Below are 72,089 nucleotides of genomic sequence, written 5' to 3'. Positions count from 1 at the left end.
GAATCGTGAGAATAAAATTATACCCTTCAACAGAATAGAATGTATAACCTTCAACTTGGCTGATACAAAGGCAAGAACTTTCTGGCATGTGTTAAGAAAATAAAAACAAGTGCAACACCTTGGGCATCCTTCCTGGACAGGCAGACTCCCAGCCCCTCTCAGAACTGGTTGCACTTCCTTTTCTAGCTGCCTAGATGCAGTCCCTCTGGCTCAGAGCTCCATTTCCATCTGTATTGTTTCTACAGCCATAGTCAGCATTTCTGCCTGATTATTTTTTTGTTTGTTTGTTTTGTTATTTTTTTGAGACAGAGTCTCACTTTGTTGCCCAGGCTGCAGTGAGTGTTGTGGTGTCAGCCTAGCTCACAGCAACCTCACACTCCAGCACTCAAGGAATCCTCCTGCCTCAGCCTCCCAAGTAGCTGGGACTACAGGCATGCGCCACCATGCCCGGCTAATTTTTTCTATATATATTAGTTGGCCAATTAATTTCTTTCTATTTATAGTAGAGACGGGGTCTCACACTTGCTCAGGCTGGTTTCAAACTCCTGACCTTGAGCAATCCGCCCGCCTCAGCCTCCCAGAGTGCTAGGATTACAAGCGTGAGCCACCGCGCCCGGCCTGCCTGATTATTTTTATGTAACTTTTTTTTTTTTGAGACAGAGTCTCGCTCTGTCACCTGGACTAGAGTGTCATGGCGTCAGCCTAGTTCACAGCAACCTCAAACTCCTGGGCTCAAGTGATCCTTCTGCCTCAGCCTCCCAAGTAGCTGGGACTACAGGCATGCACCCCATGCCCAGCTAATTTTTTCTATATATTTTTAGTTGGCCAATTAATTTCTTTCTATTTTTAGTGGAGATGGGGTCTTGCTCTTGGTCAGGCTGGTTTCGAACTTCTGACCTTGAGTGACCCTCTTGCCTCGGACTCCCAGACTGCTAGGATTATAGGCGTAAGCCACCGCGCCCAGCCCTTTATGTAACTTTTGATTCTGAGAAAATTATGGTTTTACAGGAAATTGCAAAAAAAAAAAAAAAACAAACCATGTATGTGGTGGTCTCATATACCCTGTACCCTGTTTCCCCAGTAGTAACATTTGGCACAACTATAGTACAATATCAAAGCCAGGAAATTGACATTGGTCATTAGTACAATTAGTACAAGCTTATTCGAGTTTATCAGTTGTATATGCATTGTGTGTGTGTATAGTTCTATGCAATTTTATCATGTGTGGATTAATATATCCACTCCCACAACTAAGCTACAGGACTGTTCCATTACCGCAGGGCTCCCTTCATAGTCATACCCAGCCCCTCCCACCCATCCCTAACTCTAGCAGTGGCGAATCTATGCCTCATCTCTGTAATTTCACACAATTATTTTTAATAGCATTTTAATAGCCTTGAGGCAACCTCCAACCATGCTGAGCTTCCTGCCTGGACTGTCCAAGTTATCTCTCAAGGTACCAATCATAGTTTTTGTTACTGCTCCAGTTACAAAGTTGCATACATTTTTAGTGGTCTGACTATAATCTTAATATTCCTAAAAGCATTCTTTTCAGTGTATAATTTTGCAGAATATGTGGTTTTCAGCAACATGTATTCTGTGTCACAGCAGAAATATTTGTATAATGAACGAAACATAATGGAAGTTTATTTTTTACTCACAGTAGAGTCCAAGGAAGATGTTCTATCTGGGAAGCATTTTTATTTGGCGCTATTGTTGTTCATAAACTTTCACACACGTTCTGTGTTGTCATCTACTTTGAACCTAAACTCTGTCATTGAAACAAATACAAACTACAATCTGCATTATTTCATTTTAATGGAAGATCGTACCATCAATCAGCCATCATTATGGGGCATTTCTAAACAATTTGGTTTTTAAGAAACTTCTAAGCGATTATGATGATCACATTTTATAGAACACATCCCTCCCACTACCACACATGTCTTTCTGCTTTCCTCGCGTCTCCTTTTACATAGAGACAACTCTCCTTGCTCTCCCCAGCCCCTCACTCACTCCTGTCCCTCCTGCCAACTTCCTTCCTTCTCTCGCTTTGGGGAAGGCACTGCCCTGCCAGTGGGCAGGGGCGAGACTGCCCTGGGCCGGAACTGATCGCGGATAAGTCTGGCTGATTCCAGATGCTGTGTGGGAAGCTCATTTGGCAATGTCTCTAGTGTAGACTTCACCAGTGACCAAGATGATGTCTTGGCCTCTATCTGCCTTATCCTTTGTCTTACTTATTAATTGCTTCAAAAACTGGATAAGGAAAGTAATTTTATTCATTGGGGCCTACTCAAAGTTCTCAAGAAAACACACACACACACACACACCTTGATAATACAATCACAAAGGATAAAAGTAGCTTTTTTGTTTTTTGTTTTTCACTAAAGCTAAGGCAGGGAGCAGGCAGGAGGAAGGGATATTGAAGCATCTAAAAAAGTAAAAACAAAAATCTGATCAGAATAGGAAGGACAAGGTGAGTGCTCAATATGGATTCAGTCTGTATTTTTAGGAGAGGAGAGTGCTTCTCAAACATGCCAAAGAAATACATGGGGAGGCTGTTGAAATTCATGTTTTGATCACTAGATCTGGCAATCACTTCTATTTCCAATAAGTTATAGGTGACCCTGTTGGCTCTGGTCCACAGACAGCACCTTGAGTAGCAAGGCTGTAAAGACATTGTGGATTACTACCCTTTGCACTCAATAATCGCTCGTCAACTAAGTTATTTTGAAGCAAATTTATGCTAATAACTATTTTGCTTAATATGATATCATGATCTGTCTGCAGTTTCCTAAATGCACGTCCATCTGGGCAGCATTTCAGACCTGCTCACATCTGTCACCTGCCCCACCTTTTAATGCCACCCCCATCGTGTTATCAACAACCTGTGCTCCTTTCACAAACTACTCCACAAAATGCTTAAAATAACAACCGCAATTTATTTTGGTCACAGTTCTGTGGGTTACAATTTGGACAGGGCTCAGCTGGACACTCCTGCTGGTCTTGACTGGGCTGACTTGTGCATTGACGGCCAGCTGCAGGGAGCTGGATTGCAGGGGCCTCGGGCAGTGCTGGCTATTGGAGGGGACATTGGATGGGACCCGGCCTCATGTTTCTCTGCATCCAGCTGGCTAGAGCGGGCTTGTTCACATGGTGGCAGAAATGTTCTGAGTACAGTCAGCCATCCAAATCCGTGGGTTCTGCATCCCTGGTTTCAGCTAATTGCGGATCAAAAAATATTTGGAAAAAAAAAAATTCAGCCTGTATGTGTACAGACTTTTTCTTGTCATTATTCCCTAAACAATTTAGAATAACAACTATTTACATAGCATTTGCATTGTATTAGGTAATGTTAACTAATCTAGAGATGCTTTAAAGTATATAGGAGGATGTGTGTATGTTATATGCAAATACTGTGCTGCTTTATATTACGGACTTGAGCATTCATAGATTTTGGTGTCTGTCCCAGAACCAATGCCCCATGGATACTGGGGGATGACTGTACAGCATTAGGGTCAGTCCAAATGTGCAAGCCCTTGGTATGCCTCGACCAGAATCACATTGCTACCATCCATCCCACTGGTCAAAGCAAGTTGCGTGACCAAGTGCAGAGTCAGAGTGGGACAGAATTGCCTAAGGGCATGGATGCTGGGAGAGGGAAGCATTTGTGGCTGCTTTTGCAGACTGTCTATTCAAGCCCAAATCGCCCTTCTAGGCCTGCCCCAGAAAGGCCTATTGGGCTTGTTTTTTTTAATTATCACACTATTCCTCTCTTACTTCCCTCCTCCTGGAATCCTCTTTCTACCTATGTTTAGACACAGCCCTAGTCCGCTTTCAAATGCTACCTCCTTCTTAAGCTTGATATGCAAATCGCATGAGCTCTTTAGTCACAGGGCACATTTCATTCTTAAATGCAGGTTGTGTCCTCCTCTGCTAGATCAGATATTTCTAAAAAGCTTTGTCTATTTTTGCATTCCCATAGTACCCAGCAAATGTCAATTGCTGCTATTTATTTATGCCAGTTACTTTGTATATTTTTAATCCTATCTAGAGTGGGTATTCTTATTGACTCCCTTTTATAGATCAGGAAACTGAAGCACAGAGAGGTGAAGTAAGTTGCTTAAGGTTACACAGCGAGGGAGCTACAGAGCCAGGATTTGAACCCATATTTCTTGAACTCAAGCAGCTGGCCTTTTCAACTAGTCTTATAGTTGAATGAAAATAAATGTTTACAAATAAACCACATGCAGATAATTAAGAATTGACCAGGAAGTGTGTATTTGCCCACTTTTTTGGGACAGCAAGGCAGGCTTTAGAAGTAGAAAATCTCAAGGTCCATGGGTTTTTCTTCTCTACCTCAGATTTGCAATACCAGGCGGATGCATGGAGTGGCTGGAACAAGCTCCTATTTCATCTCCCTGATCCAAAAATCCATGTAATATAGTGTCCTCGGATAGAGATGTATCAGTTATTAAACTAATGAGAACAGATGCTACACTTGACCTTAGCTAAAAGAGCGAGAAGCGATCTACTTCAAATTTTGGACTCAGATCTATAGGTTCACAAACTTTTTGCAATTCTTTTAGAGATAATCAGGCTCTGTATAACTGAATCATTATAACCAGACTCACAAGAGGCTAAAAAAAAGACTAGAATGCTAATTTATTAGTGTCCAGAGAGATAGAGAAGTGACAATCACAGCAGCACAGATGTCAGATGGTCGGAATGACCAGTAGGGAAAGTGAGTAAAGATAGGAAGGTTGCAGAGTGAGTTTATTTCCTGCCTTCCTGCAAAAAGGATTTGAGTCCATTGCAAAGGGAGCTGCTATTTTTAAGGAATACAGTCACCAAGGAGGCATGGTGAGTCACTCTTGATTAAAAGGCTGTATCTGCCACGCCGACGGGGAGACTCATATCGAGTCATCAGTGTCCTGTCTCTCTTGGACAATGCTGTAGAAATTCTTTTCTCTCAACTCTCCATTTTCAATAGTCCATAAAAATGTCAGTATCAGGCTTCACTTTTTTGGTTTGAGATTGTGAAGACTGCTCTGTTGACTCTGATTATTCCCTTCCCAGCATGACAATTGTAGCAGGAGCAGCTGTCACCAGGGGATATCGATGCCTTAGGCTTGTCTATATGGGGATGGGGTGATTGGTCAGTCTTCCTGTTGGTGTGAATAACTCAGGAAAAAGAATAGTACTACTAGGTGAAGTGAATGATACTTTTTCTAAAATAAAAAAAAAATCATTTTTACTTACAAAAAATATGGTACACAGTTGAGATTGTGAAAGAAAAAAGTGCAAACACATAGTGTAAGAGTCAGGACTGAGCGCAGGAAAGAGAAATGACTCTAGATATCTTAATTTTGAAGGAATTTAATGCAGGGGATGAAGCACTTACAAAATCATGGAAGGTCTAGGGAAGAGGGCTTTAGACTAGGTTTCTAGAAATGACTGCCAGAGTAATGCAGAAGTGAACCACTAGGGGAGCCACCACCCCTGAGGCCACTGCTAGGGCTACTGATTTCCTGGTATCAGGAAGCCCCACTGCCCCCTCACCCTGCCTTTAGTCACCCAGAAGGCTGGAGAATGGACGTTGGAAGGCTGAAAAGCCTGGTATTTCTACTACCTTGATTGCTAATGACAACAAAGCGGCCGACGGAGCAGGAAGTTGGCCTTCCTTGGATCTACCTTCCAAATCTCGGGCAAGTACCATCTAATTGGCCAAACTTAATCTGCTTCTGACATGCTACGTGGGAGGCAGTAAAGAGAATATAGTTTGTTGTTTTCTAGCCCTGAGTAAAGACGGTCATAACGAAGGAGTTTGAGGGAGCCAGTCCACACTCTCCACACACACCCAGGATCAAGTGGCATGCTCACTACCGTGGCTACGACTAGCTGTGACAACTGTCGTCATAAGCTCACACACTTGCCAAGGGCTCGCTCTCTGCCATGTGTTCATTGCCTTCCCTCCCTATTCTGCAGCTCAGAGGGGCCGGGTAATTTGCACAGACTTCGGCTGGGGGAAGAAGGGGAGCCGGCTCTGAACTCACCTGCTGGGTTCCAGAGACTGTGCCTCCCACCAGAACTTGACACCACCCCCATCGCTCCAAGTCAAAGGCCTGGAAGCTCTCTCTCACTGTTTCAAGTGTCAGCAAGCCCCAGGGGCCAGGCTGTTCACCACCTCCTGACAAGTCTCCTGCAGCTTTCCTCTTGCTCCTGCTTTTACAGGGAATTGTAACGATTTCAGCAGTTTTAGTGCTCAGAGGAAGCATTCTCTACCTACCTCTCCTCCCTCTGGGGAGAGAATTGCTTTACTCATCCCAGAGAAAGTCTTAAATGACCTTCTGCTACATCCACATCTTCTTTTATTTCATCTCTCTCCATCAGAAACAGAGAGGATGAAGGCAAGACCATGCTTTCTGAATTCTCTTAGTCTCAGCAAAATGTAATTACTACATTTCCCCCCCTAATCACAGGAGACTTCTTTCAGGAACCTAGTTACTGACTCTCCACTTCCCTCTGCTCTCCACTTCCAACTGCTCTTTGAAGCTTGGCTTTGGTATGGAAGTTATTTTGCTTTGAATTGCTTAAGAGGCCTCATTAATGAGGTTGATGACAGCCATATCCTGCCATGCCTCTTAAGAGACTTGTCATTTCCCCTACCCCAAACATTGTAAAACACATGTGAGTGGAATGGTAAAGTAGTGTAGTTATTATTTGTCTATTAGCATCTGCCATTGGAAAGCATCTCCTCCTTAATTTAAAATATTCTCATAACATGAGGGGTCACCAACTCATCCCTGGCCCCGGCTCTCTCTCCTCTCTCCACATCTGGGTTCATTCAGCAACCACCAAATGGTGAGCGACACTTGGGACCCATTCTTAACATTTATTCATTCAAAAATGTGAGTCCTTACTATATGCCAGGCATGAAGCTAAGTGCTCAGAAGAGTAGGTGAACAAATGGTCAGGGTTCCTGTCTTCCAGAAGCTACCAATCCAGACATTACACAAGCAGTCAATTCAAAAAAAGTATTCGAAGTGAATATATATGGCATTTCCTCAAAACTAGTTTCCTGCTTAGATGAAGTGGTTAAGGAAGGCTTCTTAGAGGAGGTGACATTCACACTGAAAGCAAAGTAGAAGGCAGCTGCACAAAATGAGGAGGGGAAGAACACACAGGGAAGCAGGCACAGGACACGGGAAGCTCATGACGCTGGAAAAGAAAAGTTCAGTGTGCTTCAGGGTCTGCAAGGGGGCCAGCGGGGTGGGACCCCAGTAGCCAGAGGGAGGATGACAGTTGATGTCAGTGGGGCCAGACCTTGCGGGGCCTTTGAGGTCGAGGAGGGGAATTAGGTATGACGGGAAACCATTCCGGGGCTCCAAGAAGGGGAGGGAATTATCCTTAGAGATAATCCTCGTGGCTGAGTGGGGACTGGACTGGGATGAGGGGATAATGAGCGAAGTGGAGACAGAGAGGCCATTGAACTTGTCTGAGAGGCACTGACCGACGCCCGGATAGGTGGTGGGGGTGGAGGGGAGCAGGTGGGGGGAGGCACGACAAGATTTGCTGACAGCTAGGTGTGCGTGGTGGGGAAGCAGAGGAGGCAATGAGGGCTTCTGTTTTTTCAGATGCTGTCGGAGCTCAGCGTCAAGGAATCCTGGCACCAATATGGCGGGTGTGCTTTTCTGTCCATGGGTGTCTACGGGCTTTATGACTTAATAATATACCCCTTGGTAAGCCATTGTTTGTTCCCCTCTAGCTATGTTCTTGTTATTCTATCTACACCCAAGGATAGAACTCTGAGGCTGCATACTTACCTGCTTAAAGCCTAGACTATGCCTAGAAATGCCTCTTGAATCAGATAGCCAGGGAACGGCTAAGAGCACAGTGTCCAGATGTAGGTGGCCGTCTTCTCTTCCTGTCCGATGGTCTTCCCTTGGTGTGTGTCTGTGTCCTAATCTCCTCTACTTATAAGGACACCAGTCACATCGAATTAGGAACCTACCCTTATGACTTCATCTACCTTAATTACCTCTTTAAAGGCCCTGTCTCTAAACACAGTCACATTCTGAGGTATTGAGGGTTAGGACTTCAACATAGGATTTTGGGGGGCACAATTCAGCCTATATTGGTCTCATATTTTTCTCATAGTTAGACTTAGGTTATTGGTTTTGGAAAAAAATACCACAGATGTGAAGGGTCCTTCTCAGAGCTTCGTGTGTGTATGCGTGTGGGGGGTACGTGATGTTCACATGACTTATCACCTGTGATGTTAAACGTGATCACTTACTTAAGGAAGTGTCATGCAGATTTCTCCACTGTAATGTTTCTATTTTTCCCTTTTGCTTTAATCGCCTCCTATTCGATTTATTTATTGGTGAGGGGGGATTCCTGCTTAGGGTTATGGGTATGGCAGATACACAACACCTGACACTAGACAGGTGCGATGGGTTGACGTTTATTAGTCACATATACAGCCTGAAGAAGGAGGACAATGCACAACATTCAGGGCCACATGGGGGTTGAAGTCAGGAATGGAATGAACAACCAGGGACTGTGAGAGGCAGGCTTTGCAGTGTCAGGTGGGTGGGGTGCCCCTGGCTCCCATGGCAAGAAGTGATTGGCTTGCTGGAATCATTCTGCAGGCCGGCAGGGAACTGTTTCCTGCTACTCGGGGATAGGCAGGAACGGTGCCTGGTCCGCTAGGGGACTTTGTTTGTGGAAACAGAGTGTAAGGGGAACCTGTGGTTGGGCCATTTGAGGTCCTGATTTTTACCAGATGTCAAGGCAGGATATAATATTGAGCCTTAATTTTAAACCTCCTGACACCTCTCTTAGTCCATTCAGGCTGCTATAACAAAACACCTTAGATTGAGTAATTTATAAATGACAGAAATTTATTTCTCACAGTCTGGAGGCTGGGAAGTCCAAGATCAAGGTGCCAGCATATTCTGTGTCTGACGAGGGCCATTTCTCATAGATAGCACCTTTCCTCATAGATGGCATCTCCTTGCTGTATCATAGTAAAAGGGACAAGGCAGCTTCCTTCAATCTCTTTTAAAAGGGATTTCATGATTATCATGACATAATCATTCATGATTAAGTCACGAGCAAAGCCCTCATAACTAATCACCTCCTAAAGACCCCACCTCTAATACTACTGCATCAGGGGTTAAGATTCAACATAAGAACTTGCGGGGGACACGAGCATTCAGACCATATAGCACATACCTGTTCACAGTCAACTCTTTGGAAGCATATTTTGTTCATTTGAGAAAGATGTGTCCCAGCGTACAGAATTCTAAGTTGGCAGTTATTTATTTTGGCATTTTTCTTATTTCATTGTCTTCTGGCTTTCATTGTTTCTTCTCACTTTATCCCATATGTCTCTTTTTTGTTTTTTGAGACAGAGTCTCACTTTGTTGCCCAGGCTAGAGTGAGTGCCGTGGCATCAGCCTAGCTCACAGCAACCTCAAACTCCTGGGCTCAAGCAATCCTCCTGCCTCAGCCTCCCAAGTAGCTGGGACTACAGGCATGCGCCACCATGCCCGGCTAATTTTTTCTATATATATTAATTGATCAATTAATTTCTTTCTATTTATAGTAGAGACGGGGTCTCGCTCTTGCTCAGGCTGGCTTCGAACTCCTGATGTTGAGCAATCTGCCCACCTCAGCCTCCCAGAGTGCTAGGATTACAGGTGTGAGCCACCGCACCTGGCCCCATATGTCTCTTATTCTCTTACACTCGCTTCTATATTTCCATTTTGTTTTTAACCTCCATGCTTTACTCTGGATAGTTTCTTCTAGCTATCTTTCCATTCAGATGTGAGGGTATGATAGAGTATCCGGTGACTCCAGGTAGCCTGCGTGACTGGAGGACGTCCATGGGGGAATGGGAGAGTAAGCTCAGGTGAGAAGTCAGTGCCTAGAGAAAAAGTTCAGATTCCTTAGACTGGCAAGGAAAGCCTGTTGACGTGAGGCTCCAATTTTACTCTGTAGCTCTTCCTCCTATTATGTAAGACCAACCAGCCAGACTCTTATCTTTGTGAAACACATCTTTATCCCTCATTCCAAACTTAAATGACATCATTTCCTCCTTTGAAGTGTTAATTCCCCCTTCTCTGTCCTGAGCATTTAATCCCCAAAGTTTTGGCCTAAGTGCCCCTTATTCTGTGAGGCAATTTTTGATCCTTTTAGGCCGGGTGTCACAGGGAGTCCTGCATACTACTTAGTACATGTTGGCTTGTATTGTCTGTTATCTTGTAATGGTTACGCCTTGTTTTTCAAGTAAATAATATCCTTGAAAGGAAGGGTATGTCTTGTACCTTTTAGCACCTAACACCTTAGCCTCACAACTTAAAACAGGGTTTTGCACATATAATGTTAGCAAATTTACATTGATTGATTTTTCCCTTAGTTACTCTCAATATGCTCAAGAGAGATCCTCTACTTGTATAAACAATGCATTTTAGCTTTTGTTCACTTTTAATCCCATAAAGGTGCAGAAATAAATGAAGACCACCCAAATGAGAACACCCAGAGGCTGTTTATGCAGAACTTGTCGTAGCAAGAGGGTCGGCCACCACCACCTGTATTTGGCAGAAAATCAAATGCAGGTAGGGGAGCAGGAAAGCTTTATAGTGGGGAAAATGGAAGGCTTCAGGTGTGCCCCAAATGGAGGCTGTAGGTGTGGGGAAGCTGGAGGCAGGTTAACTAGAAATAGGGCATCCTCTGTGATTGGTTTGAGGAACATGTTTAGCTTTCTTTGATTGGTGTTGAGTTGGAAGTGGGGGCAAAATAAAGGGAAGCTGGCGGTCACTGGCCAAGTCCTGGCTGTTTTAGGGTGATTGCTGCAGAGCCTGTGGTTTGGCTTCCTGGGCTGGTTGCTGCAGAGGGAATGGGTCAGAGTTCTACTGTCCTATGGCCTGGCTATTGCTCATTTGTATATTCAGTCCCTTGGTACTCCTTTTGGTCACCCTCTTACTTGCAAGAGGTTGACCAGCTGAGGGAAGGCTAGAGTTCCAGACCTTCACCTCTTTGGGATTGTTCAGTTACCTCCACAGTCAATCTTATTGTGAGATCTTTTGGACCTTTTTGTTGTTTTATCATCATGGTGATAATCTGATGAGAGAGTGGCTGCACAGAAGAATTTAAGACTTTGGGTAGAACAAAGCACCAGCACCATGACAATTGTGACAAAAAGAAGAACAAGTAATAGTTCCTTTAAGGTGCTTCAGAATCAGGAACGTAATTGTCCAATTCAGGCCAAGAGAACAAATATCAAAGGCCATGAGGATCAACTTAAGGAAGCCAAGTAGTTTTTTCCTTAAGATGATGTATAGTCTTTTCTATCTTGCCTTTTTCATTGATCCAAGCACAGCAAGACATTTTAGCAATGGCACAGATTCCACTGTGACGGACCAACAAGAAATGTAGAGCAATGTGATTGTCCATTATCACTTGTGCTAATGAATTGTGGTTTATCTGTATTCTATTTAGTGCAGGGGGAGCATCATGGATAACTCTCAAGTTAGTGATAAGTTCCTTACAGTCTTTTCTGTTTGCATGATTCTCATCATTAGGGACACCACATAAACAATGAGTCGGTAATTTGCCCAGGGAGAATGCCTCAATAATCAACAGTAGCTTTGTTTGGGAATTCACGTATGAGTCAGGATTTCTAGTCTTGGTGACCTATACACTTAAAATCTCCACGTACAGCCAAGTCTTGGAATACCATTTCTATAGCGCACGGGGTGTTAGTCTAAAACAAACAGGATCGGGAATCCTGGTCCCAAAGAAAGTAGTATCTGACAGGGGCACACGGAGACACAGGAAACAGGGAGTTGCTCATGACACAGGGTTGGAACTAAGGCCTTACATTAGCTGAGATACTTACTTGGAGCTCAATTAGCCTCTTCCAGGTGACAAGTATTTGGCCCATCACCCTACTAAGGCTATTGAATTCAAATTTAGAAATACCCAGGATCTGATTAATAAACTATAATAATTTATTCTTTTTCAGGGAGAAAGGGACACTAGCAAAGTCACAGGTTGATTCGTTTAAGACCATTTGTCTGTGTAATTGCAAATGGAAACATCAGTGTTTGTAATTCCCAATGGTCTTGTTTAATGAGATTGGAATTGCTCAGAGATTTTTATCTTGGGGTCTGGTGACAAATGGTATATCCAGAAGTTAGATTGAAGGAAGTGGTTAATGTTTGGAAAAACCTACCAATGGCATTAGAATAAGTATGTTCTGACCTAGCAATTAGACTAAGGAGATAATAAAAGGAAAAGAGGCCATTATGGGAGGACAAATCCAGGGGTCTATATACAATAAGACGAAGAATGCATTTAAGCAAACAGATAAAAAACAAAACAGAAATTAGAGATTTTGGTCCAATGTCTTGTGAGGAAGTTGTCCACTATTTCAGGTCACCTGCTTGTTCGGAAGGTCTTGAGTTCTGAGGGTCACCTGCCGACTTTCAAAGAGTGCTTGCTTCTAGAGAATCTCTGAGAATCCTCAGTTCGAAGTGCCTTTTCGGGTTAGCCTTTCATTTGTATAGAATTTTGAATTACTTTTTTAGTTATGAAATGGGAACCCAAGGATTGACTCCCTGGACTCCCTGCTGTGTTTTTTATTAACAGTGCCAGATTAATTCTCCTTCTTATGAGATGAAGAACAATTTCTCTCTGATATTGCTTCTAATAGATGAAGTTCCCTGTAAAGATCATGAACAGGCCATTTAGGAAGATGTCATGGGTATAATAGTATGATGATCTTGGTGATAAAACTGGGTATTGTACATGGGTGCCTTGAAATATTTTGTCATTTATGCATGTAGTAGGACAGTCTCTGCTATCTGAGGTGAAACATCTAAATGCATAGGTCTTCCAGTTACCAGTTCGTAGGGGGATAACTGATGTGTCCTCAAGGGAATAGTGGACCATGTGACCCTATAGGCTAGTGACATTGGGAGTATCCTTGGTCAAGGGAGCTCAAGGATTTCTGAAAGTTTTGCTAATTTAAATGTAAGGATGCCATTGGTTCTTCCAACCTTTCCAGAAGATTGTGGATAGTAAAGATAGTATAGTTTTGAGTAGGGGTAATGCCATTCAGAGCTCTTTTATAATGGTTCCCATAAAGTGTGTGCTTTGGTCATTTGATATAAAAGTTGTTATGACCCAGGTTGGAAACATAAAATCAAGCAGTTTTTTAGAGATTGTAGGAGCTGCAGTGTTTTGGCAAAGAAATGCTGCAATGTACCCTGAAAATAGACGTACAATAAAAACATGTTTAAAAAAATACATCTGAAGGTGTTCAAAAGACTATTGACACTTTGGTTCTTGGCCATTTCCCCCCTTTATAGATTTCCTAGGATTATATTTTGACAGGTGACACATGACCCCAAAATAACCTCTGCTTTATTTTTAAAGTTTTCCAACTAATGTTGATTTAAGAGAGTAACCAATTTGCACTATGATGAGAGGCTTTATGAAAAAATTTAGCTAACTTTCATTTTAAGTCATCTGATGCTGCCAAGCAACTGTCTTGGGAGTTCCAGAAATTATCAGAGTAAAGGATGTTGCCAGATTTTTTTCTATTCTTCCTTCTCAAAGTTAGGACTAAATATTTATATTTTATAATGACCTCTTTGGATGCCTCCAGGGATTTATCCTTTGAGAGTTTAGTTAGGATCATATACTGGTCAAGGCTACTTCTTTGTCACAATGATCTGCTATAGCCTTACCTTTAGCTCCCACGTCATCTCTTTTTGCAAGAGCCTTCTCTTTATAATGGCCACAACTCTAAGAGATAGCAATGCATCTAAAAGCTCCTTCATTTGTTGTCCATTACTGATGGGGGTTTCAGCAGAGACAAGAAACCCCCTTTTTTCCCAAAGCATCTCAAAGTCATGTGCTACTCCAAAAGCATACTTGCTTTCTGTATATCTGTTTACCCTCTTGTCTTTGGCTAATTGACAAGGTCTAGCATGTGCAATATGTTTGACATCTGCGCTGCTTTTTACCTAAGTAGAGCTTAAGTTAGTGATAGCATACCCTGCTGGGTAACACGCCAGTTTCAGTTTTGAGGTGTGACCCATTAACAAATAGTGTTAGGTTGAGGTTCTCAGTGAGAGTCTCTAACACATATGAATGAGGTACAGAAAGTGCCCTAGCGGAGGTTAAGACCATTGTGAAGTTCCCCTTCTTCTGGCAGGGGCAGCAGATGGTGGGATTTAGGGTGTTGCAATAGTGAATAGTAATGTGAGAGGAAGAGGGTAACAATATAAGAGTTAGCTAGCTAAAGGGTGTTGTATGTTCTCGGTCAGTGGTAATGTCTGTCCTATGTGAGAGACCACGACATCAAGTGGTGAACCAAGAACTATTACAGTGGTAGTAGGAGCAAGTGTTTTTTTTTTTTTTTCTTCATTCTTTTCTTTTCTTTTTTTCCTAGCAGCACCTATTGCCACAGACCTGGGTGATAATCGTTTGCAACCAGATCAAGGGTAAGACTGTACACAGTAAGCCATAGGTTTTTGATGGTGCCCATGCAGTTGATTTAAAACCTCAAGGGCTTGTCCAGATACCTGATACATAAATCAACAAAAAGGACTTTTGTTTTTAGGGATGCCTAGTGAAAGAACCTGTTGAAGAACTTTCTTTAGGTTAAGAATGGTCTGGTCCATGTTTGGGTTCCCAGAAGAAAAGATCTCTTCCTGAAGTCTTAGTCAACTCATAAAGAGGTGTTGCAATCTCAGAAAAATTTGTCTGCAATATCCAGTTAAACCTAGAAGTCCTGTCAATCATCATTTTGTGAGAGGTCTAGGATAAGTTCAGATAATCTTTAGTGTAATAAGAAAGAGTGTTTTTTCCTCCTTAGACATACTATGTCCTAAATGAAGGGCTGTGTTTGGGAAAAGTGGTAATTTATTGTTGAAATTTATGTCCCTTTTCTGCTAAGGCTGAGAGCAAGTAAATGGAACCCTTTTCACAAGCTTTCCTGTTTTCTGAATAAATTAGGAGATCATCTATATATTGTATCAGAACTGAATCCCAAGGGATATTTAGATCTTTTAATAATTGTTGGAGGAACTATAAAAATAGGAGGTAGCTTCAGTAAATCTTGGGGCATGACTGTCCAGGTATGTTGTTGCCTTATGCAGGTGAAGGCCAAAAGGCAGTAAGTGTCCTAGAAGTGGTCTAGAGGCATGTTGAAAAAGGCAGAGCAAAAATATGATATAGTGAAGCAAGTGGCATCAGGTAGAATTGATGCCAAGCTGGTATTTCAGTTAGCAGGGGACAAAAATTTTGTTGATTGTCTTGAAGTCTTCAAAAATTGATATCTTCAGCCATGTGGTTTCTTTACTGGCAAGATTGGAATATTACAATGGCTAGTGCAAGGTAAGAGAAGACTGTTACACGTAATGTCTTCAAATGTAGCTTTGAACCTTTTCTTTGCTCTGGCTTCAAGGAATAGTGGAGATGTTTGGGTAACAGTTTGGTAGGATCTATTTTCTATTCAGGTTCTACTCTAGTTATTTTTCTATGTCTGTGGACTTTTAAGGCCATAGAATGTCAGGTATGGTGTCAAGACCTTTATCTGGAGTATGCATCAAACATAATGGAGACACCAAAGGAATACCCGGAGTAGGCACAACTTGATCATGAATAGAGGAGGCCTCTGGAACTCTAGGAAACAATCCCTCTGTTGTGCATTTGATAATAGGATTCCATTTACAAATAGGGGATATTAAAATTACAAGGCTAGTTTCACAGAGCAGGAAGGAATGTTTTTCATTCAAGGGCCAAGAGTTACAGTTAAGGACTGGGAGATAGGAAAAATCTGTGAGCTATTTGAAAGACCTATCACTTGTGTGTATGCTTCCTCTGAGGAAGAGGTGAGCAAAGGTGGTGGGGTTTAATGCCAAAAGAGTAGCACCTGTACCTACCAGGAGTTGATGAGCTTGACCATCTGTCTTAGTCCATTTATACTGCTATAACAGAATTTAATTTATCAAGAACATAAATTTATTTCTCACAGTTCTGGGGACTGGGAAGTCCAAGATGAAGGTGCCAGCATCTGGTGTTTGGTGAGGCCTTCTTGCTCCATACTTGCATGGCAGAAGGGCAAGTGGGGGTAAATGTGTCCTCACACGGCAGAAGAGCAAAAAGGGTGAACCCACTTCCACAAGCCCTTTGTATAGTAGCATTATTCCATTCATGAGGGTGGAGCCCTCATGACCTAAATGCCTCCTGTTGTCCCCACCCCCAACACTGTTGCATTGGGGATTGAGTTTCCAACACATGTATTCTGGGGGACACACTCAGACCATAGTACCCTCTCTATTGATAGTTAATTCACTTGAGTATTTAGAGGTAAGGCAGGATATTGGGAGCATTTTTCTTCTTCAGAGCACTCTCATTGATTGTAATTGAGGGATTCTCTTTATCTTGGTTTTCTTTTATAAGATGGGACATCCTTTTTTTCCAGTTTACAATATCTACAGGTGTCCTTGTTGACATGGTTGGTGGGGAAGTGAGCCATATAGCTGTCTGATCTGCAAGACCATAGTTTATTTTGGGTCCTATCTCATTTTTATTCTAAGGCCTTTCAAAATGTTCTGACAGGTGTTTTAGTGTTTAGCTCTTTCCAGACAAAGAGCTATTTCCCATTCTAATTTCTACTTTGAATTAGGCTTCCAGTTCTAGGTTTAACTCCATTGACAAAACAAGATGAAAGGGCTGCTGTTACACTGGCACCTTTGTTAACTCCCAAATGTTGTCACAAGGTATTTTGTATTCTATCCTGAAAATCCTATCATCTCATCTTGTCTTTGCATGATTGAATTATGGTACAATTGATTTTTATAGAAAATGTTTGGGATATTGTTTTTAGGAGACTTTGCCCTACTTTTCATGCTTTTTTTTTTTTCTTTCTTTCTTTCTGATCCTAGGTTTATTGTGGTAAGAGGATCTACAAGGGTAGATCCTTTCCAGGTCACTCCAAGATTTAACATTTGAGGCTTTGACCAACACGTGTACAAGTTGATATAGGTTAGGTAATTCTGAGTCATATGCACCTAAAAGAATTCTAAAGTCTATGAATAGTTGCTGGTATTGTTTAGAAGGAGGGAAATCCTTAATTATAGCTCTAAATTCATCTTGGGTGCAAAGTTTAAATTCTGCAGTTGCTTGAATACCTGGCTCCTACAGGAGATGGATCTCAGAGCCAACTGATATTTTATTGTCTTAGGAGAGTTGCTGAAAAAGGTAGGGGCCTGGGCAAGAGGAAGAGAAGGGAGCAGTTGATAGAAGTGAGGAGAGAGAGATGAGGAGCATATGGGGGAGTGGGGACATCTAGTTACAGGAAGACAACTCCAAGGGGAAGGATGTATGAGGAAATGAGCCTAGTTTATTGTTTAAGTTTGTCAAATTGCTCATTAGCTTTGGCTAAAGAATCACTTAGTGGAATAATTTTTGAATCAGAATTTTCTTTGAAGGACTCTGTATAGCATTCTAAAACTACTGCCCATCACGCCTGAGAATTCTTAATTCCATTTTTTTCTAAGGTGGTCATCAAATGAAAAATGTTCAAGTCAAATGTTCCCTGGAGTGGCCACCGAAGGCTCAACTGCTCATTGCTGACGTTGTGCTGTTTAAAGAGATCGGCATGAGAATTAGGATTGTAATGAGAGTACGACATATAAGAAGCAGCCAATTGTTTCTAAGCACACTCCACGAGAACTGGCAAAGTTGACAGTGATGCTTGTGCTCTTAGTGTCTCAGCCCTCAGCCTCCCTGGGCTGGGGTCATCCCCTCCGAGCGTAGAACTGACAATCTCTGCTCCCTGGCAGGAGGAACAGCAAAGTGAACTCTCTGTCCAGATGAAAAGCAAGCTCTCAGAATCAAGTGGAAAGAGAACTTCATCTAGTTTCAGTGACGACCCAGAACATTTGTCCAAATGGATGTGGTCTGGTGAGAACAGGACACTCATCAGTCCATGAGGCTGACTCAACAGGGTTATAAGGCCTGTCATTCTCCTTCTTATGAAAAACAACTCTCTTAGACAGTACAAAACAGAAGTATAAAGGAGAATAAAAAAGGATTAAAAGGAATGGCCTGATTCCACTAAGAATGCTAAACAATGGGAACCAAGAGCAAAACCTGAGTACCAAACTTAGAATGAATAGCCAAAGAACTCAGTGCAAAGAGAGATGAGTCCAGAGCTGGCACTGACTTACCATGTTGGCACAGACTTGACAAGCTGCAAGCAACAAGGCACAGGTGGTCTCTGTGGGCACCACAGGTGGTCGCAGGCTGGGGTCCATGGCAATGGACAGCACAGACCATGCTTCAGTGGAGTCGCAGGGAACACCGTGGAAATAAATGAAGACTATTGTGGAAATAAATGAAGAACAACAATAGAGACCATTTGTTCAGTGCTTGCTAGAGCAAAGAAGTCAGTCATCACTTTGATTTGTCAGAGACTCAAAGGCAGGCAGGGGAGTGGGAAAGCTTTATAGTGAAAGATTCAGGTATAGGGAAGGGTTCAGGCATGCTCTGATTGGAAGTGTTAGCAAGGGGAAACTGGAGTGGGCTAACTAGAAATAGGGCATCTTAATGTGATTCATTTAAGGAGTATATTTGGCATTCTCTGGTTGATCTTGAGTTGGAAGCAAGTAAAATATTGGGGAACTGGCTATTCTTGGTTTACTGCTGCAGAGGTGGTGGTTTGGAGGCCTAGTTGCTGCAGAGGTTGTGGGTCAGAACTCAGTTATCTCCTGTTGTATATTCGTTTTGGAGGAAAAAAAAAGAACTCAGTTATCATACACAACCTGGCCATTGTCCATTTGTATAGTCAGTCTATCAAGAGGAAGATGTCATTGAGCAATTATCTGTCATTTAATCATCATAACTGTTTCTTTCACATCCGTATTTTACAGATGAGGAAAGCAAAGCTCAGGAAATTTCAGTAATGTATTTATGGTCAGACAACTAGTGACATGAACAGAATTCAAATCTACACATGCTAGACCTATTTTAAACTATGTTTCTTTCCTCTTGTAAAGATCATGAAATTATTCTAATGTTGCCCTACCTCTTACAAATATTAGGTGCTTAATAAATATTTGTTGGATGAATGAATGGATGAAAATAATTTTGGAACTTGCCTCTTGAAATTGCCTCTAGAGCCTACATTTAAAAAAATACCATCAATGAATGCATATCTTGATTTCATTTTTGTACACACACAAACATTTTTCTGAATTAAGATGGGTGAATAAGGTGAGAAAACCAGATGGTTCAAAAACCTAGTGTTCATTCAGTAATTGGGATTTCTGCACATTTTGTATGTGATTGTCAAAGCAGCTTGCAAGGCTTTTTCAAAAGAGAAGTTGCAAATATAGTTGCATTTTGGGACTAAGATCCCAGCTTTCTAAAAGTTTGAAGGATAATACTCATTTTAAAAAGTAAGCTAAATTCTCATTATTTTTGTGGTTTACCTTTCTGTATAGTTTTATGTAGTAAAATGGTCTACATCATCCCATAAGTATTTATCAAACACCTATTATGTATTCAGTGCTGTGCTTTAAATGTAGCTATCAAATATAGCCCTTGCCAACTGGGAACTCACAGTCTAGTTTAGACAGAAAATTAACAATTAAAATGCAATACAACAAGTACCATAAATAGGCTGATAAATAGCAGGATGCCCTGGGAACATGCAGTAGGAACAGTAGTGAGTTAGTATAAGTTGAATAACCAACTCATAGACAGGTAGGGTGGAGGGTAAGGGCTTGATTTGTAGTGCCTGCTGATTTCTGCAGTGTAAATGCTCCCATCATGGCTAAGATGATGTCAATACAAGGGGAGTTGGAAAGAGATGTGCAATAATATATTATATTGTATTTCCACCATACTGATACAATGCATATAAATAACCTCAAGAGCATACATAATAGTAAAATGTAGTAAAATAATTAAGAAGTGATGAGTTTTGAGCATTTATTACTTTTGTTTTTAATATAATTTATTTATTTATATTTTTTAGAGACAGGGTCTTTCTCTGTTGCCCAGGCTGGAGTGCAGTGGCCAGATCACAGCTCATTGCAACCTTAAATTCCTGGGCTCAAGCTATCCTCCTGCCTCAGCATCTGGAGTAGCTGGGACTACAGGCATGTGCCACCACACCCAGCTAATTTTTTAAAAAACTTTTTTGTAGAGATTTGGTCTTTCTGTGTTGCCCAGGCTGGTCTTGAAACTCCTGGTCTGATGCGATCCTCACACCTCCGCCTCCCAAAAGGCGGGGATTACAGGTGTCCTAACAGAATTTTCGAGTGGCTGTATTTAAGAACTGGCTCACAAAATTACTGATCATTTAACAGTCATATCTATATTCTGGCCACTGTTGTCGGTGTCTGGGAGGAGGTACCGCAGCAAACACCAAGGCCCTGCTTTAGAGAGTTTACATTCATGGTTTTGTGTGTGTGTGTGTGTCTCTGTGTGTGCACAGTCTGAGTAAGACTGAAACAGACTCTGCAGATCTCAACTCTCCAACTGGATTGGAACCCAGAGCAAGTTAAGAAATTTTCTTTCTTCAGAGAAACCCCTGCATTTGCACTTTACTTTCCTATTCCCCTCTGTACAAGTGCACAGTTCTTCCTTCAAGTCAGTCTCGGGGAACACTTACGTTTAACTAAACCAAGCCCCACCAGCTAGGCGGGGCTCATCTCGGCCCAGCCTTGAGCTCACGCCCGAAGCCTCAGCAAGCACAGACTCTCTCGCGCATGCTCAAATACCCACACCAGCTAGGACGGTTCGCGCATGCGCAAAAGCGAGACGTGGTTGGTGGTTTTTTTTGTCCCAATGCCCTGCCGTACCGTCCAGGCGGCGAGTTGCATTGTGGTTCCGTGGTGTGTCCAGCGCGTGGGGAGTTTTCTCCCGCGTATTGCCAGTGTCCGCTGCCATGAACCGCGAGAGCTTCGCGGCGGGCGAGCGGCTGGTGTCGCCGGCTTATGTGCGGCAGGGCTGTGAGGCCCGCCGCTCGCACGAGCACCTCATACGGCTGCTTCTGGAGAAGGTACCGAGGTGTCGGTCCCCTCCCCAGCTGCCGCGACCCCGAGGCTCCGGCTCCGCCTGGCGCCCCAGTTGGTGGCGGGTCCCGCCTCCCGGGCTGCTGTTTGCTGCTGGAGACTCGTCCTGGAGTCGCGTCCTGGCTCGCACTAGCCGACCGCGCTGTGTTCCTTCTCACCCTCGCCAAAGCCAGTGAAACCCACGGGGTGTTCCTAGAGGGCGTGTGGGGTCGGGATTTTGAGCCCAGCTTTTCCTACCTTCGGGACGAGGAAGTGAGGCGAAGTGCCAGTTTACTTTTTTGTTTGCGGAAAGGGCAAAGTTCGCACTTCCATCTTTCACCACTCCCAAGGCCTGAGGGAACCGTTGCTGTTTATAAACTATGGTATACTGACTCGAACCAGGATGGTACCATGGAACTTCTTAGCCTTTGCTCCTGCCAGCATTCCTGAATTTTGATTTCCCTATAAGTTTGACAACCCCCAGGCATAACACCCTGGTTTGAAGAATCTTCTTTGAGGATGTGGTGTATTGGTTTTCAGTTACTTTAACTTACCGAAGTTTAAATATCTGAGTAAACGTCATCGTATACATTTATCATGACTTCTTGCTATCTGTAGATTATTGTAATCAAATGAAACACAAACGTTTTGCCTAGTTGAGGCTTCTTCTTAGTGCTGAATTTATGTCTGAATTTTAGAAAGCAAGGAGCATGGCAGAATACACATTAAAAAGTTTTATAATTCATTGATGTAGGGTTCTAGGGAACAATGGTTTTCTTAAATACAAATGTAAGCTTTTTTTTTTTTTTTTTGAAGGGCAAGTGTCCAGAGGATGGTTGGGATGAAAGTACACTTGAACTCTTTTTACATGAACTTGCAATCATGGATAGCAACAATTTCTTGGGCAATTGTGGTGTTGGAGAAAGGGAAGGGAGAGTGGCGTCTTCATTAGTTGCTCGTCGTCATTACAGGTATTTTTTTTAAAAGTAGCATGTGAAAGCATATCCTCCCTCCTCTTTGGTAAAAAATAATGGCAGCAGTGTTCATCTTATGAAATTATGAAATGTCTGTAAATCGCTTCTTGCCTACTCAAATGATATGTAAACCAAATGTCGCAGGGAAATGGAAACAATTTGCCTGATCAGGTGCTTTTCAAAGACAATGATGTGAAAGTTCTAGTATGTGATGGTTACCCTGCTACGTTCTTCGTGGTTAAATGACACAGGCTATACATTCTGTTAAGAATGTTTTATAGACCTATCTGGTTGTAAGAGTTTAAAATATGTTAAGGTCATTTATAGTTTTCCATATTTCTTTTCTGATATTGCAGGCTTTTTTAGAGAATGATTTATAGTTAGAATTTTAAAACACTGTTATCTGTGTCTAGACTTCTAAACTGAATCTCCTAAGTACCTCTCTGTAGCAGAAGATGTAGGGAAAAGGCATTAGATTATTGAGTTATCTTTTTCTTTTGCATTATTTCAGAAAGCTTTTCATCTGTTCTAACAACCATTTGATTGGTAGTTGTTCCAAATATGATCATTTATTTCTCTGTCCCCCAACCTTTCTGTGAAATACACATAATCTTTTTTTTGAGACAGTCTCACTCTCTTGCCTGGGCTAGAGTGCCATAGCATCAGCCTAGCTCACAGCAACCTCAAACTCCTGGGCTCAAGCAATCCTTTTGCCTCAGCTTCCCGAGTAGCTGGGACTATAGGCATGCACCACCATGCCCAGCTAATTTTTTCTATTATTTTTAGTTGTCCAGCTAATTTCTTTCTATTTTTAATAGAGACGGGGTCTCGCTTTTGCTCAGGCTGGTCTCGAACTCAAACGATCCACCCACCTTGGCCTCCCAAAGTGCTAGGATTACAGGCATGAATCACTGCCCGCCCAGCCCACATAATCTCTTTTAAAAACTTCTATGTTCCGTGATTTTAAATCATAATGAAATTTTTCTAGGCAAAGTGGAATTTTATTTCAGTCAAAACCATTGTAGTCAAAACTAATGATAATGTATTACTTGGATGAAAATTTCATGGTTAACAATGGGCTGATAACATGGTTAATTATATATGTAAAGAATGCTTTGTATATGAGATTTCAGTGATAAGGAAGTACAACACTAGTGTTCTGTGATAATCCCATTGTATAGAATTTCTAATCTATTTGACTATAAATAATAAATTATTCAAATTACAAAAGTATTATTTATTTATTTATATTTTTGAGACAGAATCTCACTTCTGTTGCCCGGGCTAGAATGCCATGACATCAGCGCAGCTCACAGCAACCTCAAACTCCTGGGCTCAAGCAGTCCTCCTGCCTCAGCCTCCCAAGTAGCTGGGACTATAGACATGCACCACCATGCCTGGCTAATTTATATATATATATATATATTTTTTTAGTTGGCTAATTAATTTCTTTCTATTTATAGTAGAGACGAGGTCTCTCTATTGCTCAGGCTGGTCTTGAACTCCTGACCTTGAACAACCCACCCACCGCGGCCTCCCAGAGTACTAGGATTACAGGCGTGAGCCACCATGCCAGGCCAAAGTATTTTTTGTTTTAAAGAGTATTCAGAGGTATCTTTATGAACTATAGAAATGATCTCTCAAAGTATAGTCTTCAGAGGTATATTTAAATAGTATATAGTATCATCTAATTTAAAGTGAGTGAATTTGCACACTGATTTTTAAGGAGCATATAGTTCTTTTAAAATTAAGTAAATATTTGAACTATTAGCTCATTCCCATTGGAACTTAACCCACTACTGTGGTTAGGGGAAAAGCAAAGAAAAAGAGAATTTAATGTTTCATATATTCTAGTTTTCTGTTGCAAAACAAACTGCCCCAAAACTTAGTGGTTTAAAACAATCATTTATTATTATTATTAGTAGTAGTAGTAGTAGTAGTGGTAGTAGTAGTATTTTGAGACAGAGTCTCATTCTATCACTTGGGCTAGAGTGTCATGGCATTAGCCTAGCTCACAGCAACCCCAAACTCTTGGACTCAAGCAATCCTCCTGCCTTAGCCTCCTGAGTAGATGGGACTACAGGCAAGTATCACATACCCTGCTAATTTTTTCTGTTTTAATAGAGATGTGGTCTTGCTCTTGCTCAGACTGAGCTCAAGCAATTCTCCTGCTTTGGCCTCCCAGAGTGCTAGGATTATAGGCATGAGCCACTGCGCCTGGCCACAATCATTTATTATTATCTTTGATAGTTCTGTGAGTTAACTGGCCTTAGCAGGTTGAATATTGCTTTGGATTCTCATGCAGTTGCAGTAAGAAGCTGGGAGAGAATTTAGTCATCTGAAGGTTCAAGTGGGCAAGGTATCCAAGAACTCACATGCTGGGAGTTCAGATGGTCTGTCTCTGTGGCTTGGGCTCTTCCTAGTATGAGCACTCCGATAGCAAGTCTTTCGAGATGGCCGGTGGAAAATAAGGCTTCTTTTGACCTCCTATGAAAGTTCCAATCACTTGTCCTAGATTCTTTCTGACCAAGCAGGTCACTAAGGCCATCTCAGATTCAAGTGGAGAGGAATTAAACTCAGTTTCTTGGTGTAGTAGTAGCATGTGGGCATAGGGAGAAAAGGAATTGATGATGGCCTTTTCTGAACACTAGCTACCACAGCATAATTGATGAAATTGTTTCAATTTAAATAGGATCTTTTCAAATTATTAATAGCTTATGAAATATAACTACAATAGACAAATATTGCATCTGGTGTTTTGGTTATGTGTATACTTGTATATTGGATTTGTTAGAACACTGAGTGAATTAGTCTAGTTTTTGTCCCATTTTTTTGCTTAGGTTCATTCATGGGATTGGACGGTCAGGTGATATTGCTGCTGTGCAACCAAAAGCTGCAGGCTCTAGCCTTTTGAACAAAATTACCAATTCTTTGGTCCTGGATATCATAAAGTTGGCTGGTACGTACCATATTAATCATAATACTTTTGGTTGACCAGATACATATACCTTTGCCTAATTTCTTTTATTAATGCCTTTTCCCAAAAAGAATATGAGTGGCTTTTGAAAAGACACACATAAAAGTCTTGTAGGATAAGAGAAAATCAGAGCCATAAGCCAGAGCTTGAATTTGGTAGTGAGCTTTCTGAGACTGAGAACAGAAAAAGCAGCACTAGGGCTGTAACTCTTATTATATGATACAAGAAATGCATCATTTCTTCAAGAAGGATCCTTGTTTTTTAGTGGGATAACTAATTTCTGTTTTACTTCTTGTTTGTAGGTGTCCATACAGTGGCCAACTGCTTTGTAGTTCCTATGGCGACTGGTATGAGTCTAACGCTATGTTTCTTAACATTACGACACAAAAGACCAAAGGCAAAGTATATTATATGGCCACGAATAGACCAGAAGTCCTGCTTTAAATCCATGATCACTGCAGGTAAAAAAAGAGAAGTGTCATATATAATGTTTTAACCATTACAATGAGAAAACTCAAACTTTTTATATAGAGTTAGATCAATGAAAAATAAAGTCCCTATTCCTTTTTTAAACAAAATTGTAAAATATAAATATCAAAATTTAGTTGTATATATTGCTTTTAAGTTTATGGATACCTAAATATTTACCATAAAAAGTTATATAATTATGATTTGGGGGACATTGATTATATGCTAGTTAAGTATAGTATTTCAATTGAAAATTTGAAAACAGTTTTTATAGTTAAATTATAGAAAGCTTTTGTAAGCTGTGAAATTGGTCGGTGATTTTTGGGCTACTAAAATTCATTGTGTTTTTCTTTAGAGGAAAAAACATTAAGTTGATTGTCATTTGTTTCAATATTTGAATTATAGTATTATTTATGTCCATCTCTGAAATAAAGTAAACTTTAAAATAAAACAGATATTACCAGAGCATGAGCAGACTGACTTTTCTGTGGACTGAAATTGAACTGGACTAAGTAATCCTTTTTGTCATCAGTGTCTATGTTACTACTTTTATAGATATCTAACATTGTTTTCCTTTCCAGAATTCTTTTTTCTCATGATATCAAATTGTTAAATAGATTTGTGGTGCTGATTGTCTACCAGGTCATTATTTTGACCTGCTTTTAACTAATGCCAGTATTGAGCCAGATCCTTATTACTAGAGGAAGGTTCATTGATCAAAATAACTACTTAAGAGTTTTTGTGTAGAATAGTATAGCTTCCTAGTGTTCCAGGATTTTCCCTTATTTTAGTTACCACTAACATTTTGATTTCTGGTTGGTTTGGTTAGGTTTTGAGCCTGTGGTGATAGAGAATGTTTTGGAAGGTGACGAGCTGCGCACAGACCTGAAAGCCGTGGAGGCTAAAGTCCAGGAACTTGGGCCTGATAATGTTCTGTGTATCCATTCTACTACATCCTGTTTTGCTCCAAGGGTGCCTGATAGGTAAATGATTTGTGAATATTGTCCTTTAGCTGTTAATTAGTCTTTTAAATAAAATATGATATACTAATTCTCAAATAAGCTTAAATAACATTTGGTAATAAATAGGTGAATGGACTGTCCTAAGAAAATAGAGTGCATGGGGAGAAATAGCAAAGTGGCTTGAGAAAATAAACATTTGATATAGAAGAAGGAAAAACAACTAGTATAGGATAGAGATCCCTTTATCACCTGAGTAGATGGAGCCCCTCTTTTCTTGCTCTTTATCCTGTTTCTGATCTCTTAGCATCTCTTTCTCATTATTTAATAGTTATTTTCTAAGCTAAATGTTGGATTTGTTTTCATTGCTGTCTCTACTTTTTTGATCTTGCAGTTAGTTTTCATATGTAGGAACTATTAGTATTAATAGATTGTAAGTTGAAAATTTTAGGATTATTTACTTTGAATTTTTTTCATTGGAAGATTAACTTAGATGTACACTTAGGTGTGCATAGTGGTTGTCTTCATTTTGACAATAATGTAAATATTTAAGAAAATAAAAGCAAAAAGGAAAAAAATCAAATACATTTTTAAAGAATAGCCACAGATTTTTATTATGAAAATGTAATAGGCTTAGGTCTAATAATACATACAGGTTTCTGATTTTGACAGTAACTTTTTTTGTTTCATTTTAACATTTTGAATAGAAGTGCTAATAATTTGCAAGAACTTTGGACTTTTCCTGTAGCATCAAGTTTTAATTTAAGGAATCACATTATTTTGCAGTAATGATTACCATGCTGACTTTTATTATCTTATATATAGGTAGATTTTAAAAGATAATTTTAAAACCTTGCCCTTGAAAATTTGACTTGTTATACTCATGAGCCAGTGAATTCTAAGATTATATTGCATATGCTTTAGTGGTTTATTCATTACTTACTAATCAGATTTTAAATTTGTATTGAAACATTAGACATGTCTATTCTTTCATTGTTGATGGTTTTGATGTCTGGAAAATTTTTAATATGATAAAATAAGTCACATTTCAAAAACCAGCATATGGATATTTGTATTAGTTGGATTATTTATCTTTGAGGATAGTTTTGTTTTTGTTTCATTTTGAAGAATGTTTTCTGAATATTTATAGCATGCCTGGTACAGTGTTAAGTATTTTACATGTATTATCTCCTTTAGAAACAATTCACAAGTTTTTTATTGGTTAGCAAAATTCTTATTTGTCACATTTTAGTAGTGTTATGTAATGAATATTTCTGATAAGAGTAAATTTTAGGCAAAGGTGATACACAGTAATATGTTTGAATTACTGATTTTATTAAATTTAAAAACTACATTGATTTTTTTACATCAAGCTTAATTCTTTTATAGTCTTAATTTTATGGGTGTAGTATATATTTTGTCCTTATTAGTTCATTAATTAGACAAAGAGTATTATAGGGGAAATTCACTTAAAGGAAATGTTAAAAAAAAAGAAGAGTTATTTCTTCTAACTGATAAATACCTTAAATTGGCTTCTTAGTTAGAATACAATTTGATTCACAGGGAAAATATTTTTTCTGCTTCTCCTTGCCTTTCATTTAATACTTTTTTATATACCCTATTAACTGATTTGATTAATTCACATTATTTAAAACTATTCACAAGTGATTTTTTTCTTCTTAAGATAAAATTTTAATGTTATTATGGTGCCTTATTTTCAAGGAAGTTCTTTATTAAGAAATATTTTCATTAGAATATACAAACATGAAAGTGCCTTTATCTTATGAAGACAATACTGTATGTATTCCTGAAGGCCTATTTTATTAAAAACATCTAATTAGTTTGAGTAACAAAAAGGATTTCTGTATTGATTTATGAGGTTTATGAATGATAAAATCAGTTTTTAATTCATAAAATTTTAAGGAATCAAATTGAGAACTTTTTTTTTAGACAGAGTCTCACTCTGTTGCCTAGGCTAGAGTGCCGTGGCATCAGCCTGGCTATAGCAACCTCACTCTCCTGAGCTTAAGCAATCCTTCTGCCTAACCCTCCCGAGTAGCTGGGACTACAGGCATGCGTCACCATGCCTGGCTAATTTTTTCTATATATTTTTAATTGTCCAGCTAATTTCTTTCTGTTTTTTTTTTTTTTTTTTTTTTTTTTAGTAGAGACTGGGGTCTCATTCTTGCTCAGGCTGGTCTCGATCTCCTGACCTCGAGTGATCCGCCTGCTTCGGCCTCCCAGAGTGCTAGGATTACAGGCTTGAGTCACTGTACCTGGTCAATTTAGAACTTCTGACAGATGAACATAATAATATTTTCTCTATTTATAGGGTAAAAATATATTGTACATCTACTAGAAAAAGATAAGATATTATAGGCCGGGCGCGGTGGCTCATGCCTATAATCCTAGCACTCTAGGAGGCTGAGGCGGGCAGATCGCTCAAGATCAGGAGTTCAAAACCAGCCTGAGCAAGAGCGAGACCCCGTCTGTACTATAAATTGAAAGAAATTAATTGGCCAACTAAAAAGATATAGAAAAAATTAGCCAGGCATGGTGGCACATTCCTGTGTTCCCAGCTATTCAGGAGGCTGAGGCAGGAGGATCGCTTGAGCCTAGGAGTTTGAGGTTGCTGTGAGCTAGGCTGAGGCCACAGCACTCTAGCCCGGGCAACAAAGTGAGATTCTGCCTAAAAAAAAGAAAAAGATAAGATATGTATAAATAGGTAATAAAACTATATAATGTATGTTTGAAATATATCCTTGTGGAAAAGAACTTGAACTTTATAAAAATTCTTTGCTTCTGAATTCTGTATAGTATAGAAAGATAACTTTTAAAGAAAAGATTTAGTTTTAGTTTTATAGTATAAAGACATTTCTATTAAAGATGACCCCAGTCACATGTAGTATTTGGTTTTGTGAAAGAACATCTGTTTATTATGCTCTGACTGAAATTTATTACCTTTGCGTAAAGTTAGACTCTCAAATTGAGAGGTGTAAAATGAAAAAGTAAGAGTGGATTTAAAACCAGCAGCTATTTAAAAGATTCTTTAGTATCCAAGTTGTTGAAAATGTTAGTTATTTTGGTACTGAAACATTTAAATGTTCTGTATTTTTTAATACATTAAAGTCTATTTGAAAATGCAGTTTTTATTTTATGAGTTCTTTAATGTGAGATTTCTTAAGATTTCTGGATATGCTGATTACAGATACACTTCAGTATTATAAGAAACGAAACACATTTTAAAAAAGAGCATACCACCTGTGAGAGGTCATTATAAATAATTTTCTGACTTTTTATATAGGAAAAATTTCAAAATGATTTAAAAGTTCCCATTTACATAAATTTTTATAAATACTTTTTTCTCATTTATTGGTAACATTAATTTAAAAGCTTTTTTTGGGTTAATTCTAAGCGCTTGCTATGTCTTTCCCAGCTCCTGCATTATATGCTAAAATCCTACAGTAGAAATTTCAGTGTTTGTCATTTTTTTCCCTGGTGCACATTATAGATAACTATTAAATTTTTAAAAAGTTTCCCTGCTTTACTTTTTAAAGCTCAATGTGAATATGTCTTTGTATTGAATATTTATGTTTGTAGATTAGAAGAACTGGCTGTGATTTGTGCTAATTATGACATTCCACATATAGTCAACAATGCTTATGGAGTGCAGTCTTCTAAGTGTATGCACCTCATTCAGCAGGTAAGAGAGTTTAAAATAAAGTAGATTTTAACATATTATATGATTATTACTTTTTCTTACAACCTAATGTAGTAAAAACAGTTACTTAGCACTCTTTACTTCAAGGGGCATTAAAAACTTACATCTGTTATTCTCTCAGTAAAAGTTATTATTCATTGAGAGTATGCTAGTAATTGGACGAATAGCTTTGGTAGTCTAGAATCAACACAGAAATACTTCAGTAGTATAGCTTTTAACTTTCTGAGAATGTTCCGTGCATACCAGGGTCCTCATTTTTCTCATATACTGGATTATAGTATTTTTAAAACTGTATTGATGGTTTTATTCTGTATTTAAGGAATCATTATACTTGATCATCTTAGACTAGAAATGACTTCATTTGTAAAAATTCTAGCATATAGCTATGGAGTTGGCAGGTTTTTGTGATTTTGTTTTTATAAGCATCAACTAGATCCTAGTCATCTATTTTAGGTTCTGATTTTGAAAATATGGCTATGTTCCTCATATATTAATAATTAAGAGCTGTAGCTTACAAGGTTTTGCATATTTAGGCCTCTCCTGCCTCTCTGATTTCATTTCCTATTGCTCTGCCTCTCAGCCGCTCTGCTCCAGCCACTCTTGCTGCTTTCTGTTCTTTCATTGTGTCACATGTGTTCTCGCTTCCAGGCTTTTGCTCTTGCTCATCCTGCTCACTGGATTGCTCCTCTAGAGAGTTGCATGGCTTCTTCCTTCACTTTCTTTAGGTCATGAAACTTTCTTAGATACCCTATTTAAAATAATACCTACCCCTTCCTTCCTAGTGTTTCAATTTTCTGTTTTATACCATATTTATCTATTTTAAGATGCACAGTTTTCTACATTATGACATCTCTGAAATTGGGATGTCTTATAAGGTTCATTGGCAACGTTTTTTTCTTACCTAGTGATATGTAAAATAATCATGTGCTTTTTAAAAATGATGGCCCTTTGGTGTTTTCTCCGTAGCGCTAATCCCCATTTGATATAATGTTTGTTTATTGTCTACCTATTGACAGAAGTTAACATTAAGGTTCTATTAGGGTGGAACTTTGTTTTATTCACTGTTATGCCCTTAATACTTGAGACAGTACCTGCTATATAATTGACACTCAAAAAATGGTTACTGAACAAAGTGAATGAATACATGAAGCATTATATTTATCTGTGTACCATAGAGTTATATAATTTGAGTGCATAATGATAATAATGCATAATGATACATATTCAGTTTTTTTTTTTTTTTTTTTTTTTGAGACAGAGTCTCACTTTGTTGTCCAGGCTAGAGTGAGTGCCGTGGCGTCAGCCTAGCTCACAGCAACCTCAAACTCCTGGGCTTGAGTGATCCTTCTGCCTCAGCCTCCCGAGTAGCTGGGATTACAGGCATGCGCCACCATGCCCGGCTAATTTTTTATATATATATCAGTTGGCCAATTAATTTCTTTCTATTTATAGTAGAGACGGGGTCTCGCTCTTGCTCAGGCTGGTTTTGAACTCCTGACCTTGAGCAATCCACCCGCCTCGGCCTCCCAAGAGCTAGGATTACAGGCGTGAGCCACAGCGCCCGGCCCATATTCAGTTTTGACGTACATGTGATTTGTATGTGGACATAAGTTATTCACAGATTATCTGTAGCCTTCTACAGTGTGGTAAGTGCTGTGAATCTCAGTAGATCCGATCTAGTAAATTTTTTTTGTCTTTTATCATTTTAAGTGTACTAGTAATCATCTTTGATATAAATGTGGTTTATATGATAGTCGTAGCTGATTTGCTTAATTTCTTTCCTCAAAGGTTGTAACAGGATGTCATTGGCTGCAAGTAACAGAAAACTAACTCAAATTGGCTTAACCAATAAGGAAATGGATTAGTTTATGTAACATAAGTCCAGGGGTTGAGTGGCTTATAGGCATCAGTGTGTCAGGATTTCTTAAAACCTTTAGAGAAAAACTGTTTACTATTCTCTTGGTATCCTTTTAATTATTCCTTAACTTTTAAAGACTTCCTCATAATTCTAGATTGGATTGTGTCTAATTTATATGGTAGCAGAGGAAGGGTATACAATTTTCTATGCTGGAAATCTTGAAAAACATTTTATTTCAGTGATTGATTTTTATTCTTCCTCTCCCTTTCTGCCTTGCTCTTTTGCTCTTTAATTTTTGGTAGCCTCAATTTCTATAAAAGTCACATACCATCAGCATTACTAAAAGTTTAGAAAAGTTGGGAAGAAGTAGATCATTCATAACCCTATTACCCTAACAAAGAACTTTAATAATTTATGTATTCACTTTTTCTCTTTTTGTATGCCTGTATTGTTTTTTGCATATAGTTATTGTGTGCATTTAACATTAATGCTTTTAAACTTAGTATTTGATTTCTGTACTCTCTACATGCCTATAAAGTCTTCATAATGATTATTTTAATGTTCCTTATCAATTACTCAGTTTTTTTTTTAACCCTGACGTGCTCAGTGTTTTGTTGCTCACAACATACTTTTGAATACTAGAAAATTTGGTGTAGTTGAAGAGATTAAGACTAAAAGGAAATGAGCTCCAGAATATGAACTCATGGAAGGTGTCCTTGGAGTTGTGCACCATTAATACCATGCTGTTACCATTTGTGAGGTAGTTTTATTGAAATTTTAACCAGAAAATATAACTATAAGATGGGTGAATGCATTTTTAAAAAATCTAGATATTATATTGTTGTGGATATATAGTACCTTCTAAAATTGACATTTCTTTAAAGCAAAAAAAAAAAAAAAAGAAGTACATGAACATTCTGTTTTTCCCGTTGGCCCTCACCAAAAGAGGTCGTGGCACTGATGCTTTAAACCAGATAAATACTTGGGCCTTGTTGAGTGCTGGTTGCTATTTCATGACATTCTTTTTTTTTTTTTTTGAGACAGGGTCTCACTTTGTTGCTCAGGCTAGAGAGAGCGCGTGGTGTCAGCCTAGCTCACAGCAACCTCAATCTCCTGGGCTCAAGTGATCCTACTGCCTCAGCCTCCTGAGTAGCTGGGACTACAGGCATGTGCCACCATGCCCGGCTAATTTTTTGTATATATATATTTTAGTTGGTCAATTAGTTTCTTAATATTTTTAGTAGAGGCGAGGTCTCGCTCAGGCTGGTTTCGAACTCCTGACCTTGAGCGATCCACCCACCTCGGCCTCCCAGAGTGCTAGGATTATAGGCGTGAGCCACCGTGCCTGGCCTATTTCATGACATTCTGAAAAATCAAAGTTAGGATTTAATTCATGTCAGTAGTCCTGATTGGTAATATATACCATTTACTCAATACCCACGATGTGTCAGACATTCTGGTAGGCTTTTGAAGTTTATTAACTTAATCCTAGCAATTTAGGGTGTACTTCCTATTGTTCCAATCTTCATTCTACACATGAAGAAACAAACTCAGTTTAGTTAAGTGACTTGCCCAAAGTCCCATAGCTACAATATAGCCCATCTAGTTCAGTATGACTTCAAAGCCCCGTATTTTCTATTAAAAACAAAGTACTAAAACTGTTAAGTCTTTTCTTGAGAAAAGAGTATTGCAATAATCAATCAGTGAGGAAAGAACTGTAATTAAAATGTTTTAGAATTTTGTGTGTGTGTGTGTGTGTGTGTGTGTGTGTGTGTGTGTACGTACGTGTGTGTTTTTAGGGTGATGTCCTAGAATGCCTTAATGCTGAGCAAATAGAATATTCTGGTATGCACATGTGGGCCCTGGGGAAGTTAGCTTTGAAGAACCCATACTTCTATTTACTAAAATGATTAATAGAGGGGATTCATGGAATATGAATGTTAGGACAGATTAATGGAGAGGGATATGCTAGTCATAAAAATGTGTATAGGACTAATTATTTTAGAGTCAGAGTGTGGATTGTAAAGCTTCAAAAGTGTGGGAAGTGGCAACCTCACCTAATAAGTTGCTATTTCCTAATAATGAGAGAAGTAGGTGTTACTACTTATTCACAGATCTAAATGTAAATCAGTTTAACAAATAATAAAGGGGTTCCCACTATGTACCAGGCACCAGGGTAGGCATTGGGGATACAATAATGAATATAACAAACTCCCTAACCCTCATGGAGCATTTTGTTTTTGTGGGGATATAGACAGTAAACCTTAAATATGCCAGGTCTTGATAAACACTCTGGTATTTGGGGAGCAGAAGTGTCAGATGGAGTGATCTGTGAAGCCCTCTCTAAGAAGTAACATTTGAGTGGAGCTCTTAATGATGTGAAAGAGTGGGCCATGCAGCGAGAGAGAGAGAAAGAGTTCAAACAAAAGGTAATAGCAAGTGCCAGGGCTCCGAGGTACAGTAGGGTGCTTGCAATGTGTGAGAAATAGCAAGAAGACCAGTATGGCTGGACCATAATAAATGAGGGGATCAGTGGTAGTAGAGACTTGGGGTATATTAAAGATTTGTGATTTTATTCTTGGTATGATCATCTGCCGTTGGAGCATTTTGAGTAGGAGAGAGTGACATGTGCTATGTGGGGAATAGACTGTAGGGAGGCAAGAGTGGAAGGCTGTTGCCACAGCCCATGTAAAGTATGTTGATGGTTTGGTCCAGGGTGGTAGCTGTGAAGGTGGTAAGAAATGGTTGTGTTCAGATGTATTTTGAGAGTGGGTTTTACAAGGTACACTGGTGAACTAGATGCTGGGTGTGAGAAAATGAGAATTCAGGAATTCCAAATAGGCTTTTGGCCTGAATAGCTGGAAGAATGGAAGTTCCATAGGAATAAAATGTTTTATCTTTTACACATGGGCTCTTCATTCAGATTATCTAGATTCTAGTTCTTATGGTGTCTTTGATTGCCTGAGTGACCTTTAGTAAGGTCCTTTAACTGTCTGGGTTTGAATCCCAGCTATGCTATTAACCACATGTCCGATCTTGGGCAGTTTACTTTAATTTTGTTGTGTCTTAATTTTCTCATCTGTAGAATAGGCATTATATAATAGTAGCATCTACCTCGTATGGTTTTTTGAGTGTCAAATGCATTAACAAATGTAAAGTGCATATAACAGTGCTTGACACACAGTAAGCACTCAGTACATCATGGCAGTAATTCTTTATATAAACAATTGTTTATTTTATTCACTGTTGCTATCCCCAGAACCTAGAACAATATTTGGAGATCATAGGTGCTCAAATATTTGCTCTATGAATAAATAAATAAATGAATAAACAGAAATGGCAGCCCTTTACTTCATATAACATGCTCTTATGTTTCCTGCTCTGTATAAGCTATTCCATCCTTATAATGTTTTCCCCTCCTCCTTATGAGTAGCCTCTCACTTTAGTATGGGGAATGAGGTCTATCTATTATACTATTCCTGAGATGGGGTCTGGCCTGTTTGTTTTCTAGCAGTGTCTGGTACACTGATTCCTTTCTTAGTGTTTCTCCTGATTTAGGTTCATGTTCCTCTTGGGAAACCTTGGACAGTATTTAAATATTAATAAAAAGGTAACTCTGTTTCATATTATTTTTACCTGCTGCTATTTTGCATGTTTTCAGTTATTTATGCTAATAATTTTTTATGCTTCTCTCTGTTTCTCTGTAATATGATGAGATTTCCTCTGATCATAGTTTATTAGGAAATTAAAAAGAAGAATAACAGGAAAAGGTTAAAGATTAAAACAATCATGTGATAGCCTCCAGAGTATTCTGCTCCTCTTCCCTGGTTTGGCTGCTTTTACCTGTTGCCTGGATCTGGTCTCTTAGATTAGGCCAGCTATCTGCTGCTGCTTTTCTCCCTGAGATACGGATGTGTGAAAATGAAGGTCAAATGTGGTTATAATATTAATAGGAATGTAGATTGTGAATACAGATTGAATATCTGTGGCTACAGATAAAGGAAAAAAAACTATCTTAGTTGAAATTTAGATAGTATCTATATTTTTAAGAGGAGAAAATTGAAGCGCATTAGACAGAAGGTCATAGACTATGTTGGATGGGGACCAGAACTTAGTTTTATATTCCTAGTAGGTAAGTATTCAGTTTTTCACCAGAATATTAGATTTTTCACTTGAAGTTTATTTGCAGTGGAATGAGATCATCTAAGATTATACTATTAGGGAACATGATTTATGTAGAAACATTGCGTCTGAAATTGCCAAGAGTATAAAACAAAATTTCCATTAGTTGATGTTTAAAATTTTGCTTTTCTCTTTTGTTATCTGAGTGGTAGTAGGAGCAGAGCTTGTTGCTTAAAGTGGTCATACAGATACTAGATTGTTCAAGCTTCAAAGAGAGGCACTTAAATGTATAACTGGCAGCCTGGTTGGCTACAGTCCATTAGATTATGGTGGCTACTCTTGAACTCACAGAGGGTGTTTAAAACTACTTGCTGTAGGACCTGCTATAGACATTTATTGTCAAATAAAGGATCAGATGAGAGGCATGGGAGGAATCCATTCTTTCTGACACAATTTTAAGGTGTAAAGCCCTGTTTCAGTAAAGTTTCCACCTGAACCGATACTGAAACCCTGCTTGCCTCACAGGGTTGTTGTGAAGATTAAATGATTTATGTGTGAAAGCAGATTGTAAATGGTAAAGTACTGTTCCAACTGTAAGGAGCACTACTGAAAAACATTTTATTGGCACTATTACAAAGAAAATAAAAGTCTTTGATCTGTTTTTGATTTCTATGCATTGTTTTAATGGTGTTTATTTTTATTTACTTTTTATTAAGGTAGAGTTGACAAATTATATTTACAGTGTGTAATGTGATGTTTTGATATATATATACATTGTGAAATGGTTAAATCAAGCTAATTAACATATCTGTCACCTCATATACCTTTTTGTGTTTATTTGTTAATAGAAGTTGTTGTCTGTTCTCCTAGCAACTAATATGTAATATTACATTGATTCTAGGGGGCTCGGGTTGGTAGAATAGATGCTTTCGTTCAGAGCTTGGACAAAAATTTTATGGTTCCAGTAGGTGGTGCTGTAATTGCTGGCTTTAATGATGCCTTCATTCAGGAAATCAGCAAGATGTATCCAGGTAAATAAATGCGTTGCTTTTAAAAAAATGTAACTAACAAACAAAAATCCATTTATATATGGACTACTATAATACATCTTAATTTCCAAAGCTTCCCCCTCCCAGCCCCCTCTCCTCAATGTATCTTTTCCATTTTTATTTCAGGAAGAGCTTCAGCTTCACCTTCTTTAGATATCCTTATTACTTTATTATCACTTGGATCAAATGGTTATAAGAAACTATTAAAAGAAAGAAAGGTAAGCTTTCCCTTCAGGCATAGAATAATATTCTTGACTAAAACAGTGTTCCAAATCAATAGTGTTTTTGCCTATTGGTTTATCACTTTGGGAGTGTAGATATCTAGTGTGGTCCTAGGGCATTTATGCAGATCTGGAACCAGCCTGGGTGGTTTTCAGTTAATTGTCATCCCATCTGTTTAGATAGTCTGCGGAATCTTGGACAGGTGATTTTTTTTTTTTTTTTTTTTGAGAAACTCCCGAATCAGGTTTCTTATTAGTTCAGTAAAATTCAATTCATTTATCACTTAAAGGTAGAGGCTCTTTAAAGACAAATGGACAAGTCTTATTTTTAGTTTTTGGTAGCTTAGAGACTTGTTTATGTGTGAGATTTCAGTCACAGGAGAAAGAATCAGGTGAGAAGTTAGCTAGCTTCTCATACTAAAATAACAAATTTATCCTTTGTTATTACATTATTAAAATGCTGAACTCATTGATTATTTTGGCTATGAAAAATGATATTTATACTTGAAGACTGCACTTTGTCTCCAACACTGAAAACTAGGTTAATTCAGGCTAACTCCAAAATTGTAGAGAGAAACAGTGTTGGTATGTCAGGTCAGACTAAGGTGTTTTGGTCATCTCCTATTTGGGAGAGCTAGAGGCCTATGGTGTGGTGTTTTATATTTGTATAACTGTATAGCACATGATAACAATTGTAGTTCCTTAGATTTATAATAGTGCTTTACATATTTTTAAACATTTTCATATGCATTATCTCATAGATCTTCTAATAGCCTTAGGAATACGTAACAGAAGTTTAAAAATATTGTTCTCAGCCGGGCATGGTGGCTCACGCTTGTAATCCTAGCACTCTGGGAGGCTGAGGTGGGCGGATTGCTCGAGGTCAGGAGGTTGAAACCAGCCTGAGCAAGAGCAAGACCCCATCTCTACTATAAATAGAAAGAAATTAATTGGCCAACTAATATATATAGACAAAATTAGCTGGGCATGGTGGCGCATGCCTGTAGTCCCAGCTACTCGGGAGGCTGAGGCAGCAGGATTACTTGAGCCCAGGAGTTTGAGGATGCAGTGAGCTAGGCTAATGCCACAGCACTCACTCTAGCCTGGGCAACAAAGTGAGACTCTGTCTCAAAAAAATATATATATATTGTGCTCTATTTTGCGTCCTTTCCTCACTAATTCAGTCCATGGCAAGTAATTGTTTTATTGTGAGGACATTTCTTAAGATTTACATGATGTAGGAAAAAATGTGCAGTATGATTAGTCATTAGGGAAATGTAGGTTAAAACCACAGTAAGAGGCCGGGTGCAGTGGCTCAGAAGTTTGAGACCATTCTGAGTAAGAGACCCCATCTCTACTAAAAATAGAAAGAAATTAATTGGCCAACTACAAATATATAGAAAAAATTAGCCAGGCATGGTGGCGCATGCCTGTAGTCCCAGCTACTCGGGAGGTTGAGGCAGTAGGATTGCTCGAGCCTAGGAGTTTGAGGTTGCTATGAGCTAGGGTGACGCCATGGCACTCTAGCCAGGGCAATTAGAGTGAGACTCTGTCTCAAAAAAAAAAAAAAACAAAAAAAACAAAAAAAACCCACAGTAAAATACTACTACACACCTATTAGAATGACTAATGTTAAAAAACAAAACAAAACTGACAATACCAAATGTTGGCAAAGATCTCAAGCAAGTAGAACTCTCAGACATTGCTGGTAGAAATGCAAAATGATACAGCAACTTTGAAAACCACTCTGGCAGTTCCTTTTGAAGTTAAACATATGCTTACTATATAAGCCAGCCATCTTACTCTTAGTTATTTACTCAAGAGAAATGAAAATTTATGTCTGTATAAAAACCTATACATGAATGTTTATAGGGATTCTATTCATAATTGCCCAAACCTGTAAACATCCAAGTATCTATCATCTGGTGAATGAAAATAAACTGTGGTACATCTATACTCCGCATTATAAAGAATGAACTACTGATATAGTCAATAAATCCATAATGCTAAATGAAGGAAGCCAGACACAAAAGACTACATATTGTATATTTAATAGTTTCATTTATATGCCATCCTGGAAAAGGTAAAAACTACAGGGACAGAAAAAAGATTAGTGGCTGCCAGAGGCTAGAGAAGGGGGAGGGGATATTTTGGGATGGTGAAATGTTTTATAGATAGTGGGAGTGTTTTCATAACTGTATGTTTGTCAAGATTCATAGAAGTGGATACTTAAAAGATGCACACCTGAAATTTTTCTGTATGTGAATTATACCTCAGTAAATCTAACAACACATTTTTGCCCAATAAGAATAAAACTCTAGTTTTATAAACTCCAAAAAGTAATCATCATGGTCATACATTGTTGTCGCCAAGAGAAGACCTCAGCATATCTTTTAAGGAAATTTATCAATGTGTCAGATGATGACTATTTATGGATGAGGAAAACCTATCACATGCTTCTATGAGAGTTTAGTTTTTTCAGATGCCAGTGGGTCTTAGCTCTCCTTTAACAAGTTGTATCATCTTGGAAAAGTTACTTGAACTTGAAAATTTTATTTCCCCATTTGTGAAAGAAGCTATTGATATCTCAGGCCACTTTTATTTCTGAAAGAATCTAGAATATTTCTTTAAAATAGTTATTTTCTGGGCTTTGGACATTATAATCATGGGAATTGGCCTGTAATTTAGTAATCCAGTACAAGGCATATTGGTAATTTATAAATTAGACATTTTGTAAGTTTGAAATTTTTCTTTTAAGATGATGCCTTTTTAGTTTCATGATACCTCATATCCATTTTTACCCCTGTTAGGCCCCCCCAACTGAACAATGACAAGCCCACTTAAAATAGTATGATCTAGTATGGACCTGTGTTTCTTTGTAATTCTAAGTAGGTGAAGTTGAGTGTGGGATAAGATTCATTGTGTAAATACTTAACTTAAAAGTAAGTTATGTTTATTTAGCATATATTATGTGTCAGGCAAATATGTATATGTATATGTATGTATATATGTGTGTATGTATATATATATATATGTATAGCAATCAATAAAATAGAGAAAGATACCTGCTCTTGTAGAGCACATATTCTGTATTGGGGAGACCAGCAATAGACAAACAGCTTAATATATAAATTATAAAGTTTGCCTGAAGGTGAAAAGTGCTATGAATAAAAGAAAGAATAGAGTAAGGAGAATTGGGGAAAATGAGGTAGTGGTTGGTACTGGTAATCAATTTTTAAATACAGTTTAGGGTGGGCTTCATTGAGAAGGTGACATTCAACTCAACTTGAAGTTTGAGGGAGTATAGACATAGGCTGGCAAAAACTGTTTCAGGCAGACAGCCAGTACCAGGGCCCTAGGGCAGACATTGGCTTTGTGTGTTTGAGAAGCATCAAAGGGGTTAGTGTGGCTGAAGCAAGATGAGCAAGGAGGAGAGTTGTGGAAGGTAAGGTGGGCCTGATCATGTGGGGCCCCTATACTCCACATAATAAGGTCTTTGCCTCCTACTCTGAGTAAAATAGGGAGCCACTGAAGGGTTTTGAATTGAGTAATGTGATCTGACATATTTTGAAGGTTCACTGGTTGCTATTTTGGGACTAAATTAGGGGGGCAAGGATAGAAAGTTGGGATATCTATTAGGAAGCTTTTACAATAATCAGGAAGTGAAGTTGGCTTGGAGCTAGATGGTTGCAGTGGAGGTGAGGGGAGTGATGAGAATCTAGGTTTGTTTTTAATATTGACCCAATGGGAGTTCTGGATGGATGTGTTTTATAAGAGAAAGAGAAGTCAAGAATAATTCTGAGATTTTTTTCTTTTTTTGAGACAGAGTCTCGCTTTGTTGCCCAGGCTAGAGTGAATGCCGTGGCGTCAGCCTAGCTCACAGCAACCTCAAACTCCTGGGCTCAAGTAATTCTGCTGCCTCAGCCTCCTGAGTAGCTGGGACTACAGGCATGCGCCACCATGCCCAGATAATTTTTTCTATATATATTAGTTGGCCAATTAATTTCCTTGTATTTATAGTAGAGATGGGGTCTCGCTCTTGCTCAGGCTGATTTCGGACTCCTGACCTCGAGCAATCCGCCCGCCTCGGCCTCCCAAAGAGCTAGGATTACAGGTGTGAGCCACCACGCCCGGCCAATTCTGAGATTTTTGACTTGAGCAATTGGAAGGTTGGTGTAGCCATTAACTATGATGGGAAGCCTATAGGTTTTGGGAGAAGACCAGGAGTTCAGTTTTGGACAAAATTGAATTTGGGATGTCCATCTACCTCAAGATAGAAATGTAAAGTAGAATGTAGGATATGTAAGTTTGGCATTAAGAGAGAGATTTGGGCTGGAGACAAAAACTTGGGAGTTAATTAGCCAAGAGGCTAGATAAGATTGCAAGAGAGAGAGCCTAAACAGAAAAGAGATGCAAGTACTGAGCTCTGGGGCACTCTAACATTAAGAGGTCTGAGAAGAGCAAAGGAGACTTAGAAAGAACATTTAGTAAAGTAGAAGGAATACCAAGAGCATGGAGTCCTGGAAGTCAAATGAATGAAGTACAGTCAACCCTCTGTATCATGAGAGATGGGTTCCAGGACCTTCCTTGGATAACAGAATCCATGGATATTCAAGTCTTTTATGTACAATGATGTCATATGTGCATATAACCTATGCACATCCTCCCCTATTCTTTAAGTCATCTCTAGATACTTGTAATACCTAATACAATGTAAATGCTGTATAAATAGTTGTTATACTGTATTTGGTTAGAGAATAATGATAAGGAAAAAAGTCTGTCCATGTTCAGTACAGATGCAATTGTTTTTTGAATATTTTAGATCCTCATTTGGTTGCATCTGTGGAGTTAGAATCCATAAATACAGTGGGCTGACTATATATCAAGGAGGAGAGAGTGATTAACATAGCCAATGCCACTGATAGGTTAAGTAAAGTGAGCATTAAGATTTGACCATTAGTTAGAAAAGTTACATGTAAAATCATTCTTAATCAGCTTTCCAAGCAAGGTTTATGTTGTCTGCATAAATACCATATGTTTTTATACATTTATGTAAACATGAAATAATTACACATAATACTGAGCACTTATAATGTGGCAGGCACTCTTCTGAGCACATTTTTATGTATTCATTTAATTTTCAAAACATCCTTGTGAAGTAAGTATTGTTATCCTCATTTTCATAGGAAATGTAGGGAAAGAGAAGTATCATATATGGGGTAAATTGTGGATCAGATTTAAATCTAGGCAATTAGGTTTCTTGTCCTCTGTCTTAACCTCTAGACCTACAGCCTTTCTAAAATAAAGATAAATAATCTAGCCTTGTAGCTGTGTAACTATATAGCTATAAGTCTGGAGACTCAGACCCACTAATACCTAAAGGAGACAAAAGCAATGAGTAAATTTAGCTACTCTAGCCAAAAAAGCTCAGTTATATTATAGAGAGGGTATGTTATATGCTTGTGCAGAATCACTGTCATTGGGAAACTGCCACTCCCTGCCTCCAGGTGGTCTTGATGAGTTAGTCAATAACAATGTCCCTTCCTCCTCTTTCATAAGGGTGGGCATGTAATCTGGCTGGCCTGCTTTATAAGTAGGCATATGGAGATAGAGTCTTTCCAGTAGATTTGACAGATCTTTAGATATAAAGGGCTTCTTTCTTTGCAGGCAGTAAGCTCAAAGGCTATAATCTTTTGACTTAAAGGCCCTATTTCTGGCCTTGCCAAGAGAGACTTCTGATACTAGTAAATATAAGAGGGAAAACCGAACCAAGTCATTTGAGACTCTGGGTACAGGCAGCCATGCCTGCTTGTAGACTGGGCTGTTAGATGAACTAATAAATTCTCTTTTAAATGAGATTTCTAGCACTGATACTTTTACGGTAGATTCAGATTGAGTAGGTCTAGAGAGGTGCTGAGACAACTGCATTTTAAACAAATTTCCCTGATGAATTTAATGCACATCTACATTTGAGATGAATTGTTTTGGACCACACAGGCCACTTGTATGTAAGGCAGGAACTTGGAGAGGAAACACACAGTGTAATAGCATTTTAATACTTATACATATGTATACACAATAATGTTTTATGGCATTTGAGATGGAAGGCATAAATGCCCCAAATATCAAAGCTTGGAAATTAGTTGTCTATATTTGCTTCTGATCTTTTACAGTCTTTTTTCTTAGCTGCTTTTTGTTTTATATTGTCACTCTTCAGATGTGGCTAAAATTTTGTTTATTCATATACATAGTTATTTTTATTTTTTAAAAAAAATTTATTAAAATAGATATAGAGGTACAAGTGGTTTTCTGTCACATGGACGAATTGCATAGTGGAGAAGTCTAGGCTTTTAATATATCTGTCAACTGAATAGTGTACATTGTACCTAATAGAGAATTTTCTATCCTGCACCTCCTTCCCATCCTCCCCTTTCTGAGTCTCCAGTGTCCATTAAGTCACCCTGCATGACCATGCATACCCATAGCTTAACTCTCACTTATAAGTGAGAACACGTGGTATTTAGTTATTTGTTCCTGGGTCACTCCACTTAGAATAATGGCCTGCAATCTGATCAAACTTGTCACAAAAGACATTATTTCATTCTTTTTGATGGCTGAGTCGTATTCCATGGTGTGTATAAATATACCCCACATTTTCTTTATCTGCTCATCGGTTAGTGAGCCCTTAGGTTGGTTTCATATCTTTGTAATTGTGAGTTGTGCTGTGATAAACATACAGGTATGGGTGTCTTTTTTATAAAACGATTTCTTTTCATTTGGGTAGATCTCCAGTAGTGGAATTGCAGGATCGAATGAATGGTAGGTCTACTTTAGTTCTTTGAGAAATCTCCATATTCTTTTCCATAGAGGTTGTACTAATTTATGTCCCCACTACAGGGCATAAGCATTTTTTTTCCCACCGTATCTGTGCCAGGATGCATTGTTTTTTGCCTTTTTAATAAAGGCCATTCTGACAGGGGTAAGGTGGTATGTCATTGTGGCTTTAATTTGAATTTCCTAATGATTAGTGATGTTGAGCATTTTTTCATACATTGGCCATTTTTTGTTTTTTGCAAAATGTATGTTCATGTCTTTTGCACACTTTTTAATGGGGTTGTTTCTTGCTGATTTGAGTTCCTTATGGATTCTGGATAATAGGCATTTGTCAGATGTATAGCTTGCAAATATTTTCTCCCATTCTGTAGGTTGTCTGTTTACTCTGTTGATAATATCTTTTGATATGCAAAAGCTTTTTAGTTTAAATAAGTCCTATTTATTTATTTTTGTTTTTTGTTTTATTTGTTTTTGGGGTCTTAATCATAAATTCTTCTCCTACCTAGGTCAATGTGAAGGATAGTTTTTTCTAGGTTTTCTTCAAATATTTTTATGGTTTCAGTTCTTACATTTAAGTCTTTAATCCATCTAGAGTTAATTTTTGTATATAGTGAGAGATAGGGATCCAGCATCAATTCTTCTGCATAAGGCTATCTAATAAATGAATTGGATATCCTTTCCCCAAGTGTATGCTTTTGTCTGCTTTGTCGAATATCAATTGGTTGTAGGTATTTGGCTTTATTTCTGGGTTCTCTAATGTTCCATTGGTCTGTGTGTCTACTTTTATACCAGTACCATGCTATTTTGGTTACTGTTGCCTTGTAGTATAATTTGAAGTTGGGTAGTATAATGTGTCCAGATTTATTCTTTTGCTTAGGATTGCTTTGGCTGTTCATGCTCTTTTTTGGTTCCTTATAAATTTTATTTTATTTTTATTTTCATTTTATTTTTTTATAGATTCTTGCTCTTTGCCTGGACTAGAGTGCCGTGGCATCAGCCTAGCTTACAGCAACCTAAAACTCTTGGGCTTAAGCGATCCTCCTGCCTTAGCCTTCCAAGTAGCTGGGACTACAGGTGCATACCACCACGCTCAGCTAATTTTTTGTATTTGTAGTAGAGATGGGGTCTCACTGTTACTCAAGCTGGTCTTGAACTGCTGACCTCAAGTGTTCCTCCCGCCTGGACTTCTTAGAGTGCTAGGATTACAGACATGAGCTACGGCGCCTGGCCTCATATAAATTTTAGAATTATTTTCTGTAATTATATGAAAAATGATGTTGGTATTTTGATAGAAATTGCATTGAATCTCTACATTACTGTGGGCAGAATGGACATTTTGACAATATTGATTCTTCCAATCCATGAGCATGGCATATTTTCAATTTGTGTCATTTATGATTTATCTTATCAGTGTTTTATAGTTCTCCTTGTTTTTCACTTCCTTGGTTAAGTATATTCCAAGGTTTTTATTTTATTTTTTTAGCAGTTATTATAAATGGAATTGAGTTCTTGATTTGATTCTCAGCTTGGCTGTTATTAGTGTGTAGAAAAAAATACTGATTTGTGTACATTAATTTTGTAACCTGACTTATACTGAATTTATTTATCTATTCTGTAAGTTTTTTGGAGGAATCTTTAGGCTTTTCTAGGTATAAGTCATATCATTGGCAAACAGGGATAGTTTGACTTCCTTTTTCCAGATTGGGCATCCTTTATTTCATTCTCTTGCCTGATTGCTCTGGCTAAGACTATGTTGAATAGAAGTCGTGAAAGTAGGCATCCTTTTATCTTGTTCTAGTTCTTAGGGAGAATGCTTTCAACTTTACCCCATTCAGTTATGATATTGGCTGTTGGTTTGTCATATATGGCTTTTATTATTTTGAGGTATATTCCTTTTTTGTCTAGTTTGTTAAGGCTTTTATCTTAAAGGGGTGCTAAATTTTATCAATTGCTTTTTCTACATCTATTGAGATGATCCTATGGTTTTTTTTTTTTGTTTGTTTGTTTTCTCCTTTCCCCCATCGATCATATGGTTTTTATGTTTAATTCTGTTTATGTGATGAATCACATTGTTTTATGTATGTTGAATTATCCTAGCATCCCTGGGATAAAACCCACTTGATCATGGTGAATTATTTTTTTGATGTGCTGTTGGATTCAGTTTGCTAGTATTTTGTTGAGGATTTTTGCATCTATGTTCATGAGGGATATTGGTCTATAGTTTTCTTTTTTTGTTGTTGTGTCCTTTCCTGGCATTGGTATCAGGGTGATACTGACTTTGTAGAATGAGTTAGGGAGGATTCCCTCCTTCTTGATGTTACAAAACAGTTTTGTTTTTCATTATAGATCTGGTAGAATTTGACTTTGAATCCATGTGGTCTTGGCCTTTTTTAGGGGGGAGATATTTTATTATTGATTGAGTCTTGCTACTCATTATTGGTCTGTTCAGGATTTCTGTTCCTTCTTGATTAAAGCTTGTAAGGTCATGTGTTTGTAAAAATTCATCCATTTCCTCTAGATTTTCTAGTTTGTGTGCCTAGATGTTTTCATAGTAGTCTCAGACAATCTTTTGTATTTCTGTGATATCAGTTGTAATGTCTTGTTTTTCATTTCTGATTGAGCTTATTTGAATCTTGCCCTTGTTTTCTTGGTTAATTGAGCTAGTCGTCTGTTGATTTTGTTTATTGTTTCTAAGATCCAACTTTTTATTTCATTGATCCTTTGTATTTTTTGTTTGTTTGTTTCAATTTTATTTAGTTCTCCTCTGATCTTTGTTATTTCTTGTCTTCTGCTTGCTTTGGGTTTGGTTTGTTCTTGATTTTTCAGTTATCTGAGATGTGACATTAGTTTGTTAATTTTGGGTCTTCCTGTCTTTTTGATGTAGGCATTTAGTGCTGTGAACGTCGCTCTTAGCACTGCTTTTTCTGTATCCCAGTGATTTTGATAGCTTGTCTTACCATTGTCATTCAGTTCAAAAATATTTTTTATTGACCCAAAGATCGTTCAGCAATAAGTTGTTTAATTTCCATGTATTTGTGTAGTCTTGAAAATGCTTCTTGGAATTGATTTCTAGGTTTATTCCACTGTGGTCTGAGAATGTACATGGTGTGATTTTGATTTTTAAAAATTTGCTGAGACTGTTTTGTGGCTAAATGTGATATATCTTGGAAAATGTTCCATGTATTGCTGAGAAGAATGTATATTGTGCAGTTCTGAAAATATGTTAGGTCCATTTGTTCTAGGGTCCCTTTTAAGTCCACTGTTTCTTTGTTGATTGTCTGCCTCAGTGATCTGTCTAGTTCTGTCAGTAGAGTGTTTAAGCCCCCCACTATTATTATTATTAAGTTTCCCACTATTTATTTCATTTCTTAGTTCTGTTAATAGTAGTATTTGTTTTATGAATCTGAGAGCTCTGGTGTTAGGTGTGTGTATATTTAGGATTACTTCTTGTTGAATTGATCCCTCTATCATTATATGATGACCATCTTTGCCTTTTTGCCTTCTGTTGTTGATTTGACATCTGTTCTATCTGATATAAGAATAGCTACTCCTATTTGCTTTTGTTTTTCATTTGTGTGGAATTTTTTTTCCATCCCTCTGCATTGAGTCTGTGTGACTGTCTCTGAATTAAATGTTTTCTTTGAGATAGCAGATATTTGGGTTGTGATTTTTTTAATACATTGTGTCAATCTGTATATTTTAACTGGGGCATTTAAATTGTTTACATTCCATGTCTTGTGTTGCTGTTTTATAAAAGCTGTGAATTTTTACTTTTGAGTGTTTTTACATTGATATCAACTGTTCTTTTCGGTGCTTGAGCATTTTTCAGCATTTCTTGCAGGGCAGGTGTGGTGACAAATTACCTTAGTGTTTGCTTGTCTGGGAAAGATTTTATTTCTTCATTTATGAAACTCAGTTTTTCAGAATATAAAATTCTTGGCTGACAGTTATCCTGTTTAAGAAGACTGAGGGTGGGGCCCCAATCTCTTTTGGCTTATAAGGTTTCTGCTGAGAAGTCTGCTGTTATTCTGGTGGGTTTTCCTTTGTAAGTTACTTGATTATTTTGTTCAGCAGCTCGCAGGATTTTTTCCTTCACTTTGACTTTGGCCAGACTGATGACTGTGTGCCTTAGTGATGTCCTATTTGCACTGAAACTTCCAGGAGTTTGTTGACCTTGTATCTGGAAGTCTAAATCTCTTGCAAGACTGAGGAAGTTTTCCTTTATAATTCCTTCAACTAGATTTTCTATGCTTTACTCCTTTTTCTTCTTCTCTCTTAGGGATACCTATGATTCTTTTGTTTGGGTGCTTTATATAATCCCATATTTCTCAGAGATTTTGTTCATTTCTCTTGATTCTTTTTTTCTTTATTTTTGTCTGACTGGGTTAATTTGAACCCAGTCTTCAAGCTCTAAAATTCTTTCTCTACTTGATTTAGCCTGTTATTAAGACTTTCCACTGTATTTTGAAATTCCCTAAATGACTCTTTCATTTGCTGAAGTTCTGATGTTTTTTTTTTTTAATTATCTCTCTCTTTAGAGAGAGTAGGAGAGGTAGGGAAGGAGGAGCAGAAGGCCCCAAATGGTAGGGAGCTAGTACCTTGGTCCCCTTTGTCCTGAAGGGCCTTCTTGCATGCTACACTCTCCTCTCAGCTGGAAGTGGCCCACTCTGAATACCCAAGGTCCAGGAGACCCACAGGTCCCCTGGAACCCACTGGTTTACGAAGGCTGCTGTGGTCCAAGTGGGTGCTAGGGAGCATTGGCTATAGATCCAGCCATCTGTTGGCCATGGATCCAGCAATGTAGAGACCTGGGGGCTGAGATTTCCTGGGTTGGGACAGCTACAGAAACACTGCCTGTCCATGAAGGGAAGGAAATGAGCTGTACCCTCTGTGTAGAACCTGTAGAGTATTATTGGGAGTATACCCATTCCCCTCTGCAGGCCTAAAACTGGTTGTCCCATGGCTTATCCACTCCAAAAGTTCATGCTCGGAAGCAGAGACAGCTATGTCTGCAGCATTGGGTGGTAGGAAGAGGGGAGGTTTCTGTCTCCACGTCCCTTCCTGGATGCCTAGCTTTAAGTTCCCAAAATGGTGCCCTGGGCCTGTGGCCAGAGAGGGTGGGCCCTTCTCAGGCAGGCTGTGCTGGCAGGAAACTATGGGGGATGCAGTTTGCTCAAGGCTTCGTCCCCCAGCAGCTGGCTATAGGTTGGTGGGCATCATGCCAGATACATGATGGAACGCCTGGTCTCCTTTCACCTCCCCAGTCGGGTGGGGGCTGTAGCCCATCAAGCCAAAAGTCAGCCTGAGGTCAGGGTACCATGCAGTGTCAAACTTAGAAAATGGTGCCTTGGTCCTGCAAGTGAACCAGAAAGGCTGGGGCTGCACCTAGGCAGGAAGCATGGGTAAGAAACTAGAAAATGCTGTCCACTCTCATCTCAGCCTCAGACACAGCCCATCCCATAACAGGGCAGTAGAGACCTTCCCAGGGTACACGAGAATCCCTGGACTCCTCTGTCCCTCCTTGGAGCTGCACAGTGCCTGCAGGCATGCCTGGTATCTAATGGTACCCAGCTCAAGCTATTTTAGGCTTGGATGCCTATAGAATTCCAGACGAGTTCCCTTTCTTGAACGATGTTTCTGTGCAGTCTCCAAGCAGCTCCCTATGTTAGGCCCATGATCTGCGTGGGTTATTGGGTTCTTTTGTAGTCAAGATTGTAAATGCTTGTCTTGGAGAGTGGTGCCCTGGGGGCTTCTTTCTATTTCACTGCATCAAGGAGTTTCTCCTGTTTGTTAGCCAATCACCAGCCAGGCAAGTTGCCCTGAACCTAACCCACTTTTGGTGTTTCCTGTCACTTTCCTGGTGAATCCTAGTGTTCTCTCCTGGATGATCTGTTCAAAATTTGAGAATCTCCTTACTATTCTGGTTCCTTTTCATGTAGGAGGCACAAACTACCTATGTCTAGTTGGCCGTCTTGATTCTCTCTCCTAAAATTTATTTTTAAGCTAAATAAATGGAATATATTATAACTCTGACAAGAAGACCATTATACAAAGTTAAAAGTCAGTCACTTTTTTATATAGGTAGGAACTTTAAAGATTTTTATATGCTGTTATTGTAATGCCAGATAAGTATTCTATTTAGTATTTATTTTGTTCTTGAATTGAAATTGTAAATATAAATAGTTAATAATATGAAATGCTATAATAAACTCATATAAGACTTGGGTAATTTTTGGGTTAAACTTATTTAATTAGCAAGTTAAACAGAGAGTTGAGTGCACACTTCTAAAAAATTACTGTTAGGTATCTGATTATGGATAGTTGGGTAGACTAGTGTGTCCCCCTTGGACTTTGCCATTCAGCTTTCTATTCTTAGCATCTCTTACTTGATATATAGTAGGTGCTCATCAAATGTACGTTGAATGAACTAACACAGTGTATTTGGGAATACCTGGGTCAAATGTTACATAGTCATCTCTTATTTTATACAGAATAAATATCTTTCTGGAAAATAGTCAGGAAGCAGATTGTATTTTATACTGACTTCCATGTGAATTTGATGTTCTTTTAGAAACATTTCCCTAAATGGATATAGTTGAAAAATTGTGAAAAGAAATGGTGATTATCTGTTGTGTATAACAGGCATTATACTTCTGGGATTAGTCTTCCTGCCTAGCAGAAGCTCTTTTCTTACCTTAGAATTTTGGAAGTGTTGGTTTTAGGGATGCTTTGTCTTCTTTTTGGAATCTTAAGAATTTCTGTTATGTCTTGGTTCTACTGTCTTTTGATACTTAGGGTTTGACTTTAAAATTGTCAGCTATTTGTATATGATTCCATTGAGAGCATGTGTACATTTTGCTTAGCATGAATGAAAATCCACCCGCTTTGAGAATGGCTGGCAGGGATATGTAGCTCAGGTAGTGAATGGATCCAGCAGACAGCTCCATTTCATTGGGACTTTATTCTTTATTATCACTGAGTAAACACTTTATGGGACAAACACTTTATGGGAGGAATTTTATGTTGTAGTCGTATTCATGAATTGGGTATCTCCATCTCAGATGTCAAGCAGTAGTGTTCTTTGTAACATCCAGAACTTTGTTCTTTTCCTTTTATCTAGATGTATAGAGTAAAGTAGAATAAACAGGGACAGGACAAGAACAGGTTTATAGCGACAGTGTTTTAGCACATGTTTGTAGGAGTCCTGCTAGCTAATTTTAGTTTTTTTTATCCTGAAAACTCCTAGGCTAGGGGAAAAAATAGGTGAGTGGGGAACTATCATTTTTATGAATGTCTGGTGTAAATCAGGAACTATGCTAGGTTCATTATATTCATTATTGCATGTAATACTTAGAACAAGCTTATGAGGTAGGAATTATTCTCATTTTACAGATGAAGTTGAGGCCCAGAGAAGTTAACTACTTACTCAATTATCAAATAGAAGTATCAGAACTATCATTGAAGCCTAGGTCTATGTGGTGCTAGAGCCTCTGTGCTTGCTTTCTTACTGTTTTTACTGTCTTCTCACTGCTTCCAGTCTCTCATCCATCGGTGAGGGAGATAACTCGCTCTGTGCTAGGCATTTGAGCCATAAAGATGATGATCTCCTGACCCTTCCACTCTATCTGGGGAGGTATGTAAAACCCCAAAGCCTCTCTAATGTACTAATTGGTTTTATTTAAAATTCTATGTATAGAACTTACTTAGAACAAAGAATATCTAACAGAGTAAATTTCTAAGTATTAAAATGCTCATTTGAGAACTCTGTTATTGTAAGTGAATAAAAGTTTGCTCTTTAATAACTTCATTCAGTAGGCAGGTCTTTCTGTTGAAAAATGTGGATGTCCTCCATAAACCATAATTGCATATATGTAGCATAAATATTGTTTTTTTTTATTGTATTTTTTGCCGAAGTAAGGGCCTCTTTTGTTTAAATGGACTTGCTTTTGAACTGTGAAAATTTAATCGTGATAGTTTATTGGTTCAGCTCTGGAGAAGCTGAGGCAAAGCTATTTTGCTCCAGCCTAAGCTATTTATATACCATCACTGAGAACTCCTTTTTATATTATTGGTGTTATTGCGTACTAAAAAAGGAGTGTTAAAAGAAAACTTAGGATTTTTTTTTATTCTGTGCCCTTATTCACCACAATGATATTTTTAGAGGTTATTTCATCTGGCTGTAACTCTTCAGAAAAGGCATTATCTTTTTCACTGTAGAGGCAGACAAGAACTCAGCTTGAAGCTATTCCTTCTCAAGCCTTCCTTTTTGAAGGGTGAAAGGATCAGAGAGAATGGAACTCTGTGTGTTCATTGAGCCTCTTTGCCCTTAGCCCCTTCTTGATCAACACATTAGCTTCATTGAGGGGAGAAATAACCATGAATTTAACCGCAGAGGCCTTTAAGAAAAGGGGTTAAAATGTAAGAGCCTATTTCTTTGAATTTCTCTATGCAAAAAGAAAGATCAGTCTTGGAAGTTTATCCACACTTCCGTTTTGCTTCTGGACAAAACCATTATTTTGCTTAGCTTTCCTTTTAGAAGAGTGCTTTGCTGAATAGGGCCGACAGGTAATCATTTATTGTTGCAAATATCTGCTGAATTGGACAAGTGCAGAAGAGGAAGGACAGCACTGTGACTGCTCCAATGGCTGGAATTTGTGAGCTGAAGCTTGGAGGACAAACTAAGTTCTAAAAGAACATCAAACACATAATTTTAAAAAGTATCCTTATAACAGAGCTAAGTTTGGAAACATTAGTAGATTTGTAGCCCTAAAAGTGGAGTTGTTGAATCTCCACAGAAGCAGTGGATTTCAGGTGCAGATATGGGGCTTCCACAGCTTGAGTTCAGTGTTTTTGCCTCTGAGGCAAGGCCTGCCGAGTAGGCATGGATCCTTTCAGCTGGCCACAGTTACAGACAGTAGCATATCATATTTTATACTGTTTTCCTCAAATGCAGACATTTGTGTGCTTGAATATTTACTTACAGTCTGTCATCCATCCATCCATTCTTGATTAATCCATCCATTCATGTTATCATTGAAATATTAGACTGTTTCCCTTTTGATTTATTAATCGTCTTGTGAGACTTATTGTAATAATATGTGAAGTTCCATTTCATCTTATCCTATAACATGAAACAGTATGTTTCAAAGGACATAATTGCATAAGATCTTTTTCTTTAAAATTAAATGAATTAAGCACATCTTTGGATTCTGGGGAGGGATAGGCTAGATGTTAGGTTTCATGACTGCAAATCAGTTTGCAAAAGGCCATATGAAAGATAATGCTTAATATAATTTAACTTCTCTCCCATTACCTTCTTGAGCTATGGTGTAAAGTTCTCTATTTTTATTCTAGAAATACAGCTGACATTAGCATTCAGGTATATAGTTCAGTTTATCTCTAGTGAAAAGTCTTTTAGAATTAAGTTAAATACAGCACAAAAGACATAGAAAATCAATAATATTTCATTTCTTTTAAATAAGATCTTTCTATATACATTTGCTTGGGTTGCTTATAAATTTTTTTTCTTTACAGAAGTATTTTATAATAAATGTCAGTTATAGATTTGACTGTAGCAAAAAATAGTGCAGGTTCTGTAGTACCTTTAATATATCAGGCAAAAAACTGCTTAGGTAAGTATTAGTGTAGGATAGTAGTATAATCTCCAAACAATATTTTTAAGATGTAGTGATAATAATAGGAGAGCATTTAGGACCTTAATACGTGGTATATTATAACATACAGTATATTGTACTTTAAGATATTTAAAGCTTCCTTGCTTATTGGTTTACCTGTCATTGGTTTATCCTTTATACACAGTAGAGATACTGTAAATATTTGGTGATGGATGTGAACTTGATTCAAAATGTTTTTCTTTTCTTATCTAATTACTCCCATGTTCGTGATAGGTGAGATTGGGTTACCTTGGTATTATCTTCGTAGTCTAAAAATATCTATCCTAATGTTAGCTGCAGTTGAAACTGAATTCTAGTGACATTAGCAAGTGATTGATAGAACTGGTTAAAACTAATTTGTTAAAGTATTAGAAATTGAACATTGGGCAAATCCAGTTTTTTAATAGCCATGTATGCATCAGTAAGTTTAAAAGCACCCTCTAGGGGTGTTACTAAAGAAACATTTCCTCTTTTTTCAGAAATAGCTAACTCAAGTACAAATTAAATACTCATCAGATTCCTCTTATTCTACAAATGTGACCATGTTGGTGTTTAATGTGGCAGCCAAACTAGGTAGAATAATATTTTAAATTGGTCTTCACAACTGAAATATGAAATTGGAGAAAACTTTGCTTCATTAATATATGAATATATATGCTTACAGATAAATGAAGGATGGATGTGGGTTTTTTGTTGTTGTTGGGGGAAAATGTAGGGGTCTGTAAAGGACATTTCCTGGTTAGCACATTTGTTTCTGCTTATGAGAGATGTTGATGAATTTGAGAGTAGGATAGAATTAGATAGAGTCAGGTTAAGACTTTGGTTGAATAATATAGATAAAGAAAAATTGGCATTTATTATCTAAATGAGAATATGTGACTTTTTAAAAAAAATAATGTAGAACATTTAAATTAGTGACTGAGTTGCCTTTTTAATGACAAAATAGAAAGGCTTATAATATGTAACAGTAACATTTATTGATAGCTTAATTAGATATGACAATTGTGGATATTGACTTTTTGAATATAAAAAGAATCCATTTATAGTGATCCATCTAAGACTTCTTAATTGTAATATATTGAGAATTAATCTTATAAAATATCCTAAGATTTAAGAATGCTTATTAGTTTAAAATTTTTAGGTCAGAATATAAAATATATGTACTGTAGTGACAAGGGTAAAAATGTGATCTTCAGTAGATTCATTAATAATTCATAGGCCGGGCATGGTGGCTCACACCTGTAATCCTAGCACTCTGGGAGGCTGAGGTGAGGAGGCTGGGCGGATTGCTCAAGGTCAGGAGTTTGAAACCAGCCTGAGCAAGAGTGAGACCTCGTCTCTACTAAAAATAGAAAGAAATTAATTGGCTAACTAAAAATATATAGAAAAAATTGGCCTGGCATGGTGGCGCATGCCTGTAGTCCCAGCTACTCGGGAGGCTGAGGCAGAAGGATTGCTTGAGCCCAGGATATTGAGATTGCTGTGAGCTAGGCTGATGCCATGGCACTCTAGCCCAGGTAACAGAGTGAGACTCTGTCTCAAAATAAATATATATATATATAGTTCATAAACCTGGTAGGAATTTCCCTTGTCTCTCAATTTTTACCTAACAAAAGATGGAATTAGTCATCTGTGTGCTTTTGACATGAACAAGCTACTCTGGGACCCCGTATAGGATCAGAGTATCTAAACTGTACCTTTGGGAGAAAAGAGAAGCAGTTTTTGTGGCCTTTGAAGTTGAGGTGTCATTTCCTGCTGTCTCCACTTGGGTATTCTGTTAGCCCTTGGCTGAGTTATTATGTTTTGACCACAGATGGAGGAGGTCAGTGCAAATGGGTTTGTTCAGCTACAGACATACTTGGGCAGATTTTCATTTTAACACTTTTTAAAGGTCTTATGAGGAGAAGAAAATAAAATTTTATTTCAAATAGTTGTCAACTTAATATTTATTTATAACTTTCTTAAACTGCCACTTACGTACATGTAACATTTTGTACCTGTAAAACATAGTTTTATTATATTTTCTACTATTGAATATATGTTATTTTTCAGGGTAGAACAATTTTTACATTTAGTTGCTGTTTTTGTTTGTTTGTTTGTTTGTTTGTTTTTTAAGAGAGAGGGTCTGCTGTGTTGCCCATGCTGGCCTTGAACTCCTGGGCTCAAGTGATCCTCCTGTCTCAGCCTCCCAAGTAGTTGGAACTACAGGAATTGCTATATTCTTTTAATTGAGATAAGGGAATTATTAATTTTACTTTTGTGTTATTTAAAGGAAATACATTTTAAACTACCTTTTAAGTACCTTGCATAACAAAGTCTGGCACATTTTTCTTGATGCTGGAGAAACAGTAGTAAAGCAGACAGTTCCTGTCTTCAAGGAATTTTTTCACCTTAGTAAGTAGTAACAGGCAATACTCATTTAAATCAATAAATGAGATAATTTCAGATTGTGGCAAGGAACCAAAATAGGTATTGGTATTGGAAGGAGATTGGGAGTTGAGGGTAGGCAGAGTTGTAGAGCTAGTTTAATAGGAAGTAACAAAGGAAGGTCTCTATAGACTGTAACAAAGGGCTCACTCAGGGAATGATCTGGGAAATGCAGGGAAAGCAGGCATAAAGATTTGAACACTAGAACAGTTGGAAAAGAGGCTCATGTGGTGATGCTTAGTGAGTGGGCAGATGACAGTCCTGGGTTTGGTATATTGGCTGGGTCACATCATGTGGGGCCTTGGAGATGAAGAATGTGGTTTTTTAATAGTTGTAGGAGGAAGTCATCCGGGAGGTGCATGATCTGGTTTATGCTTTTGAAAGACTGCTCTGGCTTCTGAGTATAGAATAGATTATAGAGAGGTGAGAGAGTAGGCAGAGAAATCATTTGGGATCTATCACTGTGTCCAGGGAAGAGGCTGATGGCTATTTGGACTAGAATGGTAGCTCTGGAGATTCTGAGAAGAAGATGGATTTGTGATAGATACTTACTAGCCCAAGCTAAGAAATGTGGTTCTTTGCTTTTACCAAATCCTGTGGTTTCTGATGGTTGTGGCAGCTTTGAATCTCACTACATTGTGGCAAAGGAGAGAATTGCTCATAGGGCACATGGATGAGTTAATTTACAGTACAGACTTTGTACCAATCGGATTTTGTCCTATTAAATGTGACAACTTGCAGTAAATATTTTGATTTGTTTTAAATGTGACATTTTGTTGTTGCAGGAAATGTTTTCATATTTGTCTAACCAACTAAAGAAGTTGTCAGAAGCCTACAATGAGAGACTGTTGCATACACCTCATAATCCCATATCTTTAGGTAATTTTTTTTTCTCAAAAAAATTTTTTTTCACCCCTAGGAGGAAGCTGAAATTTCTAGAAAGAGAGGGAACTCTTTCTGATTACAATAATACTTCTAAATTCATTACAGTATTAATTTGTAAATTGAAAAAGTTTAGTCTTTAGAAATTGCTTTAATGTATTTCTAATGTAAAACCTGTAGAATGAAGGAATCTGAATCAATATTAAGTATTAAAATGAATACATAGAAAATAATACTTTAAGTCTTGCTTCTAACCAGAAGCAAGGACTCTATATAGATAATTAAAACTTTCTCCAGTTAACTAACAAAACACTAACATATCAGAAATTAAAGCTTTTCTTATAGTGTTTTGAATGCTATTGCTTATTTTCTTTAGCCTCTCCATATTCAAGAAATCTGTCTTTATGGTAATTCCATTTGTTTGTATAAGGACTATGTATTTTTGTCATATAGTATAATGGCTACTAAAACAAAAATGTGAATGTTGACTTTTACACTTTAACTTTTAAGCCTCATAATTATCCCTTTTAACTTATGAATATATGTAATATGTTTCATATTTCACAGTTATCTGTGGAAAGTAAGGAAAGTGAATCAATTGTAACTGAAGCCTTTTTCAGGAATGGGCTTCTATGGAAAACCATTTAGGCATCTATATATTTAATATAATAAAAACCACCCCAATGAGTCAGTCCTTTGCTCATTTATAATCTTGATGTTATAGAAGGTGATATTGTATATTTGAATACCAGTTCTGCTATGTACTAGTTTTGTACATAGCAGTACTAGTCTCTAACCTCCTTTTCCCTGTCTATAAAATAGAGATAATGATCTCTCACATGTAAAATTGTTAAAAGATTAGTTGAGATTACATTTGTAAAGTATCTAGCATGATAAGTCAGTCCTTAGTAAATGGTAGCTAGTAGTAGTGGTATGTATGGAATAGTTTACCCACACAGCCTCAGAACAGTGATTTCCATTTCCATACACGGAAGTTGAGCTTACTTAGCCCTATACATGTGTTGAGATATATCCCACATTCTCATTTTACAAGTTCTTAAAACTTGGTTGAATTTGAATAAACAGCTATACTGATCATGTCATTGTTCCATCTATTTAGTTGGAAAAATTCAGTCTCTGGAATGGTAATACAGAAATTCTGTTTCTCATTTTGAATATATTAATTTACATTAAAATATTTTTGTCAGATATACAAACAAATGTCTATTGTAATATTAAGTGCATTAAAGCGAAATTGTACCACTTGACAGTGAATAAAAAGTAATGTCTTCATCATTGTTTTTTGAGTCATTTTTGTGCTGATAAACCAAGAGTTATTGGGATACTTTTTTCTTTTTCAGCTGTGACTCTTAAGACACTAGAAGAATACCATGACAAAGCTGTCACTCAGCTTGGCTCAATGCTTTTTACCAGACAGGTTTCTGGAGCCAGGTAAGCATGTTTAAAAGAGACTTGTGTTTATTTGGCTTTTCAAAGCTAACCCTAATAAACTACCTTTCCTCAACAACAGTCCCCCAGGTATATGCCAAACTATACTGTTCATCATGGAGTAAAAGGGAGAAAATTTGTAAAGCTATCGTATGCCCACCTGTGGACTGGGTATGCTTGAAATAGTCACAGAAAGATACGAATTTTGTTTGTTTTAATAGACATACAAAGTTTTGTTACCTCTCTGTACAGATTTTAGTCTTTATTTCCTTTGCTAGATGATCTTCAGTAATGTCACATTATAGTATTAGAAATAAGTCATCTTCATTACAAAATTCAAGTGAAAATGTTAAGGAAAAGCCTACTTCCTAAAATAAAACGTTATACAATTCTTGCCTAAGTACTGCGTCAGAAAAATGTACCTTTCCCTCTTTAGTATATGTGGCATGAAAATGGATCTCATTTTTCATTTTAGATTTGATGAGGTCAGAGCAAAATAACTGGGAAAGAAATATCTTACTCTAAATACATTTTTTCTCCCCTCCCCTCCCCTCTCTTTTCTTCCTTCTTCCTTTCTTTCCCCTCCCTTCTTCCCTTCCCTCCCTTCTTCTCTTTTCCCCTTTACTCCCCTCCCCTCCCCTTTCTTTCCTTCTTTTTTTTTCTTTCCCAGAGATAAGGTCTCACTCTGTTGCCCAGGCTGAAGTGCCAGTAATGCGATCGTAGCTTACTATAACCTTAAACTCCTGGGCTCAAGTGATCTTCCTGCCTCAGCCTCCCAGGTAGCTGGGGCTACAGGCATACCACCTTGCCTGGCTAATTTTTTCTTTTCTTTTTTTTTCAGAGACAGGGTCTTGTTATTTTGCCCAGGCTGGTCTCTGACTCCTGGCCTCAAGTGATCCTCCTACCTTAGCCTCCCAAAGTTCTGGGGTTATAGGTGTGACCCACTTTGCCAGGCCTCTAAATACTTTTCTTTACATGGTTCTATAAAAGGACAGCTTTTTAAAAGAAAAGTCTTAGGTTAATTCACTTTTTACCTTGATGAATTCTTATTTGTGTCAAGTATAGTTTTGACACTTCTAAAATGGTTTTATTGATCTTGCTTTTATTGTTGCCACTATTTGTCTTTATGTTTAAGTTGAGCTTACTTGACTTAAAAAAAAAAAAAGACTAGAAATCTGCTTATATCTAAGTATGCCAGTAAAATAAACCTTAAATAATGCATGTGCCATTGCTGAATGTTACCGTTTGCTGACCACACCCCACTGTAAGCAGTTACGTGATTTCTTCTGATCTTTGCCTTAAACCTTCTGTTGCATAGCACTGATCGGATAGTTGGAATATTAGTTTGTTGAGTAATTGAGGTGACACATGACAACCAAAGTGGATTGACTTGCAAATTTCAATGTGCCAGTAAAATGTATATATATGAAATCAGATTCCATATTTAGCACAAAAACAAATAATTTTCTTTTTACCTTTTTGTAAAGGTGTTTGAGATTCCTAGAGCTTGTAGCTCTTTCATAGAAGATAAGTAAGTGGTAATCACCAGGCAGGACTTTTCTTTATAAAATGGCAATGTCTTATATAATTTCATTTTAGGGCTGACACTGTCTATTTCTATAGGCCATGATTTATGGCTGTTTTTAAACTTCTTAGTAAGTAGATGTAACCTTGGTAACACTTATCTTTTGTTTATGGGTGACATTCTGTTAACATCACCAGACATATTAAATTGGTAAATCTTTCCCCTTTCAGGGTTGTGCCTCTTGGGTCTATGCAAACTGTGAGTGGCTACACTTTCAGAGGCTTTATGTCACATACAAATAATTACCCCTGTGCTTACCTCAATGCTGCTTCAGCCATCGGAATGAAGATGCAGGATGTGGACTTGTTCATAAAGAGACTTGACAAGTGTTTAAAGACAGTAAGAAAAGTACAAAATGAAGATAGTGATGTATCTGGAGTTGACAATTATGACAAAACTGAAGATGTGGATATTGAAGAAACGGCTTTAAAACTAGATAATGTACTTCTTAACACATACAAGGATGCTTCTTCATGACATGTGAAGGGTTTCTTCTTGGTCGTTTGAAAGAAATGATGAGGCTATAGTACAAGCAAGCAGTTTTTTACATTGTATGGTGGATATTTAGTCAAGGAACAGACCGTGGTCTGACCTAGCCATTGATTGTTACATTTTTTATTCTTAGACTGCCTCAATTCTTATGATCCTTAACAGGTTATAATATACAATTAGCATTTTTCTAATTGTTAGAATATTTGTCAATTAAGCATCATCATGATTCAGATAATTCTTACTATTAAATAATATAATGACAGTAAAATTAGCTCTAATTCTCTTGGAAATGTAGAGTGTTTCTTCCTCCTAACCATTCTCTACCATTCACAAATTACTTTCATTTCTGATCACACAGAATTTAAAAAGATATCTAATGCTACTAATTACTAGATGTTTGTTGAGGTGTGTAAGTGCAGTCAGTATATCTGTGAAATGAAAATTCCCCCGGGAAGCAGAGTCAAAGTATAAATTTTAGTTTTGACCGAAAAGCAGTGGTTCTCAACTGTGGATGACTTGCTTGTGTGTAAGCAGCATCTGGAGCCTCTTATTTTATTTTATTTTATTGGAGATGGGGTTTTGCTTTTTTGCCCAGGATGGAGTGCAGTGGCATCATCATAGCTCACTGTAACCTCACACTCCTGGCCTCAAGCGATCCTCCCACCTCAGGCTTCCAAGTTGCTGGGACTATAGGTGTGCACCACTGTCCCTGGCTAATTTTTCTGGTTTTTTTGTAGAGATGGAGTTTTGCTCTTGCTCAGACTCTGGAGCCATTTTGGTTGTCACAACTGGTAGGATACTATTGACATCTAGAAGGTAAAAGCCAGGAGTGCTGCTTAGCATCCTATGATGCACAAGACAACCTCCCACAACAAAGGACTACCCAGCCCCAAATGTCGGTAGTGCTGAGGCTGAGAAACACTGCTCTAAGGGAATGAACCCCTTGAACAAAGAGAAGTTTTTCATAGCAACTTTAATTATTTAGCAGTACTTCAAAGAAGATAGCTTTATAAATATTACCAAACTATGCTACGTAGACAATCTTCAGTGATAACCAGGGTCACCAATTCTAACTATGTCATTATAAATTGTTTTATATGGCACTTGTGCGTTTTTCCACTTGGGCAAGTGAAAACTTTATTCTACTCTTTTTGTTTTAAGTAGCCCTTGTATATTGGTTAGTTTGTTCAAGTGCTTTGCACAGTCAAGATGGGCTAACATGGGTATTTTTGTGCGTATTTTTGCTAGGAAGGGGAAAATGATTGTAGTGTGATAAACAGGTCCTTCCTCCCTGCCCATGTGCTCATTTATGAGTCTCAAATTCCAGACTCACTGGCTCTAAGAATTATTTTTGTTGTTAATTTTAAGATAGACTGATGTCTCATAGCCTGAGGAGTTAGTGAAGCTTCTGAATACACCACCATGCCAAAACTGTGTTTTTCAAAACCCGTCCCTATTATTATTCCTTAATAGACACTCATGTGGAGAAAAGGGTCTGTGGACAAATAATTTTGGGAACTGCTTTTACCAACCTGCTTGTTGGCATATTAGAGTCTGTAAGAATTCCTTCAGTAAAGAACCCAATTTGAATGTTTCCTTATCTAAAGAGGAATTCATTTTTAAGTGAAATGTTTATTAATGACCCATTGAATATACTTTCAAAAACACTACAGTAGAGAATACAGTGTTGATTTCCAGATTATATTTTTCTCATTGATCTGGCAAGTGTAAAAACTATGAGAAAGGGATTCTCTGGTATTTTGGTGACATTGTACATTATCCCATTGACCATTTGTAAACATGAGCTCAGTCACATACTACTTCCTTTAAAGTGTAAGTTAGAATACTTTTGATCATTGGCTGGACAACCTTGGAAATAAAGACTGTTGAGATAAAGTATATAATTATAAATATAAAGTTATTTTAAATGTATTTATTTTATCTTTGGAGTTCAAACATTTAAGAAAATTTAAAGAGCTGTTAAGTAGTCATTTCAAAGGAGTAAATTCTGGATTAAAAAGTTGTGTAATTTTTTAATGTGAATTTGGGACTGAATTGCAGAACCAATAAAGCCAAAGAGTTGCAACAGAACCTCTAGAGTCTAAGAAAAGGAATAAAATGATGTTGCAGATGTAAATGCTGGCAGTGCAGCTTGCTATACATATAGTAAGCCAAAATTGTTTTACAGAACAAGTGATCTATATTGTTGTGATCATCATTTAGCCTAAGAAAGGCCAGAGCCAAGAGACTAGCAAATGTTTTCTCATCTGCAGTGTATCAGCAGTTCTTGGGCTTCAGCTGCTGAATAGATAATAATTCTAATTGAAGATAAATTACATGAACCCACATGTGAATGATAGATATGTTACAACACTTCATTCCTGATGCATAAAATCAGCTGCAGTTTTTATTATTAACCCTTTCTTTTTCAGTGGTTTTACAATTCTAGCTCTCTTCCTGCTGGCTTAAAATTTGACCCTGAAGTCATAAAATTCACAAGAGGTTTTTAAGGGATATTGTAGGGTCTATATATTTAGGCTTTCTTTTGCCCCCAACCCAGTGTCATTTTTACTCACTCTCTCCCATTTCCACATAAAATTATCAATTGCTGGTACTGATTGGTAAGCCTCATAATTGACCTTTGTTATCTTTGAACTGTGACAGGGGCAATGGATGGTACATTTCCAATTATTGCCTAAGATGACCTCTTCTATCTTTATGATCCAAGTACCCTTATTAAGACTATCAGGTAAAATTTGGAGTTTGGTTTTTAAAGTCAATGGGCTTTGGTAGTCTGCCTAGGAAAGTAAATTGAATAGCACAAAATATTCTTTTGATCACTACACAATGTACCTATAGACATGGCAGAGAAAGGTATTTTAAATCAAACTCTAAATTTGGCTCTTATGTCCTCTGTTGTTGAATTCCTTATCAGGGAATGATACATGATACCAGCCTTAGGAACCCAGTGTTCAACTATAAATCTTTCTATTTAGCTTTTTGCATTAGTTGAATGAAGTTATAGAGTATGAATTATTAAATACTGTTATGTTTAGCCAATAGGCACTTGATATACAGAATGACAAATTTAAATATAAATTAAATTTTTTCTAATATTATGACCCAGCACATAACTCTACTGTGGTTTTGTTTGTTTAGCCAGCTCATAATAACTGTCATTGAGGCCTGAGCTACAGAATGTGCTTTTATTTTAGACTACAGCTTCCATAGTCTTCAGTAAAATTTAAAGGAAATTTTTTATTGGTGATAATATTTTATTATTGAATTAGTAGCTCATCCTGAGAATTACATTTTATTGTCCTTTCATAGAGGAAAATAACCAACAGTTGAATACAACAACAATAAAACTCTGATGAGTCTCATTAATGTTATGCTCAGAGAATTTTTTGGAATACTTATACATTTGGTGCATATACAAGTTGGGTTTTCTTTTCCCACTTTCTAAGATGTACTAATTTCTGCCAAGCCCTTAAATGGTTTTGTTATGTTTTAGATTTACGAGACCAGCCTTATTTTTAAAAAACTGAAAAAAGTTCAGTTTTCCTCACATAGAAGTTTGGTCATTTCAGACGTTTCATATCCTCTGAATAATTTGATAACAATTGAATGTGCTGTTAACAATAAAAAAAAAACTGTTTCTGTAAACAGTTTTTTTCTTGTCTGTCACATTGTATTGGTTCTATGTCTCTTATGGCCAATCTTAGTAAATAGGTCTAACATCCATTGCATCCTTTTGTGCCTTACTTTTTACTTTCATTTTGCCATTATGGTATGTATACATGTAATATGGTAAGTTTAAGGAAAATGAATATATCTTTGTAATTTCCCATGCAATATTCTGCAGCTTAAGCTAAGGCCTTAGGCAAAATCTGGAAATGTTTATACTGTTTTGCTTTTATCAAGTGGTGTCAACTTGAGCTTTTAGAGAAATGTGAAGAAAGGCTATGTTTAACTGTATAATTGTTGGGAATTTTAGCCGTGAGAATATGAAGCTGATGTTAGCCTCATATACAAATGAATTATATGTTTCACCAGAAGGAAAAGATGTTTCCAGAAATATTTTTGATGTAGACTGTTTAAAAATGAATCATACAATTTATTATATGAAATAAATTTTTAATAAATTATTCACAGAATATTATATTATTTTGCTTAATCATTACTGTAGATAAAATTCCAAAGTACAAATAACTGACACCAAATTACTTGCCCATTTTTTTGATTCAGTCATCAGTATCAACTTGCCCAGAAATCAGCAAGAAAAGTCATACCTAGAATGAGAGGAAAGAGATGGCATTCCAGCAACCATTTTGCTAAGGATCTATTGACTATAGAATGTTGGGCACTAAGAAGTATTGAATCTTTTCTAAAAGAAATACTATATTTTATTTGAAAGTAAAATAGGTTAGTGTAACTTGCTTCATCAGATTTCACTTCTAAATTGTGCTATTTGAATTTTACAGGTGGTATCTTTGATTTGGAATTAGATCTCTGCATTGGTACTTATTAACCATATGAGCTTACATATTTAACTTCTTTGAACCTCAGTGTCCTCATAGGTAAAAAGGGTTACAACCTTACGAGAGTGAGGATTAAATGAGATAATATATGATAAAGTGATTAACTCAGTGCCTGCACCTAGCATTTACTGTTAATAACTGCTATGATGCTTTTCATAAAGCTGTACTGTACTAAGTTGTACTAGATTTAAAATAAAATGTATTCATTATTATTTAGTTTATTTAGTAGTATTTTTTTTGAGGGGAAGTCATCAATTTAGTCCATTCTGCAGTAGATACTAATTTTAAAAGTATATAATTGATATCAGATGACCATCTTTTTGTAATTTCAGGCTTTTTCTATTTGGCTTTTATGAGTTTCCTTTTGTTTTGCATTTATATTTGAGAATATTTTTTTTAAAAAACATTTTTAAAGTGTATGAACTATTTTATGCACGTGAAATTTCAGATCTCAACACAAGAGAGATGTACAGAAGATGTTTGTGTCACAATGACTTCCACATCTATTGTATTATCTGACCAAGGTTTTTGGTATAGTCAGCAGACCTGCAGGCCTAGCAGTTGTTCAATATATTTAGCCCTATTGTTATATGACTTTAGAGTAGGATGGCTGATCCTGGCTCCCAAATTTATGTCTTTAGCAGACCTCTTTTCTGAACCCCACACTCACATGCAACCGCGTGATGGATATCTCCTGGATGTCTAAGAGACATCTCAATCTTTACATGCCAAAGGTGATCTTTGTTTTTTTTTGTTTGTTTGTTTGTTTTTTTTTTGAGATAGAGTCTCACTTCGTTGCCCAGGCTAGAGTGAGTGCCGTGGCATCAGCCTAGCTCACAGCAACCTCAAACTCCTGGGCTCAAGTAATCCTGCGGCCTCAGCCTCCCGAGTAGCTGGTACTACAGGCATGCCCCACCATGCCCGGCTAATTTTATATATATATTAGTTGGCCAATTAATTTCTTTCTATTTATAGTAGAGACGGGGTCTCGCTCTTGCTCAGGCTGGTTTCGAACTCCTGACCTCGAGCAATCCACCCACCTCGGCCTCCCAGAGCGCTAGGATTACAGGCGTGAGCCACCGCGCCCGGCCCAAAGGTGATTCTTGATCTCTCCCCTATCCCCACAAATCTGTTCGTGCACAGCCTTCCCACCTCAGTGGCTCACACTCTGTTCTTTCAGTTGTTTAGGCCCAAAACCTTGTTATTATCTTTGACTCTTCTCTCTGACATCTTACATCTAATCTATCAAGAGATCATGTTGTATCTGCCTTAAAAATTAATCTAGAATCAAACCATTTCCCACCTGCTCTGTAACCAACCTGGTCTGAACTACCAATGTTTCTTGTCTATTATTATAGTACCTCTCCTACCCCCTTTCTTCACCAAAAAAAAACCCCCACATCTTCCTTGTTCTACCCGTGCCCTTTCACAGTCAGTTCTCAGTACAATAGGCAGAGTGACCCTTTGGAAACATCCTGTCCCTTCCTTGTCAAACTCTCGCAGTAGCTCCCATATCAGAGTATAAGCCTAAGGCCTTGCTGTGTCCCCAAAGACCCTACAGCGTTGGCCATCCCAGCCCCACCTCCTTTATCTTTTTGACCCTTCTCTACTCTCCACCCTTGCCCACTCTGCGCCAGCCCAACTGGCCATCTTGCTGTTCCTTAGACACTCCAGGCACACTTTGCCTTAGAGCCTTGGCTCAAGCTATTTCCCTTGCCTGGGACCATCTCTTAACTCAGATCCTTGGCTAGTTCACACATTTCCTTCTTACTTTTTATCAAAGTCATTCCTTTTCAATGAGATCTATCCTGACTACTCTTTTTAGTACTGTAGCTGTCTGCCCTACCTTAACATTGTCTAAAAATTGCCTTAAAATTCAAGATAGATGCCCACTTTCATAGTAAGAAAAAAGAAAAAAAAATTCAAGATAGGGCCTCAATTTTAGTGTATATAAGAATCACCTGGAGTTAAAATGCAGATTCAAATTAGGTAGGCCTGGGGTGGTTCTGGCATTTCTAGCAAATCCCTAGGTAGTTCTAGTACTGTTAGCCCTTGGACCACACTGAGGAGTAAAGGACCAACATGCTACATAATTTACGTATTTATTATGTCCTATTGTTTATCTTTCCCCCTTTGGCTAGAACATAAGTTCCACCAAAGCAGAATCTTTGTTTTGTTCACTCATGTATCCCAAGCACCTAAATAGCAACTGGCACATGACAGACACTCAAATATTTGTGGTATGAATGATTCAGTAGGTATTATTAAATATTTATATATTATAACTATGTATGAAATCCCATCACGTCTGATTGAAAATGTTCAGTGGTTTTCCATCTCTCTTAGAACAGAGTTCAAAAAATTTTACTTTGGGTGACAGACACAAAAAGGTACTGCTCAGATCTTGCAAGAAAAGACTTGCAAGGAGTGAGCTTAGCTCACAGCCTCCCTGCTGTTAGCTCCTTCAAGGTTAGCTGAAGCCTGGCTTTGAGCCAAAGTCCTGTCCTTCTGCCAACTTCTGAGCAAGGCCCAGGTACAAGGGCCTGGCCATTTCCACCCAGTGCAGGTTTGCAGCCTCCTGCTGGGCTGGCAGAAACTTTGTTAGGTCTGCGTGGTAGTCTGATGGCTCCCCCTGCCCTGGCCTGCTTCCCCCGCTTTCTTTTATGGGTGTTACTCCCCAGTAAACCTTTTGCTCTCTTACCTTTTCAGTATCTGCTTCCCAGAGAATCCAACCTGCAAGGCCTATGGCCTACAAAGTGACCAACACTCCCCTGCCCACCTTTCTCCTCTTCTTCTCCCACCTCTCTTCTCCCTAAACACCCTTGCCAAACCCCAGATCGCACCCACTTAGTACTATTCCAATAACACTGATCTGCAGTGGAGTTCACTGGCCTAATGCATCTTCCATTTATTGGCCATCGTAGATTATGACCTTGTTTTAGCCTGGTTTCACTTTTCAGCTATATCATGATATAAAATACTAATTACTGTTTTTAAGAATGGGTCAAGACTCAATGGCTTAGCACACCTTCCATAAATGGTCTGTATGCTATGAGAGAAGTCAGCCAGTCATCCAGCGACCAACCTTCAGCAAGCCACGGTGTCCACAAAGTAAGCGGCCAGCCTTCAGCCCTGGCTCTGCCACTCAGTGGCAGAGTGATCTCGTGCAAGTTACCTTTGGCTCATCTTTAAGATGGAGATGATATCTCACAGGATTGAAATAAAGATCAAATGAAATTATGTATGTAAAGTAGTCAGCAAGGAGTCTCATATATAGCAAGTGGTCTGATAGTAAAGTAGCTGTTATTAAATGGCGATTAACAAAAAAGAAAGAAAAAAGAAAAGATTTTCAGATTTTCAATAAAATAGCACCAAAACAGTCTTCATAAAATAATATAGCTGTGCTTGTTGGCCTGGTCCTTATTAAATCCTATTAGTTCAGAAAAGAAAAGCAAGACTAGAACCTCTATTCAGAGCTCTTAGTTTCAGTGGCCTTCTTTGATGTGGTCCACTTGCCGCTCCCTTCTCTTTGCTCCTGCCTGACTTGCCTCTGTTCAATTGATGTCTTTGTCCTGAGGCTTTTTTCCTCCAGTAAAATACGGGCCTCAGGAAATAGATAACTGCTATTTATCTTTATCAGTTAGTGACATCTTAGTTTGGATGAGTTTATCAGATGTTTCCCTAAGAGTGGGCTGCTAAAAAAAAAACCTACTACCTTTTATTATAGAAACTTTCAAATATATACCAAAAGATAATGATTAAGCCTGGTATCCATCGCTCAGCTTTGGCACATATCAAGTCCAATTTTGTTTCACCTATACCACCAGCCACTCCTCTCTTCTATGACTTTTAAAGCAGATCTCATCATCATTTCTGGCTATAGCTCACATTTCACTGCGTACTTAAAGTACTCATTTTAAGTCACAATACCGTTATCACACCTAAAATATTTAACAATAATGTCTTGATATCATCAAATGCGCTGTCAGTCCTCATTCTTCTAATTACCTTTCTTTTACATTTGAGTCAAGATCCAAATAAGATCACCTGAGGGTAGATTTTAGTGGGAAAAGGGTAAGAGGCAAGAAATAGGTAGCATTAGGAGCTAGTGACAATTTGAGAAGTGCAGAGAAAGGAGATTGGAAGTACTTGAGACAGTGTTTTTCTAACACATTTCTCCTGGGTTAATAATACTGGATTTATGAGTGATGTTCATACCCACCTGCCACCCCCTAGGCTCCCAGAGAGAAAGTACAATTTGACTTGCTCCGAGTTTCACTGGTTATCATGAGAAATGGACTTGAGTCCACACTGGTGTATAATAATTCAATATCAATGCCAGCTTTCCTAATGTGAGGCTTTGAATTACAACCCCAAATAGGATTAGGCTTATAGGGCCTAGGTGGTAGAAGTAACCTTTATTTTAAAGTGGATGGAAGGCAAATGGAGCTACGCTGGGCTCCAGCTAGCCAGGCTTGATGAACAGGAAGGCAGAGCTGGTTTTCAGTGGGAAAGGGAGGCAGAAAACAGCCCTGGGACAGAGCAGAGGTGCCGAGTGTGGTGCTCCCGGTGGAAAAGTCTGCCTGATTCGCCTCATGGATCGCGTTACAGAGACAACGGTGCTTTCAGAAAGACCTTGGAGCTCCTGACCGGGTAAGAGGCTGAGGGAGTTATTCTGTGCTCCTCCCTCCAAAAACCTAGGCCATGGACAATAAATGGGTCTTTTAAGGGATAATGACAGAAGATAATTTTAGTTAGGAAGCTCTCAGAAAAAAAACCAAACCAAACCTCTTTTTGGAGAATTAACCTGGAAACGTGAGATTCAAGGGTCCTTAGGAATACACTAGTCCAGTGACATTTCCCATTTCAAGTCTTCCCAGGTAAGAAAACAAATTCTGAGAGTGACATACCGAAAGTCTCACGGCTCCTTCAGGGCAGAACTGAGGCAGGCCTCAGAGGCGGCATCCGCCAGTGGGCCCATCACGCGGCTACGGGCAGGTCTGAAGGAGGTGAAGAAACCCTTCGTAAGACAAAAAGTTGACCCAGAAAACATTTTCACAGCTTTTGGGTAAACTTTTTCTTGTTTCTCTATAAAATGCATTGATTTCTCTGTTCCTTCAATTTCCGGTGTCTGCTCTCACAACATCCAATTTATGTGCTATTTGCCCTTGCCTGGTGACTCAAACCTTCCTGGTGGTGGGGACAGGCAGGGACCTTTTGAACAGTGTCCCCTGCTAACTTTTCTTGAAGGCCAGTAAAAATACTCATCAGTTTTTATCTACAAATTAAAAGCAAATGAGCCTTTTAACATTAGGAAATTTTGCACTTTTTGCTTTGTATTTATGATCATTGTCTATTTTCTATTTATTCCCATCTATTTGCAATAAGTGTACTTCGGGGCCAAGTTGGTTTATGCTGTTACCCAGGAAAAAAAAAGGGAAAAAGAAAAAGTAAAACCCACAGCCAGCCACACTGCTTTATGGAGCCTTCCCCACGGAGCCCCGAGCTTCCTAGGCATGAAATTGACTGCTGCACACAGAGGCAGCAGGTGCGGGCCCACATGCCACTCGCCGCCTTTTTTTTAGTGTGTGTTTATAATCAGTAAATGGCTGTGGATGTTTAAATGGTTGCCTAATACTGATGGAGAGCGGATGCCATTATATCTTGAACTTGTATTGCCATGCAGATGGTGGAGATAAACATCCAATTCTGTACACAGTTTTGTTTGTCTCTCACTTTTAAAAGATCAGCTGAGTGTCAGGCATCCATGGTGCCAGCAGGGGGTTGGGGGGGACAGAGGAGAGCAGGGCTGCTGTCTTTCCAGATTGGCTTTGTGCTGAGAGCTGGGGACAGCAGGTTCCTCTGTAAGTGGGAGGGGACTCACTGCAGCAGCAGACCCCATTCCAGAGTTACCAGGCAGTGGCTCCAAATCTCCCTTCACACAATCAAAATGTGTCTCCCCAAAACTCAGCTCTCAGGTTCTGCTGCCTCTCGCCCTTCCCTACAGCAAAAGGATCCCGGTGCTAACCATGCCTGCTGGAGCTCTGGCTGCTCCTTCTCCTCCCTCCCTTCACTTTCTTAAACACCTTGGAAAAAATGGGGTCAGTTGAGCACAGTGGTGACCACACCAGATTTGGTTTTGTCCTCCTAGCCTCCCCTGTCTTTCCCTTAATTACCTCTTTTCTGGGGCCCCATTGCTCTACTGTAATACGTTTTGTGGAATCTTAGCAAATATTTGTTGAACAAATGATCGACTAACTTATTCACACTATAGAAATAACCACTAGGGTTTAATGTTAGCCTAGTCTGAAAATATTTATTTTAACAGATTTGGAGTAATAATAGAAATGGATCTCTATTTCTAGAAATTGAAATCTTGCAAATCAGTGAGCAGAAAAGAGCAGAGTGAATTTGAGGGCAGGGAAGTCTTCTTAGTACCTTAGGATAACCTCATGGAGGAAGCCCATTCCTTGGGAAAGAAGCCCAAACCCAGGGATGCCCTGGAAGCCATTTCTCTGGGGCAGCCACTGGCCCCAAATGTGAATGAGAGACTAATTCATTCTTCGGGGCCAAAGAAACTGTGACGTGAGTGTGGGGTTTGTGACAAAGGCTATTTCTGGCAGGTTTGGTCTGTTTTATTAATGAATCATTCAAAAGCAAGGCAAGCCCCCACCCCACTCCACCCACAACTGGTTTATTTCCCTCATGCCAGCCTCCTTTCTCTGAGTCAAATAATACAGTAATCCTTCCCATTTCTATAGGGCGCT

General features: G+C 38.3%; 1 protein-coding gene and 1 non-coding gene across 3 annotated transcripts; one reads left to right on the top strand and one right to left on the bottom strand.

The window, feature by feature from the left end:
• Positions 1–4,342: 4,342 nt before the first annotated feature.
• LOC142870224 (U2 spliceosomal RNA) lies at positions 4,343–4,531 on the bottom strand. Its single transcript, XR_012918671.1, has one exon. It is a non-coding gene; the product is annotated as a U2 spliceosomal RNA (small nuclear RNA).
• Positions 4,532–20,904: 16,373 nt separating this feature from the next.
• On the top strand, positions 20,905–65,534 carry SEPSECS (Sep (O-phosphoserine) tRNA:Sec (selenocysteine) tRNA synthase). Of its 2 annotated transcripts, none has more exons than XM_012737468.2 (11): positions 20,905–21,097; positions 21,906–22,060; positions 24,904–25,022; positions 25,343–25,501; positions 26,338–26,491; positions 30,068–30,170; positions 37,070–37,199; positions 37,344–37,435; positions 57,159–57,252; positions 58,617–58,707; positions 60,460–65,534. In XM_012737468.2, exons 1-11 carry the CDS (start codon positions 20,984–20,986, stop codon positions 60,764–60,766), a joined length of 1,518 nt encoding a protein of 505 aa, XP_012592922.2. In that variant the 5' UTR covers positions 20,905–20,983; the 3' UTR covers positions 60,767–65,534. The 2 variants fall into 2 exon arrangements, with proteins under 2 accessions (XP_012592922.2, XP_012592921.2); XM_012737467.2 differs by having other exon boundaries at positions 24,880–25,022.
• Positions 65,535–72,089: the final 6,555 nt, after the last annotated feature.

Source organism: Microcebus murinus, chromosome 3 (assembly GCF_040939455.1).
Source record: "Microcebus murinus isolate Inina chromosome 3, M.murinus_Inina_mat1.0, whole genome shotgun sequence".
In the NCBI taxonomy this organism is placed as follows: Eukaryota; Metazoa; Chordata; class Mammalia; order Primates; family Cheirogaleidae; genus Microcebus; species Microcebus murinus.
Note: the sequence above shows the minus strand (reverse complement) of the source record. Positions and strands in the feature narration are given on the sequence as shown.

Excerpts from the sequence above, each read along its gene's own strand:
- SEPSECS (XM_012737467.2), top strand. The coding sequence starts at position 20,984 with ATGAACCGCGAGAGCTTCGCGGCGGGCGAGCGGCTGGTGTCGCCGGCT. Across the intron at positions 22,061-24,879 it reads GTTGCTCGTCGTCATTACAG|TTTTTGTCCCATTTTTTTGC; the intron begins GTATTTTTTTTA and ends GAATTAGTCTAG. Across the intron at positions 57,253-58,616 it reads TCATAATCCCATATCTTTAG|CTGTGACTCTTAAGACACTA; the intron begins GTAATTTTTTTT and ends TTTCTTTTTCAG.